The sequence below is a fragment of the Rhipicephalus sanguineus genome, chromosome 1, assembly GCF_013339695.2.
Source record: "Rhipicephalus sanguineus isolate Rsan-2018 chromosome 1, BIME_Rsan_1.4, whole genome shotgun sequence".
NCBI classification, from domain to species: Eukaryota; Metazoa; Arthropoda; class Arachnida; order Ixodida; family Ixodidae; genus Rhipicephalus; species Rhipicephalus sanguineus.
In genome coordinates, this window is record NC_051176.1 from 87,970,859 (window position 1) to 88,042,947 (window position 72,089).

Below are 72,089 nucleotides of genomic sequence, written 5' to 3' on the forward strand. Positions count from 1 at the left end.
TGCGGCCGAGCGGTCGTCTTGTCGGCTGCGATGGCGTCACTTTCGAATCCAGCGGAAGTAGTAGTGTCGGCTGCGAGCGCTTTTTGCGGAGAAACCACTGAACTATGCGGAACCTCCCGTCCCCATGGAAAAGCGTGCGACGTCGCAGGCATCTTTCTAGAGGAGGCGCTGGCCATGGAGACGGCCACGGCAGGGGGCGGCTATGGTGCGGTGGCGACATCTAGTTTTGATTGAACAAACCAGCGGCGGAAAATTGTCTATACTGCTCCGTGGCGCGCACTGCGTCTCTGTCGTCTCGCTGGTGACCCAAGACGCCTTGGGGACCCATGCTAGTTTTCGATTTTTGCGTCTTGGGCCAACGCGAGCGCAAGAGCCCAAGAGTGGCTTGGGTTCTGCGCATGCGCCCTATCGGCTTGCAAGCTTCTTGGGTCACCAAGCTCCTTAGGGCCCCAATTCTTAAAATCTCTAGTATCTCAGATACATATATATTCGATGCTTCCAGGGAAAGTTGCAACCAAGGAGGCTTAAAGAAAACCGACACTGAAATTCTACACTTCTGCATCACTCAGAATAGTACCAAAGGAGAGATGCATGACCTTTTCATTAATTCATTCACTACCATGTCTATCGGTGCTTGTGTTTGAACCTACCCCGTAATCGTGAGGACTTCGCCGGAGACTTGCTGAGCAACATGCTGAGCATTTTCTTTATCTGACAGTTGTTTGCTTAAAGAATAAAATCTGAAGTTCATCTCTTTTATTTCAGTAGTTTTATTGCCTACGTTACTCGTTAATTAACTTTAACAGACAGATGAACTCCGCAGAGTAGCCAGATTCACCACAGCGGCTTTTCGATAAGAATTAAGCTTGGTGTGCCCCTGTGAATTGGCTCCGTCAACACCCTGCGCCTTCAGTTTTCTGTGTTTTGTTTATATGGGACGGCCTACTGCTCTATCATGGTTGCGTAGAGTGCCGTAAAAATCGCCAATATTGTAATGCAAGAACCTGACTTGACTCACTATGTGACGGCGCTGTTGACTCAGTGCTGTCTCAGAATGGTTAGCGTAATTTACTTCGTCCTCGAGGGTGTGTTCGTGGTGTTCGAGAACCGGACGTTCGGAAGAGGAGCGTTCTAACATCGAACGTCAGTGGGCGGTTGAATATTTGTCACGCAAGTCTAGTCCAACCCCCAAGACTGAGCACGAGTGACTGCGGAGCGAGCCCGGAGATCTTCAGCGAGGCCATACTCTAAATATACGTTCTGGCTAAGGATGGCCACGAAGCGGATTAGGGGACTGACCGTTTACCGATAATTAATCGCTTTAAAAGCGTTTTTTTTTTCGTGTCTTAATCTACATGTAGGCAGGTGCTTTCAAAAACTTTGCAGCAAAGGTTATACACGAGCATGATTATAATTATTTTGTTGGTCGACCAAAGAGTAAAAAAAGAGTCACTGTTTCGCCGCAAGGGCGAAGCAAATAATGCGATAGCAACAAATGGGAGTGTAAAAAGAAGAATGGCAAGCTGCTGGATACTTGCAGCGCGCCGCTCAAGCGACAAGGACGCACGAGAAGGTATGGCAGCTCCACTACTGTGAAGCTTGAGGAAGCGCGTCGCACGTGCACTCAGCGATTCCCGTTCTTTTAGTTCCCACTGCTCCGTTTACCAAAGCATCAATGGCGCCAGTGTTTGGGGTAAGCATGTAGCGTTTACCCGGCACGAGTGAATCTTGTTAGGTGCATTCACAAACTCGGCGTGTGACATGTGCGTTTCTTTTTGCTGCGCTTTATCGTCTTCCTGCTCGTCACGGCAGTTGAGATACACGTCGTGTGCAGGGACTTCCGTCAAGTTGTATCCCCCATGAGATGTAGTCACGTAGCGACGCAGCGCCGCGCCGACGCAGAGACGGCGCAGGGGGAGGGGCATCGGCCGCTCGCTGGACGAGGTGGTGGCGCCCTCTCTTGTGCCCCGCTGGAGGAAGCCCAATGTTGCCGAAGCGTTTTCGCAATTTAAATTATTTCTGCAATTGCTTCTTGGCTATTTCTTTTAATTATATTATTTAAGACCTTGTTCGTTCTTTTTAACCCGGGTTTGAGCCTTGCTAGCGTTGTTATGGCCTGTATCGAGCGCTTTACTGTGGTCGTTATCACGCTACATCAGATGGATGGACGACAAGCCGGTCCTCTAAAGTGCTCCGCACCTAAAACGCAAATGCGTAGTGCTTTAATGAGTATAATTTACGTTGCAATTTACTCAACCTAATTGTCTTTATTGACTACTGAAGAGGTAAAGAAGTGATGGTATGAAACCAGGATTTGACACGTTCCTAAAGGAGCGATTGCTCGATCTTCGTTCTTTCCCATTTTTGAAACGAGTTCCCGTGACGAGCTTTTTTGAATGCAAGAGGAAGGTGTTACAGTTACACTTCGAAGATTGGAACGTGTCGTTACTTCAACGTGAGATTTGATTCTTCAAGTTAAAACATGCTGTCGGATAATACTGAGGCGAAATAAAATGAACGACTTAAAACTGATGTAGAACTACGTATATTATAAGAATTTGGTCATCGCTGGCCGCAGTTTTATCTGGAGATATAAAAAAGGAAAACGCACCTCGACGAATTTTTTTTAAGAGGGAGTGCCGAAGATACTCCGCACATGTCAAAGTGAAACATTTGTTCTCGCCTGTTACAAGTGTAGCACATATGGCACTCTCCGCTTTGGTGTTTATATGTGCAGCAAGGATACTGTGCTTCAGATGTGCAATTCGAAAGTTATTCGCATGCACTAATATAACCGAATTTCTTGCCCAAGTAACCGTATCAAAAGAAACAACACGCATTCGTTTATTGAATGCTAATTGGATATCATTGTGTGATTGGGACAGGAATGTCCAGAGTATACATACTTAGTAAAGTCCCTTAACTGAACTTCAGCAGTTGCTTCTCGTTGTTGGTGCCAACAGACGAACCCTCTATTTCGTCGGCAAAGTTGACGATACGTTTCGCCGAAGCGCTTCGAGGTACGGCCGTGTTGTACTTGACAAAACGTTTGTTGAATCATTGAAAGTTCTTTATGTGGGAGAGCGGGTAGTCGACTGCTAAAGGTAGATTCTGCGACAACTCATACTGCACCTCGGCTGTAAGGGTTTGATGGCGGAAGGACATGAAATCTTCGGCCGAATGAGGTGGCAACATCTGCGCTGGCTGGCTTGATTACCGCCGACACCTTTTAGGGGAGAAGCACCTTAGGGTCTCAGCGTGTCGTCGTCGTCTCTGTGGTGACGCTCCATTTGCTTGAGCGCAAGGCAGGGCGCCACCGCCTCAGCGCTCGCCGTGTGGCGAGAGAGAGCGAACGGCGGGAGTTGACTTTGGAAACGCTCTTTCTACGATGAACGCTGAAGTACCAGCTCGCCAGGAACGAGAGCGTGCCCTCGCCCGCGAGAGACAATGCCGACGCAGGGCGCGTCTGCTAGCCAGTTTCTTGATTGAAAAAACCGACTGCTCGCGCTGAACAACCGTTCACTGGCCACACCGTATGTATAGACACTGGACCTGGACCTGAAGTGTAGTGCCGGTGGGAGATTTCTCTCGTGCGTAGTTGAACAATCAAGTTTCGCAGCGTGCACGTCAACTAAAAGCGGACTGCGGGTCTCTGTGTCTAATTTTCCTTCTGTCTCTCATTGCCCATTGGTTGTGATATTGCTCTAGGAAACACCGGTGCACGCTGCATGCATCGCCCCTCCACATGTTTCACGTTAGCGGAGCTGAAACATCCTTCCCTACCTGCTTTGTTCCTCCACAATTTTTTAGCCTTTTTAGATGCTACGTGCAATAACTCCTGCTTGGTGCGGGCCTAGCGCGGCACTTACTTTCGTTGCGCGCAAAAGGCACACCCGACCGCCCGAGAAAATGCGCGCACGTTGCAAATGCTTCTGTGCGTATGCTCGCATGAACCTCATCAATCATTGCAGTGCTGAGTAAAGGAAGGGTGACGCGAATGCTTGCTGCGAGAGATGAACTGCGATGCAGAGAGTACCGTGCTTCCACGACATGAAAACAATGACCCCCTGAAGTCATTTCCTTGTTCGTGGACCCGCACACTCTACCCATCTCTTCCATCCATTTCCGATGTGTTAGAAGGCAGCTTCCGACTCTGCATCAGAGCTAGTAGTGTCTAATAATAAAAGGGAAATAAGATGGTCAAAATATGGAAAGAAGCGTATGCAGTAGAGGAGCAAGAGATTTGGAGAGCTGGAAGATGAGGATCGTTGAAAATTTAGAGTAAATATATATTGCTGACTGCAAATGCTTTCTGGTGAATCTTGCAAAGTGGCGCAAAGGTCATGAAAGGGAGGATTGACAATCGGACGTTTGTAGTACTATGGCATTTCATAAGACATGGTGGCGCATTCGCAGATGTTTAAGCATGTTGTCTATTGTGACTCAAAAAAGAACTCTGCTCAATAAAGGCGTAGCTGTCTCTGCAAAATTCAGCATTAGTGGATGCGGTGCAAGTTCTGCAGTTTGGTGGCTGTTGTGTGTATGACACAACATTAATGAAAACCGACACCTAATGAAGCCGAGGAAGGCATAGGGCACGTTAATTGTACCGTTTCAAAGTGTATTGTGGCAATTGTGATAGAGATGTTAAGAAAGTAAAGTGTGTTTTGTCGTTATATGTAACTGTTTCCATGTTGGCTGACTAAAGCTACGGGTCCATTGGTTGTCACTTACGCACGTCACTCTTGTGTCCATGTATATCAGACAGTTCATGTTTTAAATTAAATTAAAATTAGGGGTCACTTGTACGAAAAAGACGATCTGACTCGGGGGAGAGCACCCTGAAAGACTATGCTCCCTCCTAACTATTCCTTCATCCATGCCAGGAATTGGATGTTCACCCACGTGCATAGCAGCGCAACAATTTTGTTGCTACAGGCAACAACGATGCTTATGTGTGAAACAATGAAATGCGACGATGGAAGGCCACATGGAAATGTTAAATGACAAGTGAACTCGATGAAACATCACAGTGCTATATCAGAAACGGCTGATCGTCGTCAAGCCGATGATCGAGAGAGCATCACTTATTGGAAAACGGCGCATACAAAAACACGCATGTTATCAGCGCCCCTTCGTGGGCCGCATTTGTGTATTCCCGCATTTCTGTACCCATACCAGCGCCGGGTTTCTCGCGATCTGTGTCACCGCTGCCACCGAAATATTTAACTCATAAAATACGACGTGGACGGCATGTGAATGCTTGCATTGCAAGTGGAGTTCCCTTGGGCCCAGAACATTCGGTGTTGAGACGCCGAAGTTAATCCGGCCAACAGCTCCCCAAACACGCTCCTGGTCTCCAAGTGCACTCGTTTCCCACAGCGATATCTGAAATAAGCTCCCTCCCCGGGCGCGTTTCTTGGCCGACATTGGGTACACTTCGTGCAGCGGCCACTGCATCGATTTGCGTACGGGTGGCTTTCGGCCGCTTCGTGTATGTATGCACGACGGGGTTTCTGTTTCAATCAAGGAACTCGGTAGCAGACGCTGCCTGCGTCGGCGTTGTCCCTTGCGGGCGAGGGTGCGTTCTCGTTCCTTGCGAGCTGGTAGTTGAGAGTCCGTCGCAGAAAGAGGGTTTCCATAGTCAGCGCGCGCCGTTCGCTCTCTCTCTCTCGCCATGCGGCCAGCGCTGAGGCGGTGGCGCCCTCTCTTGCGCACAAGCAAATGGACAGGACACGACGATGCACGCGGCGACTAGACACGACGATGCCCGCCAACACGCCGAGACCCTAAGGTGCATTGCCCCTAAAAAATTACAGCATATCCACGGGTGAATGATGAAGAGCTTGGGCGAAGCTCCTGAAGCAATCATGGTCTCGGGATCGGCTTCTCGTTGAGCCCGTTTCGCAGCGGCGTCCTTGGCGCGCACCTTCTCGGGATCCGGCTGGCTGCCGCCAAGCGAGCGCCCGCCGCTGCGCATCGTTCATGCTCCACCAACGATCCGACACGCACGGCGACGATCCAGGAGAATGAGAGAGGCGCTCGCTCCCCGCGCATCCCCGCGAAGCAGCCAATCGGAGAGCAGAGGCACTTCTAGCGCCATCTAGTGTCGATTCACACAAGCGCCATATTGCATACAATTCTATTGGACCAACGCCATCTAGGAAATGAGACGAGAAATCGTGATGACGACACGGATTGTGTACAGCGGCATCTAGAATATCGTCCCTGAACTGCAGTTTGTATGTACTTCTATTCGACAGCGCCATCTGCCGTTTACGCCGGACAGAAATACTGCCGTTGACGCCGGACAACGGAGACGTGACAAGGTTAGACTAAGAGGAGCTACGCCCCTAAAAATTGGCCGCGTATCTGCGTGCTTCGCTGCAAATGTCGTCGAAAGACGATAGTCTTCTGCCGGCCGTACTGCATGAGTCCTCCTCCTTTATGTTGAATCGTAGCATATGGCTCCTAGCGTCGCATTTGCAGCGCAGCATAAAAAACACTAGCATTTTCAGCGCAGCGCAAGAAACACTAGGGTCTTTAGACTTACGTATCTATGTATTTTCTACTAAACGAACACTCCACCGAATACGTATTGATGCTCTGCTTCAGGTATGCGTAACATTTGCTTTTTGATCGACAATGCTCACAAGTATGAAGACGATGCCAGTGCAAGATGGCTGGGCGTTCAGAAAGTGGTTAAACTTTGGCCGGGTGGCTGAATCGGGTGACAGGCACTCAAAGAGAAAGACAGGCAGACCGAAATTTCTGCGTCTAAGTTCCCCAAGAATGACTATCGTCTTTAAAAACCGACACTAAAATTTTACACTTACGCATTACTCAGAATAGTACCAAAGGAGAGATGCATGACTTCTTCACTCATTCATTCGCTACTATGGCCATCGGTGCCTCTTATGCTTGAACCTGCCCTTTGTCTTGAGAAGAATTCGCAGCAGACACAAAGAACATGCTAAGCACTTTCTTTATATGGTAATCGTTTGCTTAAAGAATAAAATCTGAAGTTCATCTCTTTTATTTCATTATCTTTATTGCGCACGTTACTAGTTAAACTATTTTGATAGGCTGCAGAACTGCGTGAAATAGCCAGAATCACCACTGAGGCTTTTGAAGATGACTCACGCTTGGTATGGCTCTGGGAATTTGCTCTACCAAAACCTCCCGTGCAGTGAGACAGCGATCTCCCATGGTGGCCTAGATTGCCATAATAATCGTCGATAATGTAAACCAAGAACTTTACTTGAAGACTCACGACGTGGTGGCGTTTTGACTCGAAGCCATCTCAGAATAGGTGAGCCTCAATTGCGTCGTCTTCGAGGGCGTGTTCGTGGTGTTCGAAATCCCGACGTTCGGAGAGAGGAGCGTTCTAATACCGAACGTCAGTGGGAGGTTGAATATTTGGCGCGCAGTTGTCCCCTACAATTCCCAAGAGCTACATTCTGGGCTAGGGATTGCCGACAATCTTTTTAGTGGATTGATAATTTAGTGATTTACCGGCAATTAATCGCTATAAAAGCGTTTTTTTTCGTCGTTTAATCTGCATGTAGGCAGGCGCTTTCAAAAAGTCTGAAACGAAGGTTATACTCATGCATGATTCTAACTATATCATAGGTCGACCAAAGAGCGAAAAAAAAAATCACAGCCTATCTACGGGGTGAATGATGATGAGTGGGGCGAAGCTCCGGAGGGAATCATCGGTAAACCGTGAAACTCTTCCGTGAAATTCACCCAGTGCATCATATAAAGAGTGTGAAACGCCGTGTATATATTAAACATCAAACTTTTATTGTACTGTTGGTTTACGTGGTCCCTTCATTATCACCGCTATGTGACCGGTGAAATGCAGGGAAAGTGTCCGCTCCCGAGCAAAAGGAGGAGGAGAGGTTGGGGAAAGGAAAAGGCGCAACTTCTGCAACCCTAATTGGCAGCACGGCTCAGAGAAAGCGCACCAAGAGCGACCGCGTTCCCCGCTCACCCTGTGAGAATTAACGGCAAGGCTAGAGGGAAGACACGCCGCGCGGAGCGTTCCTCTTTGCGTTCCACGACGCGAGGTCGGTAGCACGGCCGCTACATAAAAAAGAACAGGTGCGGCCTGCTGCGTGGCGCCGAAACGGCGTCCGGAGCCTACTTCTCCTTGCGCCCGCTCTGGCGCCACCACAACGGTCCAGCTGTTCACGAAGAAGCGCTTCGACAGCCGCGTTTGTACGCGCGACACTTACTCCAATCCGGCCGTAGATTACGCGTTTTATAGCTGCACATTACAGGTTGAATATTGAAGTCGTTATTAGAAATGCCGATTACCCCACATACGTGAACCGTTTGCCCTAGGACTACCAATATTTGTAGAGTGGGCCTCAGTACTCTTCATGAAGGTTGCCTGCTTTACTCACCTGAAATTAAAAGAAGTTCTCGTTATTACGAATTATGCTGAGTATATTTACCCGTTTCTTCAAGACGAAGTAGTGAGTGGTGCAGGCACTCAGGAGGGTGGCCGCCTTTTCTCCCGAAATTTGACTTTTCCTCTGTCTCTCTATGACAAGCGCGGCAGGTTAGTAAAGGTGCATGACATGAAATCAGTAGCGCGTAAAGAAACGGCGGCAAAATAAGATACACATAACTGACAAGCGCTTGTTCTATGTACGCTTCTTCCTTTTGTCTTCCGTTTTTTTTCTTATGCAAGATCTAATGTGGTTTGGCAGGCCTGATCTACAGGAAAGCTACGTTCTGTGCTCGGTTCTGAGGCCGACTGTGGAACGAACGCTTCGATCTCGTCTTTCACAGGGTGCGAGGAACTTTTGATCTACGGCTTTCTCCTGAGCTTTCACAATCACCTGCCCCAACTATTGCGTCATCAGCTGCATTCATTCGCCGGCGTTTTCTGGGCTGCGCGTTCTTTTTTTTGCATGTAGTGCGGATAACCGGGTAACACAGTCGGGACCGCAGTCGGAAGCAAAATCCTACTCTTCGTGTTCTTTTTATAGTCATCCTCAGTGAAATGTAATGAACATACCAGCGACCTGTTGCTTGGCTCCCACTTACTTGCTTTTTCTGATGGCCTTTGGCGCGAAATATTCTTCAGCCACGCTTCGCGACGCTGCAGATCGCTAGGGAATTCGTGGTACTTCATAGTAGCGTCTCTTCTCGCGTTTGAATTGCACAGCGGCACACAACAGCTTCGCGGCATCTCACCGCTGGAAAAAACTGTCCGCCACAGACGCGCACACCAAATAAACGCACTCAGGCGCAAGAAACATGAGGAAAGCTACTCACACACACGATCACACAAAAAAGCGCACGAACAACGCATAAATTCCGAGCCGACCACATTGTAGCACCACGGCCGCTGCATAATGGTAGCACGAACTGGCCTCTGCTTTGCGGACCGCGCTAGTGGCGTCCTCACCAAAAACTGCGGCCGCAACTGTGAACTCGACCGGGACGCGCTTGCCCATTGACGGCGACGCGACGCAGCAGGCCGCACCTGTTTTTAGGGCGAAGCTCCTTAAGGTGGCACCCGTTCGTCCCTCGTAGTCGTAGTCGTAGTGCGTAACCAGTCTTACGCTTTGACCTCCAAGGTGGTGCCGGTGGGAGATTTTTCCTGCGCGTTGTTGAACAATAAAAAATTCGCAGCGTGCGCGTTAACTAAAAGCCGAATTCTTCTGTCTCTCATTCCCAATTAGCAGCCATTGGCATGTTCCAGTAGGAAACGTTAGTAGAAGTAGAAGTGTAAGTGTTAGCTAAAAGCCGATTTCTTCTGTGTCTCATTCCCATTAGCAGCCATTGTTTACCTCCAAGGTAGTGCCTGGTGAGATTTCTCCTGTGCGTGATTAAACAATAAAAATTTTGTTCAAAACGCCGTTGATTGATGAAATAAACCAACGAAAGACGCCAGATGTTTTCTAAAAGCAAAACGAAAGAACGCCAGATGTTTCTAAAGCAAAACGAAAAGACGCCAGCTGCTTAACGAAAGACGCCAGATGTTTTCTAAAGCAATGGTTTTCTAAACAATGAAAATTCACAGCGTACATGCAAAATTAAAGTGAGCTGCAAGTCGTCATAACTCATCGAACCTTTAGTATAAACGCGCCCGATCTCAAGTCGGTGATGATGTACTGGGCAGAAATCACGGAAGATTCACGGTTTACCGATGAACCTCCGCAGCTTCGCCCACTCATCATCATTCACTCCGTGGATATGCTGTGATTTTTTTTATGTAGCGGCCGTGTCGGTAGCATGCCCAACGAAAGCCAACGGAACGCGATCGTGCAAGTGCTCCGGCTTCGCGAACAATGCACGGCGTTTACTGCACATAAAGCGCCCCAAAACCAAACATCTTGCTCAAGGTGTGCTTTGCGTTTTTCGTACAAATAATTTATCATGTACATTAAGACGAAAAGTTGAAAGCTCACTAGAGTATATCGCCCGCAATGTATGTCTTTTAGTTTGATTAAATCAAGGAACACTACGATGTGTTGTAAATTATGATATCTATTGAATTGCTTATCTAGTGAGCAATTCATTACACTAGAGCTGGCTACGTACATACTACTACTACTACTACTGCTACTACTACAGAGGAGGGAACGACCCACACCCTAAGAAGCTTCGCCCCTAAAAATAGTCACAGTTTCGCCGCAACGGCAAAGCAATGAATGCGATAGCACCGAATCAGAATGTCACGAAGAACGGCGAGCAGCTCGATACTTGCAGCGCGCCGCTCAAGTGCAAAGGATGCACGAAAACGTATGGCAGCTCCACTACTGTGAAACCAGAGCAAGTGCGTCGCACGGTCACCCAGCGATTCCCGTTCGTAGAGTTCCCACTGCTCCGTTTGCCATAGCGTCAATGGCGACAATGTTTGAGGTAAACATTTAGCGTTTCACCAGCACGAGCAGAATCTTGTTAGGCGGATTCACAAACTCGGTGCGCGCCATGTGCGCTACTTTTTGCTGCGCTTTATCGAATTTCTGCTTGTCACGGCAGTCGAGATACGCATCGTCTGTTGCGAGGTCCGTCAGGTTCTTTCCCCCATCAGATGTAGTCACGTAGCGTCGCAGCGCCGACGCAGATGCGCTGTAGGGGAGGTCCATTCGCTCGCTCGACGAAGCGGTGGCGCCCACTCGTGCGCCCCGCCGAAGAAAGCCCTATGGTTCCGCAATGTTTTACCAATTTTAGGTGTATTAATGCGATTACTTCTCGGCTATTTCATTTAATTATAATATTTTATACCTTCGTTCATATTAAATCGGGCTTGATCGTTGCTAGCCTTGTTATGGCCTGTATAGAGCGCTTAACTGTGAGCGCGATCACGCGCCAGGAGATGGATGGACGACAAGTCGGTCCCCTAAAGTGCTCCACACCTAAAATGCAAACGCCTAACGGTTCAATGAGTGTAATTTACGTTGTAAGTTACTGATTATAATGGGCTCAAATGACTGCTGAAGAGATAAAAATGTGATGGTATGAAACCAGGGTTTTACACGTACCTCTGCAAGAGGAACGACCGCTCGATCCTCGTCCCTTCCCATTCCTGAAGTGAGTTCCCGTGACAAGTTTCTTTAATAAGAAAGGAACGTGTTGCAGTTACACTTCGAAGGTTGGAAGGTGTCGTTATTGTAACGTTATGTTTGGTTCTTTATATTAAAATATGCAGTGAGATAATACTAAGGCGAGATAAAATGATGGATTTAACATTCGTGTAGAACTACGTATATTATACGAATTTGATCATCGCTGGCAGCGGATTTTCTGGAGAAATAAAAGGAAAAAGAACACACCTGGACAAATTTTTTGGGGAGATAGCGCTGGACATACACCACACATGTCTAACAGCAACATCCGTGCTCGGCTATTACAAGTGTAAAACACGTGGCACTTTTCACTTCTGCCTTCATATGTGCAGCCAGGATACTGCGCTTCAGATGTGCAAACAGAAAGTTCCTCACATCCACGAATATAACTAAATTTTTGGCAAAAGAAAGCGCATCGAAATAAAGAACACATACTCGTTTATTGAATGCGGATTCAATATCAAAGTTTGACTGGGAGAGAAATGTCCAAAATACATATCTGCAACTTAGTAAAGTTCCTTAATTGGTGTTCACCAGTTGCTTCTTGGTGTTGGCGCCGACAGACGAACGCGCTATGTCGTCAGCATTTCTTCGGCAATGTTGACGATACATTCCAGCGAAGCGCTTCAAGGTACTTCCGTGTTGTACTTGACAAAAAGTTTGTTCCATTCAGGCCCGTAGCCAGGGGTAGGGACCCGAGGGCCCCCCCCCCCTCCGCCGAAATTTTGGTGAAGTATGTGTTTTTATGAAAAATAAATAATAAAAATAGGTGTTTTTCTCAAAAAGTCAACGTTTTCAGCAAGTGCCGTCCCCCACCCACATCCCACGAGAAAAATTCCTGGCTACGGGCCTGGTTGAATTGTTCAAAGTTCTTCATGTGGAAGAGCGGGTAGTCGACCGCTAAAAGTACATTCTGCGACAACTGATCCTGCGCCTCGGCTGTGAGGGTTTGATGGCGAGAGGACAAGAATCTTCGGGCGAAGACGGTGGCTACATCTGCGCTGGCTGGCTTCATCACCGTAGACACCGCTTTATGTTGATGCTCCCTGGTCTGGCATAGACATGATTGCTTAAGCATTGGCATCTAGCAGCTAATGACAACGCGGGCGCCAGGGAATCCTCTGCGCCTTTTGCGGTCGTCCATCTACCCTGCATTTTGTGTTGCGTAATTCCGCGGGTCTCTTCAATGCCTTGCATTAGGGTTGGGTGGGCAGGTGATCGACAGTCCCTTCATTATCCAAGTGCACGCTGGAAACGCCAGAGCCGGAATTCTGGTAGAAGGAAGCGCTCGTTTCAAGCCAACCGTCCGGCTCTGGTGCGCCCAGCAAACCCTCCAGGTTCCGTTTTACAACTGCTCATTCACGCTCTGTCGTCACCAAAAGAGAAAAAGCGTAAACATTCGTCCTGTCCTCAGCAAGTATACTCGCGGACAACTTTTCTTGGCAATGAAGGGAAAGCTACGAGGGCGGTGCGTCTGCACATGTACTGCTACGCGAAGTAGTCCGGTTTGGCGCGCGTCTCATAACGCCGTGGGAAGTGATGGCTAGCGTTGCATTTCGACGCAAACGCTGCTTAGCGTCTAAGGTACGGGCAAAAGGCGCGACTTTTTCACGCACGCAAAAACGCAAAGTGACAACGCATAAAATAAAAGAAACACAAATATCTCGCTTGTGTGTGCTGCGTTCCGTCTCAAAAAGCTACATGTAGAAAATGGAGGAGTATTTTATATATCTCACGCAGAAAATACGTACGCAATTGTGGGTCTACATTCAATAGCGGTGGGATACGTGCATTGTGGCTCTGTAGCCTTCGCTTCATTGCCAAGAAAAGTTGTCCGCGAGTATAGAAAAGGAATTCACTTCGTTTGGGCAACGCCACCCGCCTTCGCGGCTGCTGCGGCCTGTGGTCACACGAGATGCCCGCCCAGGACCAGGTTTTCGCTTACGGTACTTCGTGGTCGCGTGGCCTAGACACGGGCGCCTTGAGGATGGCCTTCCTCTTTTGAGGTCCCGGCACCCCGGTTCGCGTCTCCGGAAACCGCTATCTGCGCAATATTTCAGGCAATGCCACCACAGCTATGAATTTAGGGAGCCGCATCCGTTACGAACAAAGCTCTCAGAAAATGCAGCGATCCGCAGCCGGCTGATACACTAAGGGACGAACTCCGTGGAACGTTACAAAAGGAACGCCGTTCTCTCTGCGTTCCTTAATGAGCGTAATGCGTTGCGGTTACAGTTCGATCAACCCTTAACGGAACGGTGGCGTTCCTCCGTACCACTAGAAAAAAAGATGGTTCCTGGAGCACCCTTCCTAGGAACGCCGTTCCCTACAACTATGTATAAAACCAAACACGAGACAGACATTCAGGCTTCAAGAGAAAGAATCGTCGAACAAACAGTGTTGCTGGGATCTTGTGGAACATGAAACGTCACTATAAACTGGAACAATTACTGTGAGCGCATCTTGATGTTCAGCGTAAAGGAACGACGAAGGACCACAGAAAACACGAGTACACAGCGCGCTACCATTCTCATTTCTGACATCGTGCTGCATATCGTTCTAAATTCTGCATATCTTTAACTAATTGAGCTATGGCGGCGGTCGCCCTCTCGTCCAATTTGTCGGGTATTTATGTGCGTGTTAACCTGGCGGCTGGAAAAAAGATGTATTGTACACTCGCTGCTCTGAGCCATGACGGCGACTGTGGAATACATCTTTTTTCTAGCTGGCGTCACGTCGCACGTGATCTTTTATCGAATGACCAGATAAAGTGGACGAAAGGACGACCGCCGCCGTAGCTCAATATGCAGAGCATCGAGCGCGTTATCCGAAGGTTGCAGGTTCGGTCCCTGCCGGCGGCAAGTTGTCCTTTCGTCCACTTTACTTTCTTCACATTTATATCGTAACTACTACAACACAGTTAAGATAGTACAATTAACGTCCCCTATACCTTCCTTTTCTTAAGTGTCTGTTGGTGTTCATTAAGAAAATAGCGAGAGTGTACCTAGCTTATTCTGAAATTTAACCCCCAACGTTCCATACGTTTCAAAGGGCGCTCTTGAATCTATCCGATAATAGCCCCTGTTACGAACAATGGCGGCGCGGTTGTCGCGGAGGTGTGACGTCATGCCAAGGACTGGCTTGCTCCGCGGCCGAGGATCGGCCTTTTCTGCGCCCATCGCGTACCCGCTCTTTCGCGATACGGTGGTGATTACGGCTCATTCTTGCGATGCAAATCGTCCGAGGTAGAAGGTGGAAGTTTACAGTACTAGCGAAAGTTAAGTAAGCTGTAGAATGTTTCGATAATATAGCTTATCATGGGGAAATTTCCGTCCGAACAGAAGATTCACTGTGAAAACGGGGATGCACGAAAGCACGATATTCGTTGTTTTCACCGAGTACTCCAAGACATCGGTGCTAAGAAAATGCACGCTAATGGTTGTAACTTCATTAGAACTTGGTGTAGACTCCACGGTTGGAACATGCGTCCCGAAGAATTGCAAATGAAATTAGGACGTTTTTAATTCACTAACTACGTTGCGGTTTATCGTGCAAGTTATACTGGCCTTTGCAGATTATCTAGGCGATCTGACAGAATTGCGTTTTCTGCTACAGGATACTTTAGATGAATCTGTCTATCGTAAAGAATCACTTAATACATCCGGAACATTAAGCAAAATAATACAACCACACACGCAATGCTTTCGGAAATACTGAGTTGTTAGTATACTTGGACTACGTAAAGATTCCTTCTAAACAATCGTCTGGGATTTTGTGGTCGTATACCCTGATTTGCATGACCTGCTGGTCCGATCAACCGCCAGGTCATAATGTTATATTCTCGTGGGAGCACTGTCTCTAGCAATCGTCTGGAAAAAAACGCATGAAATCGGAAATGAGCGTCCTGAACTGTTTCGATGGCGCTCTCAGCGAGGTGGCCAACGTATTAAATAAACGTCCTTCGCGTCAATGAGTCAATGAATGATCTCGCACGTCGTGTCCGCATAAAGGTTTATGATGATCTGGGGTATATAAAATACAAAGAAAAATAATTTACGAGCTGGCTATCTAAACTAGTACTTATACAAGCGTAACAGCACCGTTGCTGCGATGCTGCATGAAGACACAATCAGACAGCAATAAGAAGTTTCAGCAATTAACCTCAACTTCTTATTGTAGTGAAATGAAGCCGTGAAATTATTGCGAGCAGGACGTGAAGCGGAAGAGCATGATGAATGAGCGAGTACAGAAGAAAAACAAACACAACAACTGCGGCGGTGTTCTCAGGCGAGCGCTTTTCGAGATATTTTGCGAAAACTCGATACTGCGTGCGTTTTTGTAATCGTGCGCGGGGCTTGGCACACCGGAAAAATGCTGTCGGCAGAGCGCCGATACGTCCTGATGCAAATAGCACTTGTGGAGGCGAAGCCATAATATTTTTTAATGGAATCGCCCGAGAACAACGCAACCTAATAATAGACAGTTTTAGTTTCACGTACGTAGGGACGTCACGTACGCAAACGTGAAAAGTCCACGTACGTTACGTGCACTCCCTCAGAAACGCTTTTAGTTACGCGTACGCCGCGCGCGCCATGGGGGACCACGTAGCTCCATTAATCGCGAGACGACGAACAAGATATTGCTTGTTCGTGATCTCGCGAAAACTCGGCGCGAAGCTGTCTACGTGCGCAAGAAACACACGCAAGGAATCGAATCTCACGTATACGTCCGTGACACCAGCGCGCGGCCGTTATGTTCGGCGCATGCGCACTGCTTACACGTAGAAGCTCTACGTTCGCAAAATCTCTACGTACGTGAAACTAAAGCTGTCTATTTTGAATGTGTCTTGCGCGCCAAGACCACGGTATGATTGTGAGGCACGTTGAAGATTAATTTTGACCACCTCGAATTCTCTGACGTGCTCCTGTATCTAAGCAGAGGGGTGTTGCTCTTCACACCCATCCGAATGCGGCTGCTCTGGTCGGGACTCAGAACCATCCTCGGTGTTAGGACCGCGAAACAGCAACAAACCTCAGCACCCCTTTCAAAGTGTGCACGACGGAGCGCGGGCACCGTTGGCAACTGTGAAGAAAAACATGTATAGCTTTTGTCGTTTTACTAGGAACATTATCGATGCTGTTTTGGTCATTCGACATAAGCTTGAGACAGGCAGAAAGCAAGCGCAAACAGCGGAACAGCATACGAAGCAAGCGCAGGATATGCCTTGGAGGTTTAAAAAACCTACACTAAAACTCCACGCTCACGGATCACTCTGAATACTCCCAACTGAGAGGTGCATTGATCTTAAGGCGAAAGCCTTCGACACCTCATCAAACGCGAAAATTGACACTCCGCGACCGACGACGCCAACATGAGTGATGCAAAAAGTCATCGTCATCATCACTCAAATGATGATGTCATCAGATTACATCACCGCTTGGTCGTAGGTGGGCCGATCACGGAGGCAGGGCAAAACCAGGATCGGTACAAAAAGCTTTCGAAGGAGCGCGGTAGAGGATCAATACATCGACTAATAAAAGATGGCTTGCGCCTTCGAATCGTCTTTGGCGAATGCATAAGGGACCTTGTGAGTTATTTCATTCATTCATTCATTCATTCATTCATTCATTCATATGGTCACTGGTATGTATCGCTTCTTTTAGGGGCGAAGCTCCTTAAGGCGGCACCCGTTCGTCCCTCGTAGTCGTAGTCGGTCCGTAACCAGTCTTACGCTTTGACCTAAGGTGGTGCCGGTGGGAGATTTTTCCTGTGCGTTGTTGAACAATAAAAAATTCGCAGCGGTAGCTAAAAGCCGACTTCTTCTGTCTCTCATTCCCATTAGCAGCCATTCTTTACCTCCAAGGTAGTGCCTGGTGAGATTTCTCCTGTGCGTGATTAAACAATAAAAATTTTGTTCAAAACGCCGTTTATTGATGAAATAAACCAACGAAAGACGCCAGATGTTTTGTAAAAGCAAAACGGAAGAACGCCAGATGTTTCTAAAGCAAAGGAAAAGACGCCAGCTGCTTAACGAAAGACGCCAGATGTTTTCTAAAGCAATGGTTTTCTAAACAATGAAAATTCGCAGCGTACATGTAAAATTAAAGTGAGCTGCAAGTCGTCATAACTTCGAACCTTTAGTATAAACGCGCCCTATCTCACGTCGGTTGTACTGGGCAGAATTGGAAGATTCACGGTTTACCGATTCCGCAGCTTCGCCCACTCATCATCATTCACTCCGTGATACTGTGATTTTTTTATTGAACGAGCCCGTTCTTTGTGAGGATTTCGTACGAGAGATTGAAACAGCACAAATTATAAGGATTTTTTTTTTTTTTTGATATGGTAATCGTTTGCTTAAAGGATAAAATCGGAAGCTCATTTCTTTTCTTGTGGCACTTTTGATTGCGCACGATACTTGTAAAGCTACTTGGGTAGGTATCGGAACTTTGCACTTTAACCAGATTGACCGCGGAGGCTTTTCAAGATGAGTGCAGCTAGGTGTGTCCTTGTTCATTTGGTTCCATCCACATCGCAGTAGGTTCCACTCACGAATGTAAATGTATCCCTGAACACTGATATGTCACGCATAATTTGTGCTCTGTAAATACTGTAAGTCAATGTTTTTCTAGAGAGGAATGGCAGTTCTATACACCGTGAGGAACAACATACTACTCCCCATGGTCGTCTACATAGTGCTCAAAGTCGATATTGTAATACAAGGGCCTTGCTTCACTCATTTTGACTTGACTCATGCCACCGACGGAAAGGGCGAGTTTTCGTTTACTTCACTTCAATTTACGTCACAAGTAGTACACTACAGTTAAACACAACAATTAACGTCTTCAATGATTTCCCTTTCCTTACCGCCTACTCGATTCGTTTGACATTACTAATTGTGTTATTTCGCTGTTGCCACAAAACCGTAGTAGCGTAGCGAAATATAAATTACGTCATTTTCGAAGGTGCGAGCGCGTCGCCAGCGCAACACTCGCACTACTCGCACCGGCCGCCGGCCGGTTTGATGCCGATGACGTAGCGACGCCTTCTTCTTACCGCATCGAAGTTGCAGCCGGTGACACTCCTGGAACCAACATCTGACGATCACAAACAGCTTACTTTTGTTGCCGCTGAAGGTATTCTTCGTAGTTCATTGTAATTCGGCGCGTTCAAGCGAGGTATCCGCGGGGTGTCGGAGGCTTGCAATCGAGTGCATGAGCACGACAGCTCGATGAGAGAATGAATACGGCAGAGCCAGCTTGATGTGTTCGCGGACGAAGGCTGGCGCGAGTTGAACTTGCCTCGGTCCAGTGCTTTTCAGTGGTGCAAGTAACCCTACACGATTACACAAACACTAATCGGTCGTTGCAACAGGTCGGTGGACTGGAGCTTCATACGGACGCTCTAAACAGGTGCGGGCACGTGCACGCACACATACACATGCACGTCGCTGCCAATAGTGGTTTTTAAAGCTCCTCACGGTCAGTATAATATGCTGATGTCGTTTATGTACGCCGTCAATTATCAAGCGGAGCATAAGGAAAACATATGGCGTTTTCACTCCGCTTTGACGGAGTAATTAATTCGAGCATGGGAGTTTTTAGAGCTGATAAGCTGACAGCACTCTCACCTCGGCTAATTTTTGCGCAGAGTGCGTGTGTTCGACTAATGCAATCTGCTAAAAGGCCTCTCACTAGCCTCTTAAAATACAAAAAATAAATAAAGAACCAGCGCAATATTCTTTGCTGGCATTTCTCGTCTTTCTGGCGCACTTCGTGACGTAGAAAGTGATTCGCGTGACGTTATATGGCACATACTCTCGAATGGTCCATATGCGCGAAGTATCAGATGCGAATTGTCTCCAGCACTGCTTTGCCATGCAGCCGCCGATCCGTTCTTCCTTACCTCGCATGACTATCGTGCGCGATCAACTGACTTCATTTCATTCTCTGCGTTTGCGACTGCGCAAACGGAGATAACAGCGTGCAGTCGATAAGCACGAAATCTTGGTAGGGTCAACGCTTAGTGCTGACATGGTACACGTGCTTTCAAAAAATAAGTGGCGAGGGGGAGATATGGCCTGTAGGAAGGGTAGCGCAGGCGAGGAGGAAACCACTCCCTCGTCTTTGAACGCGGGGTGGTGAGGGGCCCTTTAAGCAACTTCATGCTGGACAGCTGTGTGGTAACAGATGTGGCTTGTCCTGATGCTTTGGCCTCCAAACTTCTTCTCTCAACTACAATGTAAAAAAAAAAGCCTCTTGACTCCTTTCGGGGAGTCTTGAGTTGCCACGTGTGTGACTATTATTAAAGAGGGACGTCAACTCTCTTTGGAGATCATTTATACTCTCTTCGGAGAGTCGTGTGACCCACAAAAGAGTTAACGTGCCCTCTTCAAAGAGAGTCCTATACGTGGCAAGTGAAGGCTCCCCGAAAGGAGTCGCACATACTCTTTTTTTTTTTGTCTTAGAGTGTACAAAGGCCCATAAGGTCTCTCGCACATCGACAAATTCTCGCCGCAATGTGCTTGACGAACCAATCAGCACGTGTTCAGATCGGTGCATTTTCAATCGTTCGTGCCGCAGTGAGCAGCCGCGGTTGGTGTCGGGGTGGGTGCCTGCGACCCAGCGCAAGTACGGCCTGTTCTTGGCCGTGGTCGGCGTCACGTCTCTGGCCGCGGCTACACTTTTCGCCTTCGCCGGCATGGCACAGCAGCACGGTGAGCGGTGTTCGACGTGTGCATATTTTTGCCGAATGCGTCGTTAATCAAAACGCGCAACATTATTACCTCACCGTGGCTTGTTGTTTCTTTTACAGTCAGGGACGGGAACATTTTCGACGAGGAAGCCATGAACGACCAAGGCAAGTCGGAAGAACGTGAGATTGCGGCTATCAAACGTTCGAGTTATAAGCGTACTAGAGTTGCAGTTGGGTGGTGAACAGTGCTAGTATTTATTAAAGGGAAAATTGACGACCACCTCTTTTGCAGCACACGTCTACAAGAAAATCCGCAGGGATATCTCACAAAAGTCATGTCTTGGTCTGGGGACCACGAAGCGAATTTTATGAGTGGATTTTATTCCAGATACAGTGAACCCTCGGTGATACGAATCTCACGGGACCACCAAAAATATTCGCATTATCCGAAATTCGTATCTCCAGAAAGCATGGAAAATTAGCATGCGACAAAGAAAGCAGGCGTACGTGTTCATTTATTGTTTTTTCAAGGCCGCAGCAACGTCAGGAAGAACCCTGAATGATAGTCAGTCAAGTTTTTAGTTGTAGGCAATCATTCCAGCACTCGCAAATATACGGCCTGTAAGCGCGTATTTAATTAATGAACCAGGTGCGCTGTGACCCGCGACAATAGCCCCTTCCAAATTTTAGTATAATTTTTTGCATGACACCGGAGTACTGCAACAAAGTCACAAAAGAAGCGCTTTGACGCGATGGATAAAGACCACAAAACGACAGAACCACGGTTCTGTGTTATGATTTTGTTATCGCGGAGGTGTTGTGGATGTTTTTTGGGAGATTACAGCCGGGCCCGCACTAGTGCGCCCTCAGCGGTCGCGCATGTTAACGTTGTGAGGCCTGACTCCTTCGCCAAGACCGTCCTCGCCTTCTTTCGGCCTGTCCACCTTTCATAGGATGTCTGATGCACGAGGCTGGTACACGTAAACAACGACAGCAGCCCGCGTCGACGCGTTAGAAAAAAAAAGCATGGCGCTAATGTCCTCTGTCATCTAAACGCGGAGGCACACGGAGGCACACAAGAGCCTCAAAGGTTCGCGCACACAACCTCGGAGGCCGTGACGCGTCTCTGAAGGTTAATTCTGACTGTAAGAAAAGTGTTTTTCTTACACCGTGATTCTGACGATTTGGCGGTGCGGCGCGCATGCCCACGCTTGCGTTCCAGCGCTCGCACGTGCTTGGCGCGTCTTCCGCGACAGCGCCTCTTCGTACCTAGGTTGTAGCGTACGTTCGTATCAAACGTTGCTGGGTGAAAATCGGTTCGCAACAACCGTACTCCATTACACTGCAGGCCAATGGGCCTTGGCCGGGACCAACGAAAAATTCGTATCACCCAGAAATTCGTATGGGCTGTGATCGTATCACCGAGGTTTCACTGTATAATTATTATTACTTCTGTAGTCTTCTCGGGTTGCAGGTACACAGCTGCCGAAGGTTGGATGAAGGTGTCAATGACGTGCTACGAGCAGTCGGCGCTGACGACGCTGTCGATGGGAAGCTCGAGTCACCATAGGGGACACTGAATAGAGCGTGAACAGAATATCTACCATTATAATTAATGTCTGGCGAGCGTCGGAACACGCAAGCCCTAAGTCGTGTTTAGATTCTCACGCCCCCGCACCCGCACGTAACAAACTCTATTCCGTGAACCTTACTTTGTGTGTGTGATTCCTTAAACTGTGCTTTTGTGTATGCGTGAAACAATCTCTCGTGTACGCTTTCCTTCTCTTTTCTGGCTCTCGCGGCGGCGGCCCGCGCTCGTGTGCCGCCGCAGCTGAGTAGGAGAATAAGTTACTATACCGCACGGATGTCTCGCTTCGCAGTCAGTTCATTCGCCGCATGCCCTCTACAGATGAATAGCTTTGAAAAAAAAATTACTACAGCGAGCTCTGGCGCTGAGATTGTTTAGCTTTCATAGCAGGGATCAATATTACGATCAAGCATCCGTTACATCACTATTACAATTAGGCATGGCTTTATCTGGCGATCTTATGACGACATCTGTTTGATTTTTCCTGAGAGAAAATAAAAGCCCACAAAAGAATAGGCCTGAGACACACGACGGCTGACTTACAACAGTATTTTATTCCGGAACAAGCAACCGAATATATGGCGAAAAAAAAAACAAAAAAAAAACGTGTGATACATCACGTGTAGGCCGCCCGCATATAATTTAAACCTTTACGCAAAAAATATAGCTCCCTAGAACACGGTCGGACTAGATTGGCGCCTTTTCAGTCCGGCCGTGCCTAGAAAGAGCCAATAACGGTTTCGACACGCGGGTGTCACCCCCATCTGTCAATCAGTCGCGCTTCGGCGGCATGCATCCCCAGATGTATGCAACCATGCAGACCCACTTTTCGTCGTAGCACGATTTCTTTTCTCTTCTTCTTCTCAAGCAGTCTGCTTTTTGTACATTCGGCTGGGCTCCAGCGTACTCTCACTCGCATTGCAACAATGCGGAGCCCGCTCTCGATGCGAGCCAGTCCGAGCCGAACGTGCAGCCGCTCGCCTGCAGAGAAATCGGATGGATGGAAACAACGTTATTGTTGGAAACAACTTTATTGAGAAATCGGAGGCCGGAAGAGGGAACATGTCACCGCTTCTTCTGTTGCAAACAGACAGCCGCAGGAGCCACGTGATCAGATGTCAGTCGCGCTCCGAGCTCAAAGTGAGAGCTCCGAGTGGGAGCGTGCTGCTCTGAAAGAACCGGCGGAACGCATTCAGAGCGCTCCATTTCGACGAGTGGAACGTGACGCACGTATAGACATAGCGCTCTGGAGCGCTTGAAAACGACCAGTCAAATGCGCCATTACTAAGCGCTTAAGAACGTCGCTGTCAATGCAAACGCCTACCGAGAGCGTAAACAGAAACTCTCACCGAAAGGTGCTTCAGCAGCGTCTTCTCCGCAAACGCCTTGAAATCGCGACCGGTACTATGGTGGCGCCCGTGGACGACGCCACTTCTCGCGGATGACGTTAAATGTATACGCCCTTCACTATGCACAGTTATTTTCTTTTTTTCTTTTTTGCCTTTGAGGAGGTGATGCTTGCGAAAATGGCTTCATGTCCAACTCAGAGCAGTTAATTAGGCGGTGGCCGATGTGACCTACGAACGAAAGCGGTCGCGTCTTCTTATGGATACTCGTTACTAATATATTGAATTCAGTGCGTATTATTTATTCTGTTTATTTTAAATCTTTACAGCTGCCTACAGATAAGTGGCTCTGAAACGCAGTGGTACACCTAAAATGTGAGGTACTGCTTTGATGACGTTGCCTACACAACGTAACAATTACTACTCTACGATGGGAAAGATGTTGCGAAGCGTGAAACTGCTTAGTGTATAAACCCGAGAACAAAAAATAGCGCCCAGATTTTGAATTATTAAGCCAATTTAACATCAAAACCACCAGTATATAGTGGTTTTCGCAAAGGTCGCACGAAAATATCTGGCGGTGATGTGGTTTCAACATGTAAGCTTTGTAGTCTGCCTTAATTCTGAAAGGTGAGTTTTCCCAACATATGACCTGCAATGACAATATACATGCATGACATTAACATAACACACGATATAAATCGGCATGTGACGTTCATGAACTTATCGCCACAGTATTTTAAGTAGATTGCACGCTTTAGAGTTTCCTGGTCGCGATACACACTATAGTAACGTATGTTGATTTTATTGGATCTCGGAATCTAGGTGATGCAGGCATTTTGTTGTAGGAGTAAATATACTCGTATCTATAGTCGGTTGCAACGTAACTGGAAATGTAAGTCCCGCCCACATGGTATAGCTGTCCGACCAAGAGAGAATTTGCATAGATGCTCCGTCCAATGGCATTTCCTCATTTCGATGGCGTCAAGCACCTTCACCGTATGTCGGGCAGGTGATTTTTCCATGCCGACACATGTTCACGTGGCGGGTTTTTAGCTGAAAACTCGAACTTCCTGGTAAATTTCAGTAAAGATTTCGACATCGTTGCTCACCCGACCGTAATATTTCACTCTGGCATAGTAAACTTTGAGTTTTTATTATGTGTAGTATTTACATTAGAAGCAAAAAACTACTTACGAATAAAACGAAAACCATCTGGAACGCCTCTGTTGTACGGATGAGTGACAGGCGCATCGCAATTAAGGGGGCAGAGCTTGTATTTATAATTAGGTTGCAACCGACTCTAGCTGCCGCAGAGGTAGCCGAGGTCTACTGTAATGTCATTATTTCTCAAAACCACGCAGAGAACACAGAGGAGAGCATGGACGTCATCAGGAAGGCCTTTGAAGAAAACTCAAACGAACGTAAGAGAATCACCGCGCTGCTATGTATTATGCGAGGGCGTCTAGGAACAGCAGTTGAGGCAAGCAACTAGCTTACGACATTTGAGAATGTCGCGCCTGTCGCAATGTCGAAAGCATTGTCTACAGAGATTGTTTAAGAGTGATTGTCAACGCCCATGCAATTATCGCTGAATCAATGTAGTTACACGTCACTGCGGCGTGTGTTTGCATATCCTAAAGAGCGCAAAAACGGAACTTCCAGTCGCGTGTCTTCCCACATGCGGGACAGTCACGTGACCTGAGCGGAAACGTCACGTATGACGTAATTGGTAGAGCGGCACGGTGCTGTCGACTCTGGCAGTTGTGATGCGGGAAAAATAGGGAGAACCCATTTCTCACAACAGTGTCACACATCTGTATGAGAACCAACTTTGGCTTTACCCTTTGCCAGATGACGACCTCACTAGAGCGCAGGCCACAATCGTACGCCGCATGCAAGGGCACTCTTTCCCCAGTCCTCGTAGACTGGCGATCATCACGAAAGGAGAGTTCAATCTGCACTGTGAAATTTGTATAGATGAACTAGCTACCAAAGATCACACCTTGTGGCGATGTGGGTGCTTTCCCCTTCCCAACTCGTTCCTACCAGCCCCCTCGTGGGATGAATTTATCAGAACTTCAGAACGGGAGAAACAGTTGGCCATGGCTTCCTGGGACAAAAGAGCCGCTCCTGGCGTGGAGCCACCCTGAGGAGCAGGACACTCGACATTTGATCTAGTTGGCATCACCACCACCGCGACGTGGTGCGGTGCAGCTTAGTGGCAGATGTGCGTCACAGCTGCCAGAAATGCGCGATCAGAAATTAAACGTAAATATGTGTCGAAGGCGAGAACTTTGAACATTCGAACTTCTGAAACTTAACACCTCGCCCCCACCCCCCCACCCCTACCTTTGTTCTGGAGTAGCCCACCCCTCAAAAATTTCTGGGGAGAACCCTGACAGCCATCTATCCCCGGAGTGTGCGTAGATGAAAAGCTGTATGTGCACTCTTAGAAAAAAAAGTTAGTAAATGGTTAGTAAATGCTTGCATTTACTAGTTTCGAGCGTATTTTACTACCTTCGCGAAATCTGTTTACTAGCCAGCAGTTAGTAAAGGTCGTAAACTGCTGCCTTCACTAACCAGAAAGTTTACTTGGTGTTTATAACTAAGTAACTACTAGCCACCCACGTCGCCAGATCTTTCGTAGATGCGCAGTATGCTGTGCCGTAATCGCGAAGGTCTTTAGCAAAATTTAAACAAACTTTAATTTTATTGATTACCTTGGAATTAAAGCTTCGTGCTACGTGGTGGCACGCATATAAGCAAATATAAGGGCACACGATAATGTGTAGAAAACATCAATTATTCTTCTAAATTCTATGGTTGCTGACCAGTACACGGTGTGCTATCCCAAAGTAGGAGCATAAATAGTTTTTAAGCCGCTGCTAGAGTAGATATCGTCTACGTAAAAGTCTTGCCATTCTGTGTGTGCTCTTGCGTGTGTGTTCTCATTCGTGCTCAATTCATGCCTCTATGTATATTGCTGTGATGTGTACTTACCATGGTAATTACATGAAGCAATTAGCGGTCATTAGTTAATGTAGGAGGACAATGCAACTTCATTTTTTTAAAATCCTCTAAGTACTTTTGTAATAGAATCATCTCAATATGGCAATGCACACGCACATGTAAACGAAATAGGCGTAAACCTCTAATTGGCTAAATGTAGTAGAGTTAATACGGTTAGTAAGTTGCTAGCGCGGTTACTAACAACTTAGTAATGGACTAGCCATTCGAGCTAGTACTATTCACTCACTAACTAGGTAGCAAGTTCCACTAACCTGCATTTTACTACCTTCAGTTACTAAGCGGCTAGATAATTTTGTGACAAGTAAACGGTTAGTATTTAGTTAGTGAACACGCCGACCTTTTCTTCTAAGAGTGTGGGAAGTCAGGCTTCGACCCTTCCCGTCTGATCTGGTTGTGTTTATTGAGTGTACTGAATTTTTTTTAATGGATCTTTAACGAGTAGAGCGCTCGTATATCCGAATATGTGATGTATGGCAGGCGCTGCAGTTGCGCTCCTCTCTCTCATTTTTCTTAGAACACTGCGCCCTCTAGCAACGCCGCCGCGAAGTACGCGCGTGACTGAACATGTTCAGTTAGGTCTTCTTTAACGTATGTAACGCGAGTCAGCATTAGATTGCACTTTTGAACGGAAATATCTGGGAGGCAACGTATTCGCAGGCCAGTTTCACGCATGTCCGTATTCCAGTTTGTGACATTGAAGTTAAACAAGTAAACAAACAAAATATGAATAATGCTTATCGAAATTCAAAACGAGAAATAAAATATAGGTAAAAGGTTTATACAAATTAAGATAAAAAGTGAAGACAAAACAACGCACCATCCCAGTCTGAAAAAACACAATATTGCCTTCATTCAATACAAAATGCGATGAGGGAGTTGCCCGAACCGAAACCACAACCTTCGCATTACACGTGCACTGCACTAACAGTCGTGTTACGGTCGTTTCCCTTACCACATTTATGGGCATGTTTGCACGTGTAAATTTGGTAGCCTTTAGTATTTACTGTGGAAGGCAGGAAGTGTGGTCGGTGGAAAACGGCAGGCTTTGAAGTCTTCGGGCAGCCCGCTGTCTGCTCGTAAGCGCAGTGTGCGTGATCGTTGTCACGTGTTCTCACTTTGGACGTCATGTGTTTTTTTTTTTCCTTACAGAAAACGCTCCGAGCAAGTTCTCAGGTAAGTAGACTTTAGTCTCTTGTCTTTAGTCTCCCTTTGATGTCTTTAGTCTCCCTTTGACATCATTTTTATCATGGTTCGAAGCAGCGCTCATTGCGCGCTCCTAAATTTCTTAATTTTTTTCATTTCCCGGCCAATTTCTCTCACACGGGATATAGGGGAGCTAGGATCCCTATTAGCATTGCATACCACGCATTTAGTGACGATATCGAATGTTAATCAAACTGTAATAGTTAATTAACTTTTAAAAAGTACTCCTCTTGTCCAATATGTGGCAGAACCGCAAATTAATAATGATACACGCCAGGGCCGTCACAACTGCGGTGACTACAGTTTAGCATAAAAGACAAAAAGTCGCTAGGCTACAAAACCGAGCAGGGTGAGGCGATGTCGATTAGTAGCCCCAACGACCTTCTCCCGATAAGGTTGGAACAAAAAGGTTTTCCAATTGTCATGCTGTGAACGACTCTTTGATAACGGCGCACGGTTAATATTAGTCTGGACTTCGCCGTGAAGAACGATAAACCCTGAATGTTATCGCTACATGTTGGAAAAACAACGAGTATATGGTCGCGGTGTCGTTCTCTCGTTCAGCATCGGCGAACCTCAACCTGCTGTGCCGGTTCTCAGCGCGCTACCGCACGGGCGTCTACCCTTACGGCGTGTGCACTCACTTCATCTATGCCAGCGTGCCGAACCGACCGAGGCCCGACTCGCCGCACGAAAACAAGGACGTGCTCTACAGCTACGACCCGGGTGCGCAACTCGGTCTTACACTTCGTGCCTTGGTCTGTCAGGGTGCCGCGCATACATACATACATACATACATACATACATACATACATACATACATACATACATACATACATACATGCATGCATGCATGCATACATACATACATACATACATACATACATACATACATACATACATACATACATACACACACACATACACACATACATACATGCATACATACATACATACATGCATACATACACACATACATGCATACATACATGCATACATACGTACATGCATACATACACACATACATGCGTACATACATACCTGGTGAATAAAATTGTTTCATGGCGTTCTTAAGATTCAGCACCAGGACGTACGTGACGACCTACTTTTCAGATAAGTTATGTATCCAGGTGGGCAAAAACTGAGATGATAATATCGTTTGCTGCGGCCCATTTAACTAAGATTGAATAACGAACCTTTAAGTGACTGCAGTAAGAGGGCATATGTTGTATTGAAAAGTTGCAGAAAATCGGATTTCTACACAGTTCCATCTAAAAGAAATATTTTTGCACGTACGTGGTCAGAGGTATCCCGCTGCAAAGCATTATTGGCAGTTCGCGTGATTGCAGTTTGATTATAATCAGGTAATGTTTGGTTGTAATAATAGTTACAACACGACACCACCGAATAAAACCAACTGACAATGAAGAGAAGGGAGATATAGAGGACATTACTTGTAGTCTTTTAAATGTGGTGTAGTAATTGTGATATAAGTGTATAGATATTAAGGTGGAACAAAACACAAATTGCCGCCAGCAGGGGCCGAACCTACAACCTTCGTATAACGCGTCTGATGCTTTATGTGCTTACTACTACTACTACTACTACTACTACTACTACTACTACTACTACTACTACTACTACTACTATTGCTACTACTACTACTACTACTACTACTACTACTACCTACCATACTACTATAATAAAATGTATGTGCACTCTACGTAATACCAGTAGGATAACAGTCTGATTAAGCCCAAACGGTGGCTTGCAGGACCAGGCCAGGCACATCGGCAAACGAGAGATGACAAACGTCACTGTATTCTGAAAAGTCCGTTACTGATCATAACAAAATGCGAGGACGCTTGAGCTTCGCTTTCAAGAGTAGAACGCGAGAGCGTAATCGGACCGTGTTCGTATCGCCTTCCCAATCGCTAGCCTAGCATCGCTTCTCGGTGGACAGCTAAACCACGCCCGAAGGAAAGCCAAAGTGCGTGGCGCGACGGAAAACGGAAAACGCTCCTTTTGCGCCATCTCGCTGGTGATAGTGAAGCCGCTTGAAGAACCTCCGAGGTGTGCGTACCACCAACGGTAAATAGTGTACATAAATAGGTCGCTGTTAAGTGTGCTGCAGAGTGTCTGCGTTGTGGCCGAACGGCTAAACGCATCGCGCCACTGAGCGAGGGCTTGCAGGTTTGAATTCTTGGTACCATTCGAATCTAACTTAAAAAAAAATTCTTTATTTGCATCTACCTCGAATTTTCGTTCATGGACAACGCCGAGTTTTCGTTCACAAAACACGCCGCCGACACCGGACACTGGAAGTTGGGCGAAACGAGTTGTTTAACGCTCTCGCGTTAAAAAGCCGACAGGAAGACAATCATGTAGCTTACTTACTCTAGACTTACACAGTAAAAAAACAACTAATCGAACCAACAATAGCAAAATTAATTATTATAAGGGCAGAACAAGAGGACAAAGACTAGAGTTAATTTAAGCAGTTTGTACCCAGTATAAAACAAACTATACACAGAATAGTAGCATAAATGATACTAGCGCTAGAGTTGCTTTAGCAATCTTTGTAAGCATTATTTGTGTCGAAGAAACAAGGTCAGGGAGCTCTTTAAAATAATAGGTAAGCATGAACAATTCTAGTAGTTTTGCGAACGCGGTTTTGAAAGCGGTTCAGCAAAGCGAGAAGCTTCTTTTTTAAATTCGAGGAGCAACGTATCTTACTTGACTCTACTATACTACTCTACTACTACTACTACTACTACTACTACTACTACTTATGCTACTACTACTACTGCTACTACTGCTGCTAATACTACTACGAAAAATAACAATGCTTAATAAAACAGTTATGCCCAACTGACTGATTCTTATTGATACAGCGGCGTTCAAGAAGTTCCTGCACTTGCGCGACCTGGCTGCCGACGTGCGACTGCTTCTCTCGGTCGATCTGGACGCGATGCTGCGGACGGGCTGGTCTCCCAGGCGTCTCGCCTCGGACGCCCGCGTGTGGCTCGACCGCAGCGGCGTCGACGGGCTCCACCTGGACGGTTTGGACATCCTGCCCAGGAACATCCGCAACGTCAGCGAAATCGTTACGGTAGGCTACATGGATCGCTGCGTTTCCGCTTCGGTAAAATATATAAGCAAAGATTTTTTCAACCAAGGCCTCTTATGAGTTAGAGATTTCGGCTTCGGTGGCGGCGGCGTTGTACGCGAACTACCCGGCGCCGTCGAATGGACGCAAATGTGCCCTCAAGGTGCAGCCGGTCGCATGCGTGCTTGTATGCGTCGTTTTCCAATAATTGACGCGCCTTCAGTCGTGCGCTTGTCGGCGATCAGCCGTTTCTGATACGGCAATCTGATCGAGTTCACTGTCAGTTTACGTTGCCACATTTCATTGTTGCCTGAATATGAACGCATGAACTCAATATTGATTATGCGTGATGCCAACTGCGCAGGCGCGTCCTCACATCACGCCCGTGACTAATCTGAGCCGTTTCGCTTCCGAAGGAGAAAGAAAGCGAACGAAGGAAGGAAAGAAAGACAGAAAGAAAGAGAGAAAGAAAGGAAGAAAAAATCACAGCATATCCACGGAGTGAATGATGATGAGTGGGCGAAGCTGCGGAGGTTCATCGGTAAACCGTGAATCTTCCGTGAATTCTGCCCAGTACATCATCACCGACGTGAGATCGGGCGCGTTTATACTAAAGTTTGGATGAGTTATGATGACTTGCAGCGCACTTTAATTTTACATGTACCGTGTGAATTTTCATTGTTTAGAAACCATTGCTTAGAAAACATCTGGCGTCTTTCGTTAAGCAGCTGGCGTCTTTTCGTTTTGCTTTAGAAACTCTGGCGTTCTTCCGTTTGCTTTACAAAACATCTGGCGTCTGTCGTTGGTTTATTTCATCAATCAACGCGTTTTGAACAAAATTTTTATTGTTTAATCACGCACAGGAGAAATCTCACCAGCACTACCTTGGAGGTAAAGTACATGGCTGCTATGGGACGGAGAGCAAAGAAGTTGGCTTTTAGCTAACGCTGCGAATTTTTATTGTTCAACAACCGCACAGGAGAAATCTCCCACCGGCACCACCTGCAGGTCAAAGCGTAAGACTGGTTTACATACTACGCTGCGAAGGACGAAGGGTGCCGCTATAAGGAGCTTCGCCCTAAAAAGTTAGAACGCCATACAACCCAGACGCCAAGTTTCAATTGACCCCATTTTCCCGACCGGGAAAGGGTCCTGAATTTTTCTTATATGAGCTTCATCGTCTCCGTACCATTATATTAGCTAACCACCAATATTTGATTGCAATAACAGCTGCGGTTTTACGTCCTCGAAACCACGACATGTAGTAAGGCACGCGTATTGCAGGGCTCCGGAAAATTCGACCACCTGGTGTTCTTGAAAGCGCATCTAAAATTAGGTACACGGCCCTCTAGCATTTCCCCTCCATAGAAGTGCGACCACTGGCGGCTGGCGTCGAACCCGAGACTTCTGGTTACCAGCACAACACTGTAAGCACGTTAATGGTGGCTAATTAATCACCGGTCCTTGTTTCCCATGGGGCGAAGACATTGTTCGTGCTTCTAGCCTTCAGTAGGATGCTGTATGGGTTACATATATATAAATGAAGGAAGAAGATCGACCCTTAAAGGGGCTGGTGTTCTTTGTTAGACACAATATAATGAGAAGTAACAGACATAACGCCGAGGAAGTATAGGTGGTGTTATCTGTAGTATTTAGAATATAAATGTCAAGAAAGTAATAGACGAAAGGATAACTTGCCGTCGGCAGGGACCGAACCTGCGACCTTCGAATATACTATCTACTATCTATCTATCTATCTATCTATCTATCTATCTATCTATCTATCTATCTATCTATCTATCTATCTATCTATCTATCTATCTATCTATCTATCTATCTATCTATCTATCTATCTTCTATCTATCTATTCTATCTATCTATCTATCTATCTATCTATCTATCTATCTATCTATCTATCTATCTATCTATCTATCTATCTATCTATCATCTATCTATCTATCTATCTATTATCTATCTATCTCGTCGCAGTATGATGCAGCATACGCAATGGACTACTAATGCCGCCTCCAGCATTTTCTGCACATGGTTAATTTTCGTGGCTCGCAATTTGATAATATGGTAACTTGACATTATTATAACTTGCATTTTGTGCAATGCCAACGGCTGCATTATGGCTAAACAAGTTCCATGCTGCGCTGTTCTACATATTACATTTTACTGCACATTCAGTGCAAAAATTGTGCTTAATAATTCGTGAATTTATTCTGAAGGCGATTGAGGAACATGTTAATATAACTAAAATATTTGTCACGTGGGTAGGCTGACCACACCAGCGCATGCCGCTTGTCCTGAGAGCCGCGATTTACCACTCGTATTTTTTTTTCTTTTGTAGGCCCTGCGCAAGTCGTTCAAGCGCCAGTACCTGCTCACCGTTGGCATCGACCGCACCCAGAAGATCGTCGAGGACGAGCTGCTCAACCTCCTCAAGTATGTTTCTGATGAAGTCCATTAACGCAATTAGCTCGTCTAGAATAGAACGCTTTTCAATTTCGACATGGGCATTTTTAGACAAAGAAATATTCGGAGAAAGGGTAGCACAGGTGTAATTTGTCGTATGTGCCCACCTCTTCGTTGTTTATTACATTTTAAGGAAAAAAAGAGCAGTCACTTGATCCTTTTTTGTGAATCCTGACTGGCCGAGTGTATGACTCTCTTTGAAGAGAGTCGTGAACTCTCTTTGGGGAATCAGTATACTCTCCTCGGAGAGTCGTGGATCCCAAAAGAAAGTTAATGTGACTCTTTAAAGAGATTCATATACGTTGCAAGTAAGCACTGACCGAAAGGAGTCACACATACATTTTTTAGAGTGTAGGTGCGTCCGAATGGCGTAGTTCGGAGATCGAATTAAAAAAAGTGTTATTTCAGAATGACGCGAAGAAAAATTCATCGGATATGTCTGGCCGGAAATAAGCTTTAAGTTGATTATTTGACACAATTGCGTAATCATATTCCCGAATTCATGTTCGGTGTGAGGAATAGCTCGTAAATGGGAAACAACTGCTTGAAAATATTAGCCACAACTATTGAGTGTAACTGTACAAAAAATGACCGCATCACAACATACACATAGTGTGCTTTGTGTGTTGGAAATATGCGTGACTAATGTTAGAGTCTCTCATGCTGGAATTTAGTGACGGAAAAGTAGGGTTTGTTTCACAGAAAGTAGTTCTCCTGAATTAATGTAAATTTGAATTTACAGTGATTTTAGGTTCTCAGAAACGAGTGACTTTACTTAAGGGCATCCTGAACCACCCCTCGGGCTTGATGAAACAACATATTCTATGACCAGCAAACACCGCTGCGAATAGTTCAGCGATATTTGTAGTCGTGCGCGGCACTTAAAGTTTACAAGCGTGACGTGAAGTTGCCACTTTATCAAGGACCCTCTCTATATATAGAGGCCTCGTCCACATTCACTTCGGTGGGCGGGGCGCCAGCTGTATGTCGTCAAAGAGCCGATTGCTGCTATTGGCTGAGAGCTGACATAAATCAGGAGCGGCATTTGGGCAGGTACACTTTTGCCATGGGGTGTCGTGCCGCGCCGGTGCCGCGTACTATAGTGTGCTAAGATTGCGTAGCAGCAGCAACTCTGCGTACAAAGGAAGCACAATGACAAAGAGTGATCGCCTTTCAAGACGTGCGCTAAAAGTCGTGACGCGCACTGCTGCGTCATCGCTTGCTGTGTAGCTTCCAGCGCGCTAGTCAGGACCAAAGAAGAGAGAAGGCGCTTAAAAGATCCGGCAAATCCCTGTAATTGTGTTCGTTCTTGACAGATTCGAGAAACATTTTTCGGCAATGGATTCGCTAGGCAATAAGCCTCGCTGCTGAGGTTATTCGATATTCCATGATTGTTTGGGAAAGTGGTTCAGGACCCTTTTAAATAAGGCAATGAATACTCCATAGAGTGCGTCCGCTCAGGGAAATGATGCGCGGAAAGGCCTCGCTTGCAACGTAAATTCCCGGACCAGTTTTTCTTCAAGTGCTAAACTCCACTTCCTAGAAATCTGTACTACCTTCTTTTGCATCGTCGTGCGACAACAGTACGGGGGCACGTTAAGTTTAGCCTTTTGGGGGCAAGTGTATTTGACAGTGAAGTGACATTTATTATTGATGACGTAGGCTGGTGGACTTCGCCAGCTTCTCGACGAGCCACATTCGGCACACGGACGAGCGCACCACGTTGTCGAACCCGTACACGAAGTACGAGAACAGCACTTCCGGCCTCTTCTTGGTGAGGTCGCTTTTTTAGGGGCGTAGCTCCTCTTAGTCTAACCTTGTCACGTCTCCGTTGTCCAGCGTAAACGGCAGTATCTCTGTCCGGCGTAAACGGCAGATGGCGCTGTCTCATAGAAGTACATACAAACTGCAGTTCAGGGACGATATTCTAGATGACGCTGTACACAATCTGTGTCGTCATCACCATTTCTCGTCTCATCTCCTAGATGGCGTTGGTCCAATAGAATTGTGTGCAATATGACGCTTGTGTGAGTCGACACTAGATGGCGCTAGAAGCGCCACTGCTCTCCGATTGGCTGCTGCGCGGGCTACGCGGGGATGCGCGGGGAGCGAGCGCCTCTCTCATTCTCCTGGATCGTCGCCTTACGTGTCGGATCGTTGGTGGAGCTTGAGCGATGCGCAGCGGCGGGCGCTCACTTGGCTGCAGCCAGGCGCATCCCGGGACGGTGCGCGCCAAGGACGCCGCTGCGAAACGGGCTCAACGAGAAGCCGATCCCGAGATCATGATTGCTTCAGGAGCTTCGCCCAAGCTCTTCATCATTCACCCGTGGATATGCTGTAATGTTTTTTTACCCTAACCGTAGGACGTGTATTTGATTATTTCAAAGAAGTTCCAGCCATGGTAGTTGGCAGGAGGGGGGGGGGGGGTGTTGAGGTGCAAAAGGGGTAGTTGCTTCGCCCCACCCCAAGCAAAACCACTCCAGAACCTGTCTCAAACCCAGAGCACAATAGCGCCCCACTCCCCTTCCCCCGTTTGCACCCCCTTAGACAAAATCCTGCCGACCCCCGTGGTTACAACTCTCGAGTTTACACTTTTGACACGTCCCGTTAGCAGTTCTCCATTGCGTCTACTTTAACCGTTGATTCGAGTGTGGCTTTTAACACTGATTTGTCGAAGTGTGGTTTGTTGTGCTAGTTGGTCACACAAATTGCAAAAGATAAAACAGCGCGAAGCAGACGCAACACAAGCGAAGGAACATAAGAAGACCGCTGACTAACAACTGAATGTTTTATTGCTTCAAGTTAATCGAAAGGCAAATTGGCGGGAAAACGCGGCACGTGATACTTCTAGCCTTCGTCACGACACGATGGGTAGAAGCTGTCAATTGGAAATATTACGTGCATGTGCCTAATGAACTCCCACAATTATAATCTTTTCGACTGACAGCTTCTGCCTACTGTATCGTGATGAATGCATTAAGGTTCCCGCGCCGTGTTTTCCCGCCAGTTTACCTTTATATTGCGTTGAAGCAATAAAACCTTCAGTTGTTAGTCAGCGCTCTTCCTGCGTTCCTTCGCTTCTGTTGCGTCTCCTTTGCGCTGTTTGAATCTTTAACAACTGATTTCTCCATTCAATACGGGTTAAAGGAACAACTTTCTTTCGGCAACAGCTAAGACAAACGTCGCACGTTCCCTTATGCGTTCCTATCTCATCCAGAGCCGAGAAGTGAACCATCTGGCCAAGCTTGCTGCGCGATCACCGAAGTCTCAGGTGTGCTTCACGCTCGTGCTGGGAGGCAACCAGTTCCAGCTGCGCGACTCTTCTGAGCACGGACTCGGAGCTCCGGCGAAGCACGTCAAGGACGTTTCCTACTCCGAGGTACGTGGTGTTATACACTACAGGTGACCGAATAGGATGGTTCAAGGGGGCATGACACGGTCACCCAACGATTTGAGGTCTTCAGCAAAAAAAAAATAGAAGTTAAGGGTCCATTGATCCTGCACACATATAAAAAATGGGCATGTAAAGTAATATTTCAGTGCAAAATGAGCCTTAGAAGTCGTCGGCTACAAACCCCGCCCACCGCCGGCGGCCGCCGTTTGCCATTGCGTGTGTGACGTCATATGGGGCATTGAGCGCAGCCGTCGTCTTCTACCTAAGTTTCATATGCTGCAAATCGTTCAATTTCAATTCCAACTGAAGAAAGCTGAAATAGCTCGATTGCACGCGCAGATGACATGACCACGGAACGAAAACATTCACCGAAGTGCAAACGCCCCTAAAACAGGGAGCTTGTTACGCCACAGTTCGCGAGCGCGTCAGTGTTGCCCGAATCTCAGGTCCCTGGCGTGTTTTTAAAAATATTGAGTTATTAATTACCTGCTGGACAAAATGCGCTAAGACTTCGCCAGTTTGCTTGTGAACGCACAAGCATTAACCCACTTCACCCAAATTATGATTCAAAGTTGGTTGTCATGGCCCTTTCAATTTCAGCCCACCCTATCGACAGGAGCAGCAGAAAGCATGCCTGGAGAGTATGTTCAGCCACCTTTTATAAAAATCGCTGGCTCTCCCGTAATTGAGAGCAGATGTAAGGATGAAACGGCTACTTGAATGGCTAGCGGAACTCCAGTAGAATCCACGCTGCATCGTGCGCCACACGCTGCGTAGCGCTGTCTCTTGGATGAGGCGGCAATCCTCGCCACGAAACTGTTGCCTGCACGATTAAAGGCCGAGACAGACGGTACGATTTTCCATGCGCTTCGACGTCCGACACGGCGGTGGGGAAACCGGAATGGTGACCTTTCATAGCATCGGACAGCCACCATTTCCTCTCCCCCACCGCCGCGTCGGCCGTCACATCGCATGGAAAATCGTACCGTCTGTCTCGCGCTTAATTCCGGCTGCGCGCCGTTTGAAAGAACCCAGGCGTGGCGCGGGCGTTTGAACGAGCAAGTGTGTAGTTCCCGGTATCTGCGTTTGGAATGTTGCTATTGTAAATTGGACATACAACTTAAGCTTACTAGAAGACAGCTTCAGTGTTAGTCGGAACAGAATCTAAGAACAACCTACAAGCAATAATTTTGTAATGACTAGCGTATGTAATACGTTTTTCTACAAATGGTTAAAGGACAAAGACGGCTTTTTTTTTAAACTTTTGACTGGTTGCCCGGATGATCTTGTTTCGATCACGCAACAATGCCCGGATTTGTGCTGCATTTGTGCTTGCGCGACAAAGTTTCCCTCGCAGCGAAATAATTTATGCTGTAATATGCGAATGCGACACCACAGCTTGCCTTCTTACTTATTAGTTTATTGTAAGGGCATTTATTTATTTGTAATAGCACTATGAACTTTGGCGAGGAGTTTGACATGAGGTGTGGGCTGCCTTGTCCCATTTATTTTTTAGTGACGCATTTAGACAGGGTTGTGTTGGGTTGTAGCACAGCGTTCAAGGGAAAGCAAGTGCTGTTCTCTCATGTCTCGATCAAGGATCAAAAAGCATGTGCGACAATACAGCCTTGAGGTGGGTCGACTTGTCGGGGTTTGTGCGACTGGAGTGGCGGTTGGCTGGTACAGCGATATTTTTTTTCAGGCGATGTGTAGGATAATTTGGAAAACGGAAAAAGGCAGGTGATTTGGTGGAGTGATACAATGCTGGGAGGTTTGCTGAGCGGGGTGCTGCAAGGCACGAAAACATCGCGCGACGTGATCAAGCGTTCGGCCGACATTTTTACTCACCGATTTTATTGGCAATGTCTCTTCCTATACATGGGGACAACTTTTCTTTGCAGTACTGTGGAAGCTACAGACCCGAAGCGCAAAGCCTGCTAACGCGTCAGAAAATAGTACCTAAGTTTATTGTCAACTTTCTTATTGGCCTTGGCTAAACAAGTGATGCTTTATTGATTATGTGATTCAAGCAGCTACCTGATGGAAGTCACAGGTAAATTGCAGTTACTGTTTACTTTCCATTCACACCTCAGTTACTGCTAACTCATATCGGACAACACTAGTGCTCAAAATATTCAGGTGCTGGAAATACTTTAAAGAAAAAAAAACAATTAGAGCAATAACAAGTGTTTCTTCCTCCGTACGTACGAAATAACGCTTCCGGCAAATCGGAATAATAAAAGCTGGTGACATACGCAAACTGAAAACACTACAGAGCTACAAACATGCTATGCTAGGAAGACTAGATTAATTTGTAACCCTCGCAGATCTACATGAAAATAAAAAAGTATACATTCATATCACCGTCAGGCGCCATGGCAGATCCCTTCTTCGCGCACTAATTATGGACAACAACGCCTTTGTCATACACTGCCTTCCATTCTTAGCCGCTTTAACAAACAAAATATTGATGTGTTACCACTGGACGAAAACTAAAATGCTGGACTTCCTCTTGTGGCAGCTTATTAACAATATGTGATAAAAAAACGATTTTTGATAGTATATATTGCTCTTATTGCACTTTTCTTGCTACGTTATATATATAAAAAAACTTTTCTCGATCGCATTTCGCTGATGCTACATATTTGTTTTTTAATTTATATATCACTTTCGTTCGCATAGTATATCATATGCAGTTGAAATGCAATGTATCAGTGAAGCACACTATACTATCTAAGATGCTTTTTTACGATTGTACTGAGACCAAATTCACCACTGTGCCTGGGGGACCGGAGCTTTGTCAAACCCAAGAACTTTCGGCTTTTTATCCAGTTAACCCACTTACCATTACACTTACGTATGTAATGGTGAAAATAAAACATTTTGGTTGATTCATTGATTGATTTAAAAGAATGCCTTTTGTTCCTTTCCATTTCGTAGACAGCGCCAGGCTTTCAGCAAGCCAGTTTTCCAAAGTAAACGTGGCGTCCATGGCGTGTTTGGGTCAGGGTGCGGGCGCTCCGTTTAGTTCTCCAAGAAAAAATATGCTCGTAGTGTTGCACTTAAATGTACACTCAACAATGGAAGTATGTATCTCTCCGTTAGCACTTTTCAAGTGTACGTTTTTTCTAAACGTGTTAACGGTGCGAGCGAGAAAAACCGAAATAAGCCGCAAGCTGCCGAACTACTTGCTGAGTAACCTGAATGTGTGGAAGCCGCGCCTCCGTAGCCTTCGCTTCACTGAAAAGATGAGCTGTACCCGAGTATGGTAATTTTCGTCCCTTACGGCTCCTAAGAACGATGCCGTTGCCGCCATCGGAGGCGCCAGGCCAACAACGGAAGCTGTTGGTGTAATGGTATTACGAAGCTCTACTGGACTTCATTTGTGCTCCCGGGCTGCGCCTGCGCTCTGGACCGGTAGTGCTGGACGTTGTCAAATTCCGTATCATTCTCGGGTTTCGCGATGACGGCATCCTCAGCCAATCGGAGAGGCCGTAAGAGCCATCTGGGACAATCAGTGTTGACCAGTGGCGGAATCTCACATGGCTGAACTTGACAATCTAATGAATAGCAGCCCGGATCTAAAATGTTACTAGCGTGTAGGAAGGAAAAGCTCCAGACAAGTCCACTCAGTGAAGTTGGGTAACCAGCGTAACTTACAGGCGGATTATCTCCTGTGGTAGTTGTCTGGGGATGCGTAAGCGTGGAGAGTTTTATGGTAGACGGCGGGCTTTTTTGGAACGCTGTTTGCTGGTGGCATCAGCATTGTATGTTTTTTCTAGCTTTCATCAGCATAATGACTGGCCCCGTGAGCTGCGCGTGACGAAACGCAGGTTTGACATCAAATAATCGCGGAGCGAGGATTTTCCAGATATGCACAGTTCTCCGTGCCGGCGATGGATTTTCGGAATGAGAATCAATCAAGTATATCATATTTTTGTAGTGCAAAATAACATGTTAGGATTATGCAAAAAGTGATTGGGCTCTAGGATGTAAAAGGACGACCTATCGAAAGTTACAAATTAAGAAGTCAAGAAAAAGCTTGAATATAACAGCAATAAACTTACTCGTACAATAACAAGCAAATTAGCCAAAGATTTTTCTCACAACCTTGATTGAAAGTCCTTGTCAAGTCCTTTGGGGATACAATCTGCAGCGCAATGATGGGAAATTCTGTTGTAATTTCATGTTCCGTCAGATATGCAAGCGGGAGTGGAGCGAGGTGAAGTACATCGAGCCGGCCATCGGCTTTTACGCACGCAGCGGGAAGACATGGGTTGGCTACGACACCGAGAAGACCATCGCCGCAAAGGTTACTCGATGTATTCATTTCTTCTCAACACTACAAATTAACACAAGTTGAGCAATGAAACGGGAAGCGAAACAAAGGAATAGATCAATAGGCCCGTTTCTTCTTTATGAAAAACCTAATGAAGATGACAGATAATTACGCCAAGGAGAGTATACGGGGCATTATTTTAGTTTTTCATTGAAGTGAAGTAAACTTCAAAGAAACAGAAATGAATAAACATAGCCAAAACCAGTGGGAAACGAACGTGCAGTAAAGTTCAAAAGTATGGATCTGGGTCCCCACCGACATCCATACTTTAATGCATTTTCCTTTATGTCATAATAATGACAGATCAACCAAGTACTATAAATAATGGCCGTTTGATCTCATTGACTAGACCATTGACTAGATCATTTGATTAAATAAAGGGTAAAATCAATAAATTAAAACAAAATACAAACGTCAATCTGAATACGCAGGGAGAGGCAAAAGAAGAGGATAGTCTGTAGAACTCGGGAAAGAAAAGCTCACAGAATCTTTTATGCATCCGCCTTAGTCGACCCGAACGAGAAAGCAGTCTTTCTCTTCATTTTCTCTTAAGTCGGTGTACTGAACCTTCTGCGGCCCACTCCGAAAGCTTTCTGCAACTAACGTATTTTGGCAATGCCTCCAGGGTTGGAGACATTGTGAGCATTTTGCACCTCATCTTGCTTATTTGCACTGCCTCCGGGGATCTGCCTAGATTTGATCGAGCAATTATGTCTAGTGATTTCGTCATCATGTGACGTCACAAATCATGGTGATCTATGATGTCATCATGACGTCATATTGTGACGTCATCACGTGATGACTCTGCATCACTCGTGTTGACGCTGCCGACGGGATACGCCGACGCGGGACGCCGGTCAATTTTCGCGTTCGATGAGGCATTGAAGGCTTTTATCTTAATATTCATAATGTCGTTTTAATGAAGATTGTATGAACAGCTGTAAGCTGCATTAGGTAGACTGTCCAAAGTTTCGACAGATGAATTAGTCTTTCTGCATGGCCACGTTGTCGCTCTTGCGCGTTAGTTTCTGAGTGATGTCGCTCAGTCTCGATCTCGGTGGCTGCTGTCTGGTCACCGAGGAGGAAAACACTGCCTTTGAAAACCTGTCGAAACGTCGGACACAGCTTCCAAAGCACCTTACTTTTCGCATATGTTTGATTTCACTGCGTCTATTCATCTTTTGGCTCCCGTCTGTACCGTAGACATAAAAGTTATGTGAAACGTGCCAAGCTGTAAGGCCTCACCGTACACTTCCTGCCAACGCAGCTATCCCATTGAGCGGTGGCTTTGTATAAGAAATAAATGCCATTCCGCATGAATGCGTGGGCTCTAAAGTTAAAAGTTTACGTCAATGAATGGTGAAAAGAAAAATTCTTCTAGCTAGAAGCAGCTATGGCCATGACACGAGGTACAACGGATTATATCACAGCTCATAAAAAATCATTGAGCGGGCTTTTTTCTCTCCCTTTTACACAGGGGTACACGCGGATGCAAAACGTACTCGCAATATGACGTCGCTTTTATTTATAGGCGAAAGCCTTAGATGACCGGTCAAACTCGAAAAGGGGCCGTCGGCGGCGTCAAAACGAGTGACGCACTGACATTTTCATGTGATGCATAGGTCGGCAGAAAAATTGAAGCTCACTCACTCACTTGAGAAATGTGTTCTCCACTTAAGGCTCACTCGGACTCAGACTCAGCTGAAGTTTTGGCGCTGTCTGTACATACGTAGGCGTGCGCACAGGTAGGAAAAGCACGCCCCCCCTCCTCCCCTTTTAAACAAAAGGAGGCACCAAGTGCCCCTCTTATTTACTCAGGCGTACTTGTCTCTTCATCGTTTGAAGTGCGGGTTATAGCCACGCAGGCTATTGACGATAATGGCGCTCTGGACCCCTGATGTTGCATACCAGGAACTGTTTATTTCTTACCATTATCCCAGGAATGCAGGGTACGAAAGTGAGACATCTCTGAGAAGCACTTCATCGCTTCATTTTCATTTTGGCGTCCACCGCGAGGCTTGTTTTCCTTCGGACTGAACTAACGGGTGGGGGGTGGTGGTGCGAGCTGAGGTCAGACCCCTCCCTCCCCCCCCCTTCCCATCCTCTATTAGAGAACTCTGCGTACGCCTCTGGCAATGACTGTAAATCCTTATTGAACCACTTGGGTATTGCGGTTTGTCGAGACATGCGAAGTCCAATTCTCTCGGTAGTGCGCCTTACAAAGCTGAATCGCGTTATGCCCTCCCCTCACACCACTTCCAGACATCGCAGCCCCCCTCCCCACTCCGAACCATATTCGTATACTATAAAGAAACGACAACGTCATCGCACCGATGGTGAAATGCATCACTGATGGCACGGTAGTCTGAATGAATGTGTAACCAACATTACAAACACTAAAGCTTATGTTACAACTTCTCATAGTTTGTAAGAGCACGTAAGAGTAGCTGGCAAGAGCGTCGGGCGCTAAATCCGAAGGTCGCAGGTTCGATCCCTGTCGGCGGCAAGTTGTCTATTCGTCCACTTTGCTTTCTTCACATCTATCTATCGCCATTAAGAAGTACATTTAAAACAGTATAACTAACGTCCCGTATGCCTTCCTTGGCTTCATTGTCTGCTGGTTTTCATTAAGGTTGTGCCAAACTAAGAAAGGACCCTTCCTTCAACTACCCATAGAAAGAGTTTGAAGCCTTGATCCACTCCGAGAAACATTTGTGCATAGTGCACGCCGTCACTCTCTGCTCGAGACGTCGTGCTGATAGCGCGCGCTTATCGCAGGTGCAACTAGCCTTGCGCAAGTACCCGGACTTCTGCGTGATGCTGGTACAGGTGGACAAGGACGACGTCCGCGGCATCTGCTCCGAGAGGCACTTCCCTCTTGTGCAGAGCGTCAAGCACGCCATGCGCCACTACCACCGACAGGCGCCGGCTGCTGAATCGTAGAGGAAACCGCTAAGGGCCAATACGATCGCACGTTTGCTTCGGTAATAAAAAGAATACGGCCCTAAATTCGGCGGGATTATCCTGGAGTGAAGTGTGGATTGGTTTGTGCATTTTGCGTTAGTTGTTGACAGCAGGTAGAAAGTGTATGGTTGAGGTCCTTCCCTCGGTGCCCCTATCCTTCTGAACGAACAGCTGCGCCAAAACAATCACGCTCCCTCATGCATTCGCCTAGGACAGGGTTCCCGAACTAATCTCAGCTAGCGGGCCTCAGTCACAACATTTTATAAGGGTCCGGGACAATGAAGAAAATTGAGCAGAGATGAAGGTAGAGGGCGCGGGGGGGGGGGCGAGTAATGGAACATAATGTCAGCTGACGTTGCCATTTGAACGAAGGTCATTGCCATATATCTCACATATAGGTAATTTCTGGCAGGGATTCGGCATCACGATTCGAGAACATCTCGATGATGGTCGCTAGAATGACTGAAATCTGGACGCTGGTTATGAAATGTAGGTCTTCCGTTACGCGGTTATGTTTCAACACATGGGGACCGTATAGGGTGCTTCACGAAAATAAAAAGATGCTTTAGCCCAGTCACATCTGTGTAGCTCATGAACATACTAATAAAATAAAAATGTATGGAGCTTCACTCAACGTGAAAGCTCTAGGAAGTGCGGAATAGTGATTTACGTGTCCTTCAGCGACGCTCGCGTTCGCGGGCAAGTAAGCGCTGGCGTTCCAAATGTGCAGCCTGCTCAGCGTCCTGGCGGGAAAGGAAACCTTTATTTGTGATGCAGTAGCACCCTCTGCCCTCTTCCTCTCTCCTACTCACCGTCACGTAACTACACCTCACATTCACTTCCCCATCTGTGCTATTGATGGCTGTGTTATACATCATTTTGCCTGCTTGACGCCATACATGGCATTGCTATGCTTTACCCTCTCCCTTCCTTCTTTCCCTCGTCCTCACCCTCACTTCTATTTCCCACCCCCTTGCTATACATGGCTATGCATAGATGACTGTGCAATACATGGTTTTGCCTGCGTGACTCCACCACGGCTATGTTTGCTTTACCCTCTTCCATCCTCCTTTTAAATGCGAAGCATTTCTTAGCGAACGTTTGGCACTTAGAGCTTTTATATCTATCTATCTATCTATCTATCTATCTATCTATCTATCTATCTATCTATCTATCTATCTATCTATCTATCTATCTATCTATCTATCTATCTATCTATCTATCTATCTATCTATCTATCTATCTATCTATCTATCTATCTATCTATCTATCTATCTATCTATCTATCTATCTATCTATCTATCTATCTATCTATCTATCTATCTATCTATCTATCTATCTATCTATCTATCTATCTATCTATCTATCTATCTATCTATCTATCTATCTATCTATCTATCTATCTAACGGCCTACGTCTGGGTGCTCTATTGATCGTTTGCTTAACTTGGTGTACACCAAAATTAGCACAGGAGGGTAAGAGGATCTGACGCATATGACTGTCGGGTCATGACATCAATAACCTGAAAATCCCGTCGCGTACGTCGTCGAACAGTTTCCTCCAGACACGTGTGGCACATACCCGTTTACCAGGGGCCGCGGTGTACGAGTATGCGCCACAGGCGATTGACAGTTTATATCTACCAAGGAACGGCCAGAATAGACATTGGTAATTTAATTGAGAGAGCGTTAAGAAAAAAAGTCACAGTTTCGCCGCAAGGGCGAAGCAATGAATGCGATAGCAAGAAAAGCGGCCCGTGATGGACGCGCTGCGACTACCGTGCGTCCATCACTACCCGGCAGCTACTAGACAGTTTTAATTTCACGTACGTAGGACTTTCCGGTGAATGATATGTATGTGGGGTGCAGCGGCGTAAATCCAGAAAAATCACAAGGGCGGACACACATCTTGCCATCGCGGCCATTTTGTATTTATAAATGCAGGTTTTACTTTTATACGCAAACGTGAAAAGTACACGTACGTTGCGTGCACGACATCTGAAACGCTTTTAGCTACACGAACGCGACGCGCGGGGAGAGCTACCGCGTAGCTCGATCTGCTGAGAATCATGAACACTGCGGTAGTTTGTTCGAGCGCCCGCGCGAGCAGACAGCGGAAGGGCAAGGTTCTCGCTGCGCAAATATAAGAAGCGAGAGAGCTGGCTGACGCCTTTAAATGCGCCCGCGCGCTCCTAGCGCCATTTCGCTGGGTAATGAAGAAACGCTTATAAGCGCCTCCGTCTCGGAGGACTGCAAACGGTAAAGGGTGTGTATATAACGCTCGCCGTTAGCTGCCAGAGGGATGTACGCTTTGTGGAGTAGTGCTTAGCGCGCCGCGCTGCGAATTCAGAGGTCGCTGCTTCGATTCCGCGCTTCGGAAGCATTTTTCTGATTTATTTTTCTTTGGGATATTGATGTATATATACATACTTATACATATACGCAGCATGACGGCGGCGACGGCGACGGCAAAAATCAGCCGAGACTGTCCATATAATTGCCATCGCAATAAAAACATTTCACCATCTCCCACAAAAGGGAACCATGTGGGGATGCAAAGGAGCGCATGGGTCGACTCAAAGTTCCGTTCAAAACGGGCACCTTGCCCGATGTTAACGCGTCCTGGCACGTGGAGCACACCATGAATTCACTGTAGTTGCTGTTGCAGTTACTCGTCCCGAACTCTTGTTGGAGCACGCCACGCGGGTTCACCGCGCATCTGCAGAATCTCGTTCCCCGACGCCATCACGTGATTGCTGAGATAGTGTAAGGGGGAGAGGCCACCCAGCCCCTCACATAGGCCCGATTGAGCTACCGCGTGCCATCGCGTTCTGACTAGCATATAACGCGTTGGTTGATCGCGCGTCTGCAGAATCTCGTTCGCCGACGCCGTCACGTGATTGCTGAGAGAGTGTAAGGGGGAGAGGCCACAGCGTCTTACCCAGCCCCTTACATAGGCTCGAATGAGCTACCGCGTGCCATCGCGCTCTGACGAGAATATAACGCGTTGATTGATCGCGCGTCTGCAGAATCTCGTTCGCCGATGCCGTCACGTGATTGCTGAGAGAGTGTAAGGGGGAGAGGCCACAGCGTCTTACCCAGCCCCTTACATAGGCCCGAATGAGCTACCGCGTGCCATCGCGTTCTGACTAGCATATAACGCGTTGGTTGACGCGCGTCTGCAGAATCTCGTTCGCCGACGCCATCACGTGATTGCTGAGATAGTGTAAGGGGGAGAGGCCACAGCGTCTTACCCAGCCCCTTACATAGGCCCGAATGAGCTACCGCGTGCCATCGCGTTCTGACTAGCATATAACGCGTTGGTTGATCGCGCGTCTGCAGAATCTCGTTCGCCGACGCCGTCACGTGATTGCTGAGATAGTGTAAGGGGGAGAGGCCACAGCGTCTTACCCAGTCCCTTATATAGGCCCGAATGAGCTACCGCGTGCCATCGCGTTCTGACTAGGATATAACGCGTTGGTTGACGCGCGTCTGCAGAATCTCGTTCGCCGACGCCGTCACGTGATTGCTGAGAGAGTCTAAGGGGGAGAGGCCACAGCGTCTTACCCAGCCCCTTACATAGGCCCGAATGAGCTACCGCGTGCCATCGCGTTCTGACTAGCATATAACGCGTTGGTTGATCGCGCATCTGCAGAATCTCGTTCGCCGACGCCGTCACGTGATTGCTGAGAGTGTAAGGGGGAGAGGCCACAGCGTCTTACCCAGCCCCTTATATAGGCCCGAATGAGCTACCGCGTGCGATCGCGTTCTGACTAGCATATAACGCGTTGGTTGATCGCGCGTCTGCAGAATCTCGTTCCCCGACGCCATCACGTGATTGCTGAGATAGTGTAAGGGGGAGAGGCCACAGCGTCTTACCCAGCCCCTTACATGCGCCCGAATGAGCTACCGCGTGCCATCGCGTTCTGACTAGCATATAACGCGTTGGTTGACGCGCGTCTGCAGAATCTCGTTCGCCGACGCCATCACGTGATTGCTGAGATAGTGTAAGGGGGAGAGGCCACAGCGTCTTACCCAGCCCCTTACATAGGCCCGAATGAGCTACCGCGTGCCATCGCGTTCTGACTAGCATATAACGCGTTGGTTGATCGCGCGTCTGCAGAATCTCGTTCGCCGACGCCGTCACGTGATTGCTGAGATAGTGTAAGGGGGAGAGGCCACAGCGTCTTACCCAGCCCCTTACATAGGCCCGAATGAGCTACCGCGTGCCATCGCGTTCTGACTAGCATATAACGCGTTGGTTGATCGCGCATCTGCAGAATCTCGTTCGCCGACGCCATCACGTGATTGCTGAGAAAGTGTAAGGGGGAGAGGCCAGAGTGTCTTACCCAGCCCCTTACATAGGCCCGAATGAGCTACCGCGTGCCATCGCGTTCTGACTAGCATATAACGCGTTGGTTGATCGCGCGTCTGCAGAATCTCGTTCCCCGACGCCATCACGTGATTGCTGAGATAGTGTAAGGGGGAGAGGCCACAGCGTCTTACCCAGCCCCTTACATGCGCCCGAATGAGCTACCGCGTGCCATCGCGTTCTGACTAGCATATAACGCGTTGGTTGACGCGCGTCTGCAGAATCTCGTTCGCCGACGCCATCACGTGATTGCTGAGATAGTGTAAGGGGGAGAGGCCACAGCGTCTTACCCAGCCCCTTACATAGGCCCGAATGAGCTACCGCGTGCCATCGCGTTCTGACTAGCATATAACGCGTTGGTTGATCGCACGTCTGCAGAATCTCGTTCGCCGACGCCGTCACGTGATTGCTGAGATAGTGTAAGGGGGAGAGGCCACAGCGTCTTACCCAGCCCCTTACATAGGCCCGAATGAGCTACCGCGTGCCATCGCGTTCTGACTAGCATATAACGCGTTGGTTGATCGCGCATCTGCAGAATCTCGTTCGCCGACGCCATCACGTGATTGCTGAGAAAGTGTAAGGGGGAGAGGCCAGAGTGTCTTACCCAGCCCCATACATAGGCCCGAATGAGCTACCGCGTGCCATCGCGTTCTGACTAGCATATAACGCGTTGGTTGATCGCGCGTCTGCAGAATCTCGTTCCCCGACGCCATCACGTGATTGCTGAGATAGTGTAAGGGGGAGAGGCCACAGCGTCTTACCCAGCCCCTTACATAGGCCCGAATGAGCTACCGCGTGCCATCGCGTTCTGACTAGCATATAACGCGTTGGTTGATCGCGCATCTGCAGAATCTCTTTCTCCGACGCCATCACGTGATTGCTGAGGTAGTGTAAGGGGGAGAGGCCACAGCGTCTTACCCAGCCCCTTACATAGGCCCGAATAAGCTACCGCGTGCCATCGCGTTCTGACTAGGATACAACGCGTTGGTTGATCGCGCATCTGCAGAATCTCCTTCGCCGACGCCGTCACGTGATTGCTGAGATAGTGTTAGGGGGAGAGGCCACAGCGTCCTACCCAGCCCCTTACATAGGCCCGAATGAGCTACCGCGTGCCATCGCGTTCTGACTAGCATATAACGCGTTGGTTGTCGCGCGTCTGCAGAGTCTCGTTTGCGGACGCCGTCACGTGATTGCTGAGAGACTGTAAGGGGGAGAGGCCACAACGTCTTACCCAGCACCTTACAAAGGCCCGAACGCGCTAGCGCTTGCCAGCACACGTGGTTTTGTCTGCGTTACGCCAAGCTAGGACAACATACCGTAGCCCGGGCCCCTAAAATGCTCTGCATGTATCATCATCAAGGCGGTTTTAGAACAAGACGAAGCAGACTTCTCCTTGGCGCGAGCGCGCACTCTGCACGTAGCATCATCAAGGCGATCGAAGAACAAGACGAAGAAGACTTATCCTTGGCGCGAGTGCGCGCTCAATATGTTACAGATGGCTATGGTAGGTTTTAGAAAGCGGACGGTCGCCAATGGAACTACGGACAAAGCCCAGCACATAAGCTGCTTCGCATCTAAAACCGAAATCGGCAGCGTTGACTCGACGAATGGAAGGAATAATAATTAGGATTCCAGCAATAATCGAACCCAAGCATTCTGCGTGGCAATCAGGTATTCTACCACACAGCCATGCCAGGTCTATAAACTGGTCTGGAAAAGCAGCCTATGCAGGCGTAATACCGGTGCGACGTTAATTATGTTTGTGGTGCTGGCTATCTAATTATACAAGAAAGCAATAAACACTACGTATGCACTCCTACGATACAGACGTCATATCAGATTAACCTCTGTGGTTCCAGTGTTGGCTGCGCTTTTATAGCAGTCTAATAAACCTTACATTTGTATTCCTATGATTCAAGAAGCTACATTGAAGCATTGCTCGACCCCGGTGGAATAGATAAAAGAAAGTTACGTGTGATATTCACATTATTGCACCGCAAAATGCACTGAGTTTCGATAATAGTGACGTATATACTCTAAGGTGAGGGCTGACGTACGTCGCACCATAAGTTACCCTTTAAACGCCAGTGTTGTCGACGTGCCTGGTAAGCCCGCGATGTGTACATAGCTACTACACTTACAAAAAAAGCACGACAATCCACCTCGTAAGGCTTGGCTCAAAGCCATAAACTACAGCATAGAGGTAATGGCTGACTGCTTCGCATGAAACCGATTCCCACAACGCGTGGGATCTGCCAAATTTTCTTCCCTCCTTCTCCTTCACTTCTCTTTCCCGCACCTTTGCTATACCATACAATGCATGGCGATGCTACACATGGTTTTGCCTGCGTGACGTCATACACAGCTGTGCCATGCTTTACCCTCTCCCTTCCTCCTTTTCATCACTCCTCCCCATGACTTCCCTTTCTGGCCCCTTTGCTATATATGATCATGTTATAGACGGCTTTCCTTGCGTGACGCCAAGCAGTGACATAGGATAGCCGCATACGATGACAGCATACTCCTTTTAAATACGAAGCATTTCTTAGCGAACCTCAGGCACTTTGGCGTTTCTATCTACGTATCTATCTACCTATCTAGCCGCCTACGTCTGGGCGCTCTCCTGGTCGTCTCCATAACTTGTAATATACCAAAATTGATATAGCAGGGGATCAGTGTATGACGAACACGATTCACTGGTCATGACATGAATAACGCAAAATACCTGTCGCGTACGTCATGAAACCCTTTCTCTCAGTCACGTGTGGCACATACCCGTAAACCAGGGTTAATGTTATGCGAGTATGTGCCACAGATGATACAGTCTCAACCAACACAGTAAGCGCGAACATAGACATTGACACGCAAGGAAAGTGATAACAATAATCATTGTTGGGGTTTTATGCCCCAAAACCACGATATAATTATGAAAGACGCCGTAGCGAAGGGCTCCGAAAATTTTGACCAACGGAGGTCGCACAGAATACGGGTATCTAGCATTTTGCCTTCTCGGAAATGCGACCGCCGCGGCCGGGATCGAACCCGCGACCTTCGGGTCAGCAGCCGAGCGCCTTAACCGCTACACCACCGCGGCGGACGCAAGGAAAGTGAGGAAACTGAAGACAGAACACCCCTGGAAGACGCTCAACTACCATCCACTCGTCCACATGGTCCGCAACGTGGACCACGTGGTTTACGCAAAAACCGGCGTCAATGCTTCCTGGAATAAATCTGCTGAGAGAACCGAGCCTTTCATCATAACCAGTGACTTCAACATTGATTTATCAAGAGCGAACAACACTTGGCCCTTATACTGCGTGAAAGACGGATTGGATGTGGAGCGGGCATCAAAAGACGTTGCTGCCACGTGCACGACATGAGGCATCATGGATCATTTCATCGTAGGAGGCATCCAGGATTTCCACCAGCTGCACTATACCTCGCACTGAACTACACTTAGACTCCTCATGGCAGCGATCACGAACAGATCCAATTAACAAGTCCGGCCTAGCTGCTGGTGCTCACTGATCACGGCGATGATGACCTTGTTCAAGGACTGTCAAGAACCCTTTCTACACATACACACTGGTTCGTGAAACGTGCGTGCGTTCTCCGTCATAACGGACAAGTATAAGCATAACAACTGTAACTGTGACTGCATACCGTACGTGCAGTGCGTCTGCGCGTGCCACTCGGCTGTTGTATGTATCTCGGGAAACTTTCCTGAATGAAGCTTAGTTGCGAGTACCGCCTGTCCTGTGCATCTGTGTTCCTTCTTTGTCCTGCTCGGATTCGCGCTATCATTATTGAAGAATAGAAGCACTACATATCAGCTTACCGCGTCTGGTGTTGGTAACGTACAGTGGGCGTCAAATGAAACCCGAACAGCGTCAAGCCTTCGCAATGGTATAGTGCGCGCCGTCCTGTCATCACCATTGGCCGGCGCGCGCATCCGGCTTGGGCGCACTGCGCATATGCGCGCGCCGGTCAATGGTAATGACAGGACGGTGCGCGCTACACCATTGCGAAGGCTCGACGCTGTTCGGGTTTCATTTGACGCTGATTGTACATGTTGCTGTGGCTATCGTTACGCAACTGTAAACAACTGGTTATATAATACATATGCGACTCTTCAACATACGAGTGTGCGTATACCACTTCCATATTTCTCTAGCGTAATTCCGTAACGTTTCGCTCAATCTGAAAAATTACGCCACAGTCACCATCCCGCGCATGCTTCGCATAACATCGATTCCCACGATACGTGGGATCTGGCGAATTTTTTCCTACCCCCTGCTTTCCTCCTTTCCCTCCTCCTCAACCTCACATTGCTGCTCCTCGGCCTCACTTCCCTTTCCCGCTCGCTTGCTAAACATGGCTATGGTTAGATTGCTACGGTATGCATGCTTTTGCCTGCGTTACGCCAAGTGATATGAGACGATGACGACGACGACGACAGCGTACGACAGCATACGATGAGAGCATACGACAGCGTGAGCCCCTAATATGCTCCCCACTTAAAACAAAATATGGGACAAAGACAGTCATCTGCGGGCCGGTCCGCTAAAGAAAGGTCCGCGGGCAGGGTACTTGAGACTTGCGGCCTAAGACGACTTGAAAGCCATATTTTTCTTTTCAGTCGATTGCGCAGATAGGTAATCGACTCTGTTGATAAAAAAACATCGACTGTGTCGAGAAATAAATAAATAAGCAAGCAAGCAGGCAGTCTATGAGCTGTGTTTGTGTGCTGTTTTATTGGTCAATATACTATTTAGTATATTCGTTTTTCAATGCTTAATATAGCCTTCATCAATTGCCTTTCGGTCAATGAGAGCGTCTTGATATTTGCAATAGGGATGGTAGAGCACAACCTTGGGCCCGGGGCAGTGGTGGCGGTAGAGGAGCATACAGAACGTCGGAATAGGGTAATCCAGTGCACTTTCAGTCATCATCAGCTGGCAACCTGTAACAGTGTGGCGATATGTGGCAGTGATGAAAAAAAAACATGGCTGATCCCTCTGTCATAGGAATCGGTATAACACGAAAGTGAAACGTGTCTTCACAGACGTAGCTGAGCGTTTGTTGTGCATTCTTTCGCCCCAAGCGCGAAGGAAGCAATGCTACAGCATCAAATTGTATTGTTACGCGAAGAACGGCAAGCCGCTCGAAACTTGCAATGCGCTGCTCAAGCAGAAAGGACGCGCGGAACGAACATACACAGGATGAGCGCGAACTGTCACAGTTGTAACTTATTTCTGTGTGAGCAGCGCGCTCCTTTCGCGAAAGCGGCCGCTTCAGTGAGCGGGGTGACCTTCGTGCTCTCAACGGAAACTTGCAGGCAGAGCGCAAGACGTACAAACCACCGAGATCACGAGATAAGCGCCCGCACGAGCGACCACGCCCTGCTGGCCCTGCCGAGGCGCGCGCTAATCCGCGTGGGGGACGACTTTTAAAGCGCGCTGTTCGAGCCCTTCGCGCCATCTCGCTAGTGATGACGAAAACACGCTGTACCGCCGATCTATGAGTACCGCCACCGGCGAATGGTGTACATAAATAGCTCGCCGTTAGCGTGGCAGAGAACATGCCGTCTGTGGCGGAGTCGTTTCGCGCAGCGCGCTGGCAATCGAGAGGTCGTAAGTTCGACGCCCGGTGACGGAATTCTTTCTTATAAGTTTTTTCTTTGCCACATGTTAGTCTTTGTATTTTACAACGTCATATCCGTGACGGAAATGCGTCAGTGGAGCCGTGGTGGACCCCGGCATAAAACACTTTCGTGTTAAAAAAGAGATTTACCTCATACTGATGGCTCTGCTCCGTCATTTCAGGTGCATTTGCGAAACAGGGGGAATTACAAGTTTTGAAGGCATATAACACAAAGGTTAGCTAGTTAGCTTGACCATAATCCCTATAGCCTAGGCACGTATGGAGCAACAAGAACATAGGTGCTTATTTTGAATTTATGCTTTGATTAATCACAAAACGGATGACTAGAACATCTTTTGGATATTACTGCTCTATGGCGCTGGGAAGGAGATAGGTATTTCAGTCTACAGTGTTACAGAAAATTGCGGGTGCGTTGTGGAGCTGCACCTGTGAATGGATATATCAAACTTTGTGGTCGCTTAACCCCTTGAGGCGCATCGTTTACATGGACGCTAAAATTGTTTTGCCATTTTTTTGGATTAGTCGCCAAGATAGAGCAAAATTCATTGTTCACCATTGAACCTTCTGCATTACTACTGTGACTTTCCCTAACCAGTAGCGCAGCCAGAGATTTTTTTCACGGGGGGAGGGGGGGGAGGGGTTCAGCCATACTTTATGTATGTTCGTGCGTGCGTTTGTATGTGTACGTGTAAATATACACATACATAACTGAAACAATTTCGGAAGGGGTTATTCATTCATCTTTCCTCTAAATGAACACAATACAACACATTACTTCATTTTCTTTCTTTGATCGTAATATATAGTGCCTTAGCATGATGTACGCGAATTTAACACATTTGCAGGCTGTCGATCATAATTCGCGCCTGAAGGAGTTAAGTATTACGTCTACGCGGACATGACGTCACTGTCACGCTGGTTGAATATCGTAGTCGGAACGTTTGTTCAGAAGTGGATTATTGAAAAATGTCATATAGTAGCCGAGTCAGCACTTCTGAAGGCGTTGGTACACTATTTCTTCATTTAATAGTGTACCGGAGCCGCGTAATGGCGCTTGCTCAAATTATGCTGCGCATTTCTGTGGCACAATTAGTGAGCCAACTTGTGCGCAATGCCAACCAAGAAACGCTTGTCGCACTTTCCGCACATATAGCTATGCACCTGCAGTCGAATGTTGAGGCATCTGTCTGTCCTACGTAATACAGAACACATGACAGGGGTATCCTATGACATACACTACCCCTTTTGAACGAGCCACGTACATTTTCTTATAGTTAATTCTGCAAGGACTACGCGCCATAGCAACACGGTTAGTCATAACAAAAAGCTGCAAGTTTTCTCTGCCTTGTGTTTGCAGAAGCATAGCAATATAAAAGAGATAGCGACTCAAGCGGAGAGGAAACGTGCCTGCCATCTCCGTCGCGCGAGAGACCTGAGGGAGGGGGGGGGGGGGAGGTCTCGGAGGGCGTTCTCCGTGGTTCCGGCAGAAAATGGCGCGTTTGATCATCTGCACTGTTGCGCGCGCCCTATCTTGACAGGGATCAGCAGAAGCTTCATACCTTTGTACATCCGGGCATTTTTTTTAAACCTAACGCGCGAGATTCGACCACCGATTCGATAAGCGGCGCATAGCGGAGCATAGCGGCGAAATGGACGAGAATGCGCGCGGGCGCGCGATGAGCAGACCTGCGCAGCTGTCTTCTGCTAGGCTGTTCCGGGAAGCGGACACCATTCTCGCTTCTTTTGAGCACCGTTATCGTCCTCTTTTTTTTTTTCTTTTCTGAACGCCGCCATCAAGTTGAAAAGAAAAGTTCAAGTGGTTGCGCGTGAGATGGACGAATGAGATGGGCGTGAGAGTCCTTCTTTTTCTTTTACCAGCGTAGCTGTTTAGCAACTCGTTCATTGTCCGACAGAGCCAAAAAAATACCATCATAATAAACGGGTATCTGCGACAGAAATTGAGTAAGTCCCACTACTCGCCACTGGTCCAATAAAAATGAAGGATGCAAATGTTAGCCCAGCAACAAATGGCTGGGAAGCGACGGCGTCGAGCCGAATACCCCGAGTAAGTATAATGAGAGAATACTAGGGAACGGGAAAGGCAACGGCGGCTGCGAGAAGACCCCGAAGTGATGTAAGGCCTACGCCAAAGACGAGGTGCCCGTAGATCTATGAGAGGGGCGAACGCTTCGTATCAGCGCAAGTTGCTGTCTCTGCAGTTTGGACATCCATGTCACGTCTGCGACTGCCTGCGGTTTAACTCGAACCTCTCTGCGCTGAGAATCAGCGTATAAACAACATAACATGACATAGCTAAAGCCTATCAACAACCTAGAAGCAACCTACAAACAATGTGCATCGCTTAGCTAAGGCCTAGAAAGAACGTAGATAGAGGCAACGAGATTAGTCCTCAGAATCGTGCAGTTTCGCTGTTTCAAGCATTGCACGGCTTAGTGCAAGCTTCGCCACTTTTTTTCCTGCAGCACTTTCCTGAGACAACAAATATATCTGCCACAGCAAGCGAAAAACAGGACTAAAAAGCAAGGACAAAAAAATTACACCATCTCCCGCTAAAGGGGACCATGAGGCGATGCGATGCCGGAGCACTTGCACGATCACGTTCCGTTGGCGTTCGCTGGGCATGCTACCGACCTCGCGTCGTGGAACGCGAAGAGGAACACTACGCGCGCCGTGTCTTCCCTCTAGCCTCGCAGTTAATTCTCACAGGGCGTGCGGGGAACGTCGACAGGCGCGCGAGAGAGAGGCAGCGTAGGGGAGGAGAGAGAAGGGGAGGGGACGCGCATGCGCTGGCACTCATCGCGGCGCCGCGCAGGAGAGTATTTCGGCATGTCGAGCCCGCATTTCAGAGGAGCTAACCGAGGCAAGTGCTGGACTGAACGCGCGCAGCGCTCTACCACATGAAGGAGAGGAGACTAGAGGAGGAGAGTAGCGTATGCGCCGTGAGAGCAGAAGCGAGAATGCAGGAGAAGCGCAAGCATGTGCTGGTAGAAAAGTGGAGAGAGTAAGGCGCAGCTGTTGGAGAGAGGGAAGGAGGAGAGCCGCGCAAGCGTAGGGTGAGTGCGGACTACGCCGAGTGCGGATGACCACGCCGTGTTACATACACCCGAGCTAGAGATACTTCAAATCTAAATTACACCATCTCCCGCTAAAGGGGACCATGAGGCGATGCGAAGCCGGAGCACTTGCCCGATCGCGTTCCGTTGGCGTTCGTTGGGCATGCTACCGACCTCACGTCGTGGAACGCGAAGAGGGACGCTACGCGCGTCGCATCTTCCATCTAGCCTGGCCGTTAATTCTCACAGGGCGAGCGGGGAACGCGGTCGACAGGCGGGCGAGAGGGGGGCAGCGTAGGAGAGGAGAGAGAAGGGGAGGGGACGCGCAAGCGCTCGAGCTCATCGCGGCATTGCGCAGGAGAGAATTTCGGCATGTCTAGCCCGCGTTTCAGAGGAAGAGTGGAAAGGGGGAGGCGAGAGGGAAAGTGGTGAGGGGAAGGGGAGAGGGTGAGTGGAGAGGAGGTGCGTGGAGAGGGTATGCGCATGCGCAGTAAGGGTGGTCACGCCGCACACCACCACCACCACCGCCACCACCACCACCACCGGATTGAGCTCCGCCTTAAGATACTTCGCATCTAAAAGCAGGCGGGGTTGGGTCCGTTTGGTATAACAACCTGGCAGACGAAAGCTGCACTACACTGTTCACTGCACGCATGCGCGTATTATCGTTCACTTCGCCGTTGCGCTCCGTGACACGGCCCTTATCGACTCGGCGGTCGACGTTGGCGCGTTCAGGTTGAAAGAAAAGGGCGCCTGTACATGCTCTGTCTCAACGATGTTTGCGTTGAAGCATTAGACAGCAAGAAGGTGGCCCTTTGTTCGCTTCATCGGCCGCGTTTCCTTAGGCCGGCGTTTTGTCGAGTTACGCTAGCTCGGATGCTAAAGGCGCTAGCTTCTATCTTTGCTTCGTATAACATATATGTTCGTTTCTGTTGTATTCACTAGTTCGTTCGCCCTTGCGACGAAACTGTGACTTCTTGACTCTATCGACACTGAGTGGCACGCTAGATAAGTGCACAAATATACAGCTTAATCGCAATGGCGAAATACACAATGTCACATACCTCTTCCGTGATTACCGATCCTTTCAACCAGGATTAGGCACCTTCCGAAGTGTTCAATGTACATAAGCTTGCGCAGGGCAGGATGAAAACCTAGTACGTCCAGAAATAAACCTAATTTAATCACAGTTTCTTTTTGTTACAATCGAAAGGAACAAGGGCGAATTGCATGCATGACAGGTATTGACAAAAGACAAACATGGCTGTTGGACATGCTTTATTTTGAACCAACGTTTTTATGAATCATGAACTCGGGCATGCACATACGTTAAAGGGGCTCTCAGAGAAAAACGATTTTTCTCGTACTACTAATTCACTCTTTCACGTTACCAAGCACACCACACTTGCTGCGAGAGGGCGCTTGGTAAGCGAGAAAACGTGAAAAAACAAAAGTTCGTGTCGACGCTGCCCGCCGTGACGTCATAGATTTTGATGGCATGTGCCAGGGCCTACGTAGTTCCTAATCGGTAAAAATGAAACACATTGTGTTCTCATGGAGCGAGAGACTTAACATACCAAGTTTCGGGAGTCGAGCGAATGTGGCCAAAATACAAAAAAAGGCTCTGAAATTCGTGTCGACACCATCGGAGCTTTTGGCAGGAAATTTAAAAGCGAAACTATTGACATTTTTTCTCCTTTATTAACGCGATAGCGTTAAAGAGCTCGTATCGCAGAAATTCCGCCGTCGGCGCCGGGGCCGTTGGTTGAGAGCGAAAAATCATCATCTTGTCCGTGAGCGAAAAATGGAAAAAGCTGCAAATAAAATAAATAATAAAAATATTGGGTCCGTGTGAAAATCGAACCCAGGCCGTCTGCGTGGCAAGCAGGTGTTCTACCACAAAGCCACGCCTCTGCTTGGAGCTGCACTCAAAGTAACTTTGATGCTTCCCAAAAAACGCGTCCTGTATACAGGTGTCACAGTACGAGATGTAATATCGCAGTAATATTGCGTAAGCGTACATTGCCATCGGGCGTCACACCGTGTCAATATCATAACGACTTCGTGGTTTAAAGAGAGCCACCCATTACAAAAGGCACACACATTACTGCGCGTATTCCCTTAGGACCACGTAGTGGGTGCATCGCAACTTCGAAAAAGTTTCTCGCGCATAATTGCTCCTGGTTTAAAGTATGCTACCCGTTACATAAGGCACACACCTTTAAACACTCGTAATGTTCGAAGTGCGCACTAGGGGCAGGATATCGCTATCGCGTTCAACTCTTAAAGGCGAAGCTTAGGCGTCCCCCAATTTTTGATAAGGCTATCCAGGTGAAATTAACGACACTACAGTTTTCTGAGTATAATTTGTCAGTGTAAGCTAATTTATTGTTTCACTTAGTGTCCCTTTTAGGTTGCGTTAGTGTTCCACAGGAATCTGGGTTAAACAATGGGCCTTTTTCAGGAGGGTAGTCTGCGCATGCGCGGTGGCGGTGACGACACGCGCGCCATGTTTTTTGAGGGTCACAGCGTGGCGACAGGAGCGGACTGAGCGCCACCTGGCGTGGAAGATTTGCAAATTTTCCCAAAAAATACCAGGCCTCCGAGAATATCTACCGGCACGCGGTGGGCAACTTCGGAGGCCATGGACCCTCAGTTTCGATTTCAGCGATCTCCACTAGAGGCGCTCTTCAGACCTGTTAAACAAGGAACAGATAGGTGTTTATGCGGTTACAGAAACACACCTTAGAGACTTGGAAGAGCCACCACATATTGAAAATTATGTTTGGGAAGGATGTAACAGGATCACATCAGAAAGGAGCGGTGGGGGGGTTGGAATGCTAATTCATAGCAGAACAAAATGGGAGAGAGTGAAACAAACGTGTTCAGAGCACATGTGGGTTTCGGGCACAGTAGGTGGAAAGAAAACGTGGCTAGGTGTAGCTTACTTGTGGACAGGCAATAACTGCAGAGAAAAGAATCTGGAGATAGTGAAATGCATAAGCACCGATATTAAAGAATTTGGTCATGATGCCGAGATAATCCTTCTAGGGGACATGAACGCTCACATTCATGACCTTGACGGATATTCAGACACCAATGGCAAGTTATTGCTAGATCTCTGCGAGCAACATAGTCTTGAGATAGTTAACGTGGGGCCTAAGTGTGAGGGGCAGATCACGTGGGAAGTCAGAAACAGGCAATCGAGCATTGATTACTGTCTCATGACAGAAGGAATATATGACAAACTTAGAGAGATGAGAATAGACGAAGAAGGCATTAACAGCTTAGGTAGTGATCATAAACGCATAATATTACAAATGGGATATAAACTGAAAATAAGAACATAGAATCAAAGTTTGGCAGCTCGTATCTAAATGACAAACAAATAACAAATATAGCCGCAAGAGTCGAGGAAAAAGTAGACGAACTACCAGGCAAAGTCTGGAAGTATAGTGAGCTGCTACATGTAATCACGAAAGAAATGGAAATAGAGAAGAAAACTATTTGTTGGAAAGGAAAGAAAAAGCCAAAAAGTTGGTGGAACAAAGAAATCCGGGAAGCGATCGAGATGCGACGTCAGGCATCACGGGAGCACAGAAAGGCAAAAAAGGAGAAGCGGCCACAGGACGAAGTCAACCAAATATGGGAAATATATTTAGAGCAAAAATCCATTGTGCAGAAATTAGTCGAGGCAAAAATTAAAGGTGAAAGTGAACGCTGGATGACAGAGATTCGCGAAAAGAAGAAGGCCGCGCCTAGGATATTTTGGAGCCATCTAAAAGCGCTGGGTAGGAAGTCTGTCACAATGCAACAACATATAGTAGATGAAGGAGGAAATAAATTGGAAGGATATGAAGCGCTAGGTTACATCCGAAAGATAACAGCCGATTCGTTTAAAAAGGTCCCCCAGGGGATTCCCCCGGTGAGTAAAAGTACGCAAAGGAGAGCAACCGACGAAGATGTAGTACTAGAGAATTTCAATTGGAAGAAGGCCGAAGGAAAAATTCCTAAGCGCACTACTCCGGGCTTAGATGGGGTTCCCGTCAGCCTCATTAACGAACTCGGACATAACACTAAAGAAGCACTGCTGAAAGCCGTAGAAAAGTGCTTACAGGAGAGGGAAATACCAGACAGTTGGAGAAAAAGTAGAATGAACTTAATCTATAAAGGCAAGGGAGAAAAGGATAACATTCGCTCGTATAGACCGCTAACAATTACATCGGTGCTATACAGGTTGGCGATGCAGGCAGTAAAATTAAAAATAGAAGCGTGGGTAGAACAAAATGATATTTTGGGAGAACTTCAGAATGGATTTCGAATCGACAGGCGGTTAGACGATAATCTGTTTGTTCTTACCCAGTGTATAGAAATATCTAAAATAGAAAACAGGCCCTTATACGTAGCTTATCTAGATATCACCGGGGCGTATGACAACGTTAATCAGGAAATTTTGTGGGATATATTGAAGGAAGTGGGCATAGGTGACGACTGTGTACAGCTTTTGAGGGAAATATACCGAGGAAATACAGTTTGTATAGAATGGGAAGGAATAAGTAGCAAGGACAGCGTTGAAATTAGCAAGGGGCTGAGACAGGGATGCCCTTTGTCCCCGCTGTTATTCATGCTGTACATGGCGAGGATGGAAAAAGCGCTAGAAGGTAGCAACATTGGATTTAATTTGTCACACAAACAGGTCGGAGCGATGGTTGAGCAGAAGCTTCCAGGTCTATTTTATGCTGATGATATTGTCTTATTTGCGGACAGTCAAGATGATATACAGCGACTGGCAGATATATGCGGAAGGGAGTGTGAGGCTCTAGGACTAGGATTTAGTGCAACAAAATGTGGATTGATGGTATTCAATGATCACGGAGACCATACGGTATTAATACAGGGCCAAAAAATACCGAGGGTAAGCGAGTACAAGTACCTCGGAGTATGGGTAAATGAGGGGGATAGATATATGGAGGTACAAGAGAAAGCATCGGTAGCAAAGGGAAAGAGGAATGCTGCAATTATGAAGCACAGAGCTTTATGGGGATACAATAGGTACGAGGTGCTTCGAGGGCTGTGGAAGGGTGTGATGGTTCCGGGGCTTACATTTGGGAACTCAGTGGTGTGCATGAAGTCAGAGGTGCAATCAGGAATGGATGTAAATCAAAGGACGGTGGGCCGCCTCGCGTTGGGCGCTCACGGGAAGACGACAAATGAGGCGGTAAAGGGTGATATGGGATGGACAGGCTTTGAAGTGAGGGAAGCGCAGAGCAAAATGAGATTCGAGGAGAGGCTGAGGAAAATGAAGGAGAGTAGATGGGCAGAGAAGGTTTTCAGGTATTTGTATAGAAAAAGCGTTGACACGCAGTGGAGAAAAAGAACTAGGAGGCTCACCAGTAAATATACGGCTGGCAGTGCGGGCGATATGGCAACAAGGAGCATTAAGCGGAAGGTCAGAGAGGCGGAGAGGACTTATTGGATGACAGCGATGGAAAAGAAGCCGGCTCTGAGTAACTACCGAAAAGGAAAAAACGAAATAAGGAGGGAAAGGTTTTATGATAATTCAAGGGGAAGCGCTTTACTGTTTGAAGCAAGGTCGGGCTGCCTTAGAACGCGTAGTTATAAAGCGAGATTTAGTAACGAAGAAGAACAATGTACATGCTGCGGGGGAACTAAGGAAACGATAGAACATATACTGATTGAATGTGGCGATATTCACCCAGGTATACGTGTGGGCACGAGTCTACATGAAGCCTTGGGTTTTAGGGACAACAATGGAAAGCTGAACACGTCCGCGATAGAAATAAGTAAGAGACGGTTAGAGTATTGGTGGCAGAAAAGTAGAGATAAAGAACAAAAATAAATAATGGGGGAAAAATAAGGTCATTCTGCCTTAAGAGGCAGAGAGATTGACCGTGAATTTATATTTTTGGTATAATAACATAGATTTAATCAATGTAGATAAGGTATTAGGCCAACATGAAACAAGGAAGCTTTTTTTTGTTCTTTTTTTTTTTTTTTCTTCGAGCCTGGTGGCAGACATGTAACCGCCCCGTTTTAAAGGGGACGCTCATAGCATCCATCCATCCAAAGGCCCATTCACATACAACGAATCGGATTGATTAACGTTACACGGTGAAATATTAGGCAGCAATAAATATGCGAGGTTCAAGAAGAATGCATGCACGTCAGGCGCTGACTTCAAGCCAGCGATTATTCAGGCGCACGCACGCAACGTATGTCATTCTAATCTCGGTTATCTTAAACAGTTTGTGAATGCCACGTTTTAGCGACTCGGTGGTAAACAAAAGCGAGGCTCATGCACTTTCGCGTTGTTGTTAGGTGTATAACAGCGGCACATGAATCATGATGCGCTTTAGTTGTGCTTAAGATGTCCTTTTACTGTTAACACATAGGCTAAGAAATGCTACAGAGGCATTTTTGTCCTTACGTGCAGTGAATGCGTAGTCAAGGCGTGTCTGGGCGTGTCGACTACATTGACATCCACGCTATAGACGTCAGACTCTGGAGTTTCCAAGACGTGTGGCGCCACCTGTCGGAGAAGTATTGAGTAGTGCATAGACCGACTCTCTCGCACAGTTTGCTTGGGACCAGGTGCAACTAGCGAGTGCGAAACAACGATTGAGCTTAATATCGCGTGTGTTTGCGCATTTAGCACTCAGAACGAGCGCTGTGAATTGCTCTCCGCTAGTCGGACGCGCCACCGAGCCGTCGTGAAGTGCTTGCTGGATCACTCGCCTGAACGACGGCGAAAACACCAGCAGACGAGAGCCCTCCGCACGCTACGAAGAAACTCCGCAAAAGACGCACTGTTGCGTTGTGAATTGCCACGGACGTAAAAGACCGAATAACAACGTTCAGTTTTACCGATTTCTATAGTTGTCGTACGAAGAAGAAAGGCGAGAGCGCTGGATACGGGCCGTTGCGAGCGTGTTGGGTAAGCGAAGTACCCGCGTTCTCCACAGCCGGTGGCATGAATGTGTGGCTCTGCTGTTGTTTTGCGTATCCCTGATGCAAAACCGTGGTAACCTTGACTATGAAGCTCAGCAGAGGCTCTCACCGCGGTGCTTGTCGTGTAACACGAAGTGAGCAGCTAGAGGCAGACTGGAGACGCGTGATACGCACACCGCGACGAGTTGGTCGTCACAACACAGCATCGCGGACGTATGTACGTTTTGAAGGCTCAGAGTTCTGGTTTTAACTAGCTGACACCACGTGCGTCATACAAGTAAATCGCAGAATGTTGGTCGTGACCCCCTTCAGGTTTGTTTTCCTTTGGTTGTACCCCGCGAAAGTGGACACGCACGTATCCCCATTTGCAGTACATACAAACGGAAGACGACCATCAAGAGACCATTTGAGGAGGCGTAATAAAACACTCCAATGCACAGGAAGCGAGAAATGAATTAAGGGAGAATGCAACTGAAAAGGCGAAAATCGCCGGAGCCAATATTCGCCCCTGATGAACCGAGTTTTGTACCACTGATCGTAAGATGCAAGTAAATTGATCGTGTATGTATGTACTTTATCGCTGTGGCATACGTATATACCCGATTTTAACGCATTTAGGCTCTAGAGAATGCATGTCGGAGGGCTTGCCTCGAACTCGGTGTCGTGTGATGCTCGCTTGTACTTGCGAGTTGCAGCGCGCGGGAATAACTAAAACTTATTTTGCATTGTACTCGCAGTTCGCTTTGATCAGCTTCCTTTGTTTCGGAAGCGTGGATTGGCGGAAGAAGCTTTCCAGGCCCTTGATTTTCAGGAAACCGCGCCTCGACACCAACGAAAGAGGAGGGTTATATTGCGGCCTATGCACATTCGCTTGCGGGCGGCTCTCTTTGCACTACCCAGTTAGTGCCAGGGCTACGATGAGGGCGCTGGTGGCAGTGTTTTTCGCAGCGCCGCCTGGGCAGAGTCTGACGTCTATTTCGAGCTCCATGTCCCGTGGCATTGCCACATGATATCGCCACTTGGTCACTGATCTTGCAACTTGAGCTTCTTAATTGGTCTCGTGACATTGTCACATGACGTCATCGCTTCGTCACGTGACCTTGTAACTTAAGATTCTTACTCAGTCAAGTGATTTTGTCCCATGACCTGTTGCCGGCCATGCGATTTTTGGAAGAGAGACCGATTGGTTTTTAACGTGGGTCAGCTCAAGTTTTTTGGAAGTGGGCTAAGTCAAATTTTGAGGCAGCCGACCCGTATTTTAAGGGTGGGCCAAGCCAACCTTGAGAGTGGGCAACGCCGGTTTTAATGGGGCACTAAAGGTAAATAGCAATTTATGTGAGAGTGAAAGCTCAATGTATGACAACGTCTAAAACGTCAATATTATCAACAGCAGTGCCCTACTTACCGAGAAATTAAACTAAATGTATCACACGATGAGCGCCACGAGCGGCACACTTTAGAAATGATCCCGATGACGTGAGAGAGTTCGACTACAATTAATCACTCGTAATCAAACTAGCTGCAATAAAAAAAAGCGCCTTCCGTGCATCAATAGACGTAATAAAATGCTGCTTGTTCGTTTCTGTTTGATTCATAGAAAAATGTCACAGTTTCGCCGCAAGGGCGAAGCAATGAATGCGATAGCAAGAAACTAATGCTATACGAAGTGAGGCTCGCCAATGGATACTCTCAGTTTGAACAGCGCTCCTGTTGCAAAGGCGGCCGAAGTAGCGAAGCAAACTAGCGTGCTTCAAGTGTCGAGCTGTGACACTTGATAGTTCGCGCTCATCGTCTGTTTGTTCATTTAGCGGCGTCCCTTCAGCTCGAGTGACTTTCGTACGCTCCGTAACATGAGCGCGGACACCACGGTGAAAGCTTGAAACAACCCTCTTCCCCTCACCGCCAGAAAACCGCGCGAGCAGACAGCGGAAGGGCAAGGTTCTCCCTGCGCAATGAGAAGAAGCGAGCGAGCTCGCCGACGACTTTTAAATGCGCCCGTCGTGCTCCTAGCGCCATCTGGCTGGTAATGAAGAAACGCTTATAAGCGCCGGCCGTCTCCGAGTCCGTCCAGCGGTAAAGGGTGTGTATATAACGCTCGCCGTTAGCTACGTGGAGGATCTACGTTTCGTGGCGTAGCGGTTAGCGCCACTCGCTGCGGAGCAAGAGGTCCCTGGTTCGATTCCGCGCTTCGGAAGCATTTTCTGAATTATTTTTCTTTGCGGATTTTTTATATATATACATACTTATACATATACGGTGCATGACGGCGACGGCGACGGCGACGGCAAAATTCAGCCGAGACTGTCCATATAATTATTATCGCAATAAAAAAATTGGCCGCGTATCTGCGTGCTTCGCTGCAAATGTCGTCTAAAGACGATAGAAGAGGCGCTGCGTGAGATATGGACGCCATCTGGCAATACGTCGGGAAACACGAGTGCTGTGTGTGCGGGCTGGTAGTCCCGGCGCAGCGGCAGGCGAAGACCGGCGGTGACCAACGCGACCGGTGGGGACGCCGGCCAGCCCGAACACGCTGTTTGGCGCGATGCGCCGAAGGAGAAGAAACGTCCGAACTCAACGAGTACTCTCCACAAACTCTCTTACACGTCGCCTGGGTAAAACAGGAATGCCAGAGCGGCGCCCCCTGTCATTCGTACAATGCAATACTGAACCGAAACCGAAACACAACATGAGCTTGTGCAGAGGGCACGGAGGAAGACAAGTTTCAGCGCAGTCGCATTTTCAGCGCACCTTAAGAAACTAGGGTTGTAACATTGTAGGGCGAGTAGGGCCAGAAGGACCGTCACGACGAAAACCTGCCTCCTCAGTCGTATTCGCCTGGAACGTTGGTGTGGCTTCGCGTTCCCTCCTCCGCTCCTGGCCTTTCCACAAAGCTACTGCCTAAGTACGAAGGCCCCTACCGCGTCCTACGTCAAGCATCCCCAGTTAGTGAGTCTGTTCAATCATCTACGGACCGCCGTCGTCGCGGCCGCGAGACTGTTCACGTCGATCGACTCAAGCCGCATTATGACCCACCAGTTGTACCTGTTCCTTAGGTCGCCAGGATGGCTCCCTTTCCGCGGGGGAGTGATTTGTAACATGGTAGGGCGCAGACAAGAACGCCTGCGAAAGAAGACGACGAAGACGGTTGTTGTTGGCGCTCGCGCTTGCTCGGCTTGGACCGCTGATCGCTTCAGCTGTGGCAATCTTTTAATAAACGCGTTACTGTCTCAACGTTAAACGCATACCATCAAGGTCTTTAAAATTGCGTATCTATGTATTTTCTGTTAAAGGAACACACCGCCCAATACTTACCTAGTGATGTTGCGCCTCAGGTATGCGTAATGTTTGCTTTTTGATCAACAATGTACACAAGTATGAACCTCTTCAGCCGTTCACGATGGCTGGCCCTTGGGCAAGTGGTTCAACTTTGGCCGAGTGGCTGAATCGAGGGACGTGCCGACAAACAGAAAGACAGACAGAAGGACAGAAAGACAGACCAAAATTTCTGCGTTTAAGTTCCCCAAGAAAGACTATGGTCTTTAAAAGAACCACTTTGGCGTTGCCATGGGGAACGGCGTGCGTGGTTCAAAGGTTCCGTTTTCGCCGAACAGCGCTTCGCCCGTCGCCCGGCTTCGCTCACGCGGTTGCGTCTCAGTGGTAGTTTCGGTATCGCGTACAGCCACGTGTGTTTTGCGCGCTCGTGAAAGTCGCTCTGGCAGAAAGTTCTAGAAAACGCCGCATGCATGTGATGTTGCCGGATGCCCGAATGGCGCATGCCGTCAGTGCACGCCGCCGCGCACTAGATGCGGGCAACGTTGGGCACGGCAGCACTGACGTGAGAAACACCTCTTTCAGGCGAGTGATTTGAGGTGTGCTAACGCGATGCGGAGCACTAAAGCGTGATTTTATTTCAAAATATGCACTTCCTTGGCACAAAAGTAGCACTACGAGGTTTCTGGGGTGCTATGCAGGATGGCCCGAGTTTGGCAAAACTCGGGATCTTTCCGAGCTATGGCGACACCCCTTTTGAACGAGCTAACAGTACGCGAAGGTGAAATCCATCCCTCAGCGCGCGCTCCATTCTATTGGTTACGATGGAACGCGGCGTCACGTCAAGGGCGGTCGAGAAGGTTGGGTGGTGTCTTCAAACTAGAGGCACCTTCTTTCATTTATTTGTCGTTCCTCTGAGTGCAGAAGTGCACCCATGCCAGAAAAGTGACGGAAAGTACTAGTAACTATATTTTTTGTGTTCGCGGGCCGTTTGAATTCATTTTCAAGCGTTTAATGTCTGCACTAAGTATCCTTTAGAATAATCAGCACCGGGCCTCCGAGATTAGTTCCGACCGAGCGCCTCACAACATCGCGGCTGGAGCTAATCGCCGAAGCCACGTGAATCATCGCCACGGACGGCCTATACATTCTTGCGCGTTGCTCGGCCGGCGCGCGCCCTCTTCGTCCTCTCATTAATCGTCTGCTCGCTCCCCGAGCAGGTGCAGACGGCTGATTACCTAATTGGCTGGGCGGTATACCTAGCTAAATCAGGACATGCTATGACGAAGCTGATTAAGCCAAATCATGCTAAGGCCGAGCTAATTAAGCCACGTCTTACTATGACCACGCTAATGAATCGTGTACAGCTAAGAACAAACTAATTAAGACCATGCTAATTCGCACGACGCTAATTCGGAGCGTGTAAATAAAACCAAGTTAATAAGGACCTTGCTCACCGAGACCGTGTTAATCATTATAGTTCTAATTCGGTTTAGGCTAATTACATGTGTACTATTCAGGACCTTGCGAATTAAACGTGAGTTATTAATGTCGTAGTAATGAAAACATTAACAATAAAGACGGACTATTCAGTATCCTGTTAGTTACGACCGAGCTAATTAGGCCCATGCTAATTAACACGACGCTAATTAGGATTACGCGAATTCAAACCAAGCTAATTAGGAACTTCCTCGCCAAGTACGCGGTAATTATGATCACTCGAATTAGCATTATGGTAAGTGCATTCGTGCTAATGAGGACCTTGATAATGAAATCTGATTAATTATGCCGTGGTAATTAAAACATCTCGAATTAAGGCAGAACTATTCACTGCCCTGTTAATTAAGGCCTAGCTAATCAATAGCACGAATATTGAGACCGAACTGACACGGTCATTACTCTGAAGCAGGCCAAGGGTACTGGGTAGACGAACCACGTAATAAGCTCGAAGAAGCTAGGTGATCACAAGCTCCTCCGATGGCCCCAGCCTTGCACAAGTAGTGCAAGCTGACCAAAATATTTTATATGCAAAGAAGCTGCTGAGTAGCGTCCACTGCATGAAACACTTGACAGACACATCGGCACTATGACAGTCCCGAGTTGAACTGGGGCCTTTTCATAACCAACGAGTTTGTGCCCGAGTTCGCACGTCAATCAATTTGACTGACAGACACCCGCGGCGAAGATAGGGTCCGCCCACCGCGTTTGCTCTTGCGGAGGAGCAGTGCTTAAAGCGCAACGCCAGCGAGCGGCACGATTAATCTATCAGCTTAATCGCACAGACTATGCACACACGCACGAACAACTAAAGGTTATATCATCACGTGGCTACGATGTCTCGCATTCCATTTCACCGCACTCACGATGTACCACTCACAGCGATGAAGCAAGCGCCCCTGGTGGGATTTGCGGCGAGAAATGTTATTATTTACTTGTTTGTGGAGGCATTGTTTCTACCGATTCGTTACTGCAGAAAAATCTTCAGACGTGTAATGTAAGTATAGCAGTAACCTGTCCATTTACTTGTGTGTAATATTCCAGAGAAGCGAAACGAGCTGCACCAGAGTGCTGCGTGTGCGCCCTTGTTGCCTTCGAGAATGGAAATTTCCATGCTGCAGGTGGAACGAAAGAATTCTCCGAAAGAGGACCAACGCCCACGAACACGCCCGTTGTAGGCGCGATGATCAGTTGGCAAAAAGATAGCGCGACAATCACGCTGACGTCGCTACACTGTCAAAATGTTGACTGAGTGGCGGCGCTGACGCGTTCGCACGTGGCGTTCCTTTGAAAGCCGCCGCAAATGCCGCACGTGCGTATGTGACGCCATGCTCGTTCTTGTAGCCGTTTTTGTCAACGCTGCTATCGCGTGCTCCGCACTGTCTTCCTGTCATAGCCGCCGTAATGCGAGCTCGGAGCAAACTCGTGCGCCCGAGAAGCTCGGGCCATCCTAGAGAGCACCCCTGCTCCGTTATTCCAACAATCTTCGTCAACTTATTATTTGCCTTTAGTGTACCTTTAAGGACACATCATGACAAAACGAGATGTTCTGGTGACAGGTTAGGATTGACATCACGTCTCACAGTGGTCTGTTTTCTAGTACCTATATTATATCCTGGATCCAGCGCTGATGCTGCTTTTTATTAGGTAGCCTTCGCGCGAGCTTTTTAGCCGCACTCGGAATTTTGGTGTAGTGTTGTAGTAGTGCGGTCACCAGCATAATTATCCTGAGCGTGCCTGAGGCCTGTCTGCGGTGTCCTTCAAACGGCCTCGAGACATTTTGGCAGGGGCGGCTTAAAAGCTTAAGGCTTCTTCATTGCGATACGTTCGATGTTTAATTCATCGGGCCTTTGCTTGCCTAATCAAAGCCGCCATAATGTGGGCTAGTTTATTTAGGCTAACTGTGCGAAAAGTACTGTGGTCTGTTCGAAGTATCTATAGTGTCCTCATCAAAGCTCGATTTAACTCGCTTGACACTCACCCTATGGTGGTAAACATGCACTGACGTCAGTCATAAAGGACTGATGAAGTTAACTCCGACGTCCGATTATTTCGAGAAAGGTTTTACGTCGTTTCGTCAGCTCGACGTTATTTGTGTTTTATTATTACGAACCATCGTAAGATTTTTCCCCTTGGAGTGATATCGCTCGCGATGAATTTCTAATTGCCGTACCTTGCTGTTTTTTCTGCAATTACGACCTAATTAAACATTATACATTTTGCAAGTTTCAGTGATTGCCGACGCACGTTAATCACTAATTTGAGTTGAAACTTTGTCGAAATAGTAAAGAAGAAACAACCAGGGCAATATTAGGTGCTTATAATAAGTATTGGGTAATAGTCAATTCGCGGCATCTTTCATTTGCCTACGTTGACCACCGCCTCAACTTCAAGAATATAAGGCGTTCGAACTGTTGAGTACAAAGTGGTAGGTTTGATTGTCTTAAATGAAGGTTTCATTTGAGTTAATCGAGAAGTAAAAAGAAAATATGTTGTTCTGTCAACGCCCCCACACACAAAAAAAGGAAGTTTGTGTAACGATAGGTGCAGGTCTAAATCCTGCGCTAAATCGTTCCCACTAGTGTGAAACCTGAGGAAGTGCGTAGCACGGGTGCCCAGCGATTCCCGTTCTTGTTCCCACTGCTCAATTTACCAAACCGCCGATGACGTCAGCGTTTGGGGTAAGGATGTACGGTTTCCCCGGCACGAGTAGAACCTTGTTAGGGAGATTCGCAAACTCGGTGCGCGACATGCTAGTTACTTTTTGCTACGCTTTATCGAGTTCCTGCTTGTTACGGCAGGTAAGAAACGTGTCATCGGCAGCGATTTCCGCCATGTTGTTTCCCCCTTCAGATGTAGCGACAAAGGCGCCGGAGAAGCGCCCACTCGCTCTGTGAGGCGGCGGCGCCCTCTCTGGCGCGGCTTGGGCGTCAGCCGCATTTTCCGAAAGCGTTTTAAGCGACTTTAATTCAATTATTGCGATTACTTCTTGCTTGTTTTTGCTAATTATATTATTTGAGACCTTGTTGGTTTATTTTAACCCAGTTTCGAGGATTGCTACCTTTGTTTTAGGCCTGTATTGAGCGCTTGATTATCGGCGTGATCACGTCACATCAGATCTGCGGACGACAAACCGGGCCGCTAAAGCGCCACGCGCTTGAAAAAAAAAAAAAAAAAAAAGGCTCACGCCGTTGCAGAGAAGCGTGCTCGTACATTTGCGGTAATCTGCTGTGATACGCCCACCGCCAACGTTTTCGTGTTTTTTCTTTCGATGGGCGATGTGAATGCCGGTGGCCCTAATTTCACGCTTTATGTAGGCGCTGTTCCCGATGTGTGCTACACCGTGAGGGGTCCCGTTCGTCGGAACGCGAAGTTATTGAACACCTAACAAGCTTCGGTTTCAGCGTTCTTCGTGCGACTGCGGTGACCGAAGGGACCATCTGTTCAGCCCCAACGACAAACTGTCTCCTCCGTTTGCGAAGAAAATTCGTTCGGTGCAAGG

At 47.6% G+C, this 72,089-nt stretch overlaps 1 protein-coding gene and 1 long non-coding RNA gene across 3 annotated transcripts; one reads left to right on the forward strand and one right to left on the reverse strand.

Annotated features, from left to right (window-relative positions):
- Window positions 1-24,579: 24,579 nt before the first annotated feature.
- On the forward strand, window positions 24,580-43,725 carry LOC119386199 (chitinase-3-like protein 1). 2 transcript variants are annotated; one of them, XM_037653537.2, is made up of 9 exons: window positions 24,580-24,643; window positions 27,402-27,425; window positions 28,020-28,181; window positions 30,350-30,567; window positions 32,918-33,012; window positions 34,705-34,816; window positions 36,260-36,421; window positions 40,635-40,748; window positions 43,554-43,725. In XM_037653537.2, exons 1-9 carry the CDS (start codon window positions 24,601-24,603, stop codon window positions 43,716-43,718), a joined length of 1,095 nt encoding a protein of 364 aa, XP_037509465.1. In that variant the 5' UTR covers window positions 24,580-24,600; the 3' UTR covers window positions 43,719-43,725. The 2 variants fall into 2 exon arrangements, with proteins under 2 accessions (XP_037509465.1, XP_037509473.1); XM_037653545.2 differs by lacking the exon at window positions 28,020-28,181.
- A 9,169-nt stretch (window positions 43,726-52,894) lies between these two features.
- On the reverse strand, window positions 52,895-58,065 carry LOC125756996 (uncharacterized). Its single transcript, XR_007414983.1, has 2 exons — window positions 57,913-58,065; window positions 52,895-53,073 (listed from the first exon to the last, which is right to left on the reverse strand). It is a non-coding gene; the product is annotated as an uncharacterized LOC125756996 (long non-coding RNA).
- Window positions 58,066-72,089: the final 14,024 nt, after the last annotated feature.

Bases quoted from the DNA above. Each gene is read 5' to 3' on its own strand.
- LOC119386199 (XM_037653537.2), top strand. From the start codon at position 24,601: ATGGACGTCATCAGGAAGGCCTTTGAAGAAAACTCAAACGAAC. The intron at 30,568-32,917 runs GTAGGCTACATG...TTTCTTTTGTAG, and splicing joins ACGTCAGCGAAATCGTTACG to GCCCTGCGCAAGTCGTTCAA. The intron at 36,422-40,634 runs GTACGTGGTGTT...ATGTTCCGTCAG, and splicing joins AGGACGTTTCCTACTCCGAG to ATATGCAAGCGGGAGTGGAG.